The sequence below is a fragment of the Lissotriton vulgaris genome, chromosome 3_1 (genome assembly GCF_964263255.1).
Source record: "Lissotriton vulgaris chromosome 3_1, aLisVul1.2, whole genome shotgun sequence".
Lineage (NCBI taxonomy): Eukaryota > Metazoa > Chordata > Amphibia > Caudata > Salamandridae > Lissotriton > Lissotriton vulgaris.
In genome coordinates, this window is record NC_141689.1 from 689,261,819 (window position 1) to 689,333,907 (window position 72,089).

The following is a 72,089-nucleotide window of genomic DNA, read 5'->3' on the forward strand; positions in this document are numbered from 1 at the left end:
CCCAGAGTCACATGGTGCTGGGCTAATCTGCCGCTGGTGCTGGGGTGCCGAGATAGAACCGTGATTCCCAGATTCCGGAGTCAGTCGCCCTAGCTGCGGTGCCACATCAAATGCACTAGTGTAATATTTCATTCTGTAAAAGTGTTGTCAAGGTTTGATTATCAAGCTCATGCAAAAAACCATTCAATGATTGTTTAATTTAGAAGTTATTCTAGGGATGTCATAACTTCTATAACCATTTCCCTTCATTATTCTCTTATCTTATTTATTTTAATTGCTTGCTTTAGCTTTCTAAATTTTAGTTTAAGTGGAACGTTTGTGTTTCTACTGGGCCTTTCAAAATATTGCTACATTTTTGATTTTTGGAAAATAAATTCAAAAAGTATTCCATAAAGAATGTCTGTTTTTTGCTAATTATGACATCAACAAATGGCTTGCTGTGGTAAAGTCACCATCTTCCCAGCATTTAGAAACATTAAGAGCTGAATAAATAAATCAAATTTTTCACCACAGTTTTGGCATTTTTCACAGAGGTAGCCATATTTCCTATTTTTTGTACTCTCAACCAACTTCAAGTTTGTGGTGGAAACCTGTGTGAAACCCATAGGTGATCCACGAAGGCTATACGTTTCTGAAAAGAAGACAACATTCCAAATCGGCAAGGGGTCATATGTGTAGATCCCTCAGAGGTTTGCAAATAATAAATGCAAACAGGAGGAGCGCTCCTCCTGTTTGCATATATTATTTGACTTATCAGTGGACTTAGGGCGGTGTACCACTAGGAGTGAGCTCTGGAATTTAATAGAATTTGTATATCACTAATCAACAATCAACTTGTGCGCCATGGTGCTATCCCTAACTGCCGAAGCTTTGAATATTGCTTTGCCAAATAAACTAACTGTCAAACGAAAGAAATATTGAAAATGAGTAAAACAAAATGGCAAATTGAGACAATATTTTCACCTGTAATTTTTTGTCGCAATGGCCGTTGTACAAAAGCAATATACTAGACCCTTCTGGTTGTGGGGATATATCAGGTTTGTAGGTTCACCAAAACTCCAAGGTACCCGGAGCCAAAAATTAAGCTGTAACGCACAATAGTTTTAATTATGGGCGGAGCGCACTCAGTTTTACTCTGCAGAATTCTGTGTTAAGTAAAAACTCCACAAAACGTCTGCAGAGTTCCACGAGCAGGCGGAATTTGGCATGTTGCACTGCTTGTGCTGTTTTTTTAGTGCTGGGAGCTTATTCAGCACTGTAAAATCAGGGTGAACAGAAGCACGCAGGGTGCTAGAAGGCACTGCTTCCTTATGTTGCTCGAGTGGATTTTCTACTCGAGCCTCAGATTTTTCCACATGAATGGTCGTGACCAGCCTTGATTGCTAAAGTTGATAAAATCTCGCAGGGGGGTGATCTAGAGCCCAACGATCGCAGTAGGGGACATACATTCCCATTCGCCAACTTAATGAACGAGAAAAACTAGTGAAGTTTGGAGTGGAAAAATCTCAACGAGCTCTGCCGGAGATGCAGAATTTTGCTCCCACTCATGAGTTTATTTGTGTACCGAGTATAGACCAATTCATATAGTGAAATATGAATATTGAATAATGGGTATCAAGGAAACTCATGTATTTCTGAAATGGGCACATGATATGGAGTTTTGGAACAGTGGTTATTTGTACCTCTCTGAATTTATGGGTACCCATACTAGAATATGATTTAGAGGGTGTTTTTCCAAATGTCTTCTTTCTAATCCCATTAATTCCATCTCAGTGGAGCTTAGTTGGCCCTTGGGATCATGTTTGGATGTGTTGAACTTATTGCTGAATGATGTAATTCCTAACTTTTAGGAGGCCAGTAACTGACAATCTCCCAAAGATATTTAAAATCTGCGCCTCAAGCAGTATAATCACCTGTACTTGTGTAACTCAGGAGTAGTACAAGCTCGACCAAGTTTGGGAATGGTGGAGCAAAATCCATGCAAGACAATGGTAGACTCATAGTAGACATAAATGAAGAGGTAATAATGTTGTCTCTAATATGCTTGAAAACACCCAGGACTTTACCCTGTTTAAAGATGGAAATTCTGTTAACAATGGCAGGTGTTAGGGATTTTCATGCATGACATTTTTCTTAAAATGAGTCCTCGCCAAATTGTGAATCAGCTGAATAGTCTCAATGACATAAAAGTGAAAATAATTAGTTAAACTTCGTGGGGAATACTGGCCCTCTCTCTAAAGAACCTTCATCTACTGCTGGAAGTTGCTGTCAGTTGCACTATTCCAGCAGAACCAAGCAGCAAAAAGACTTCGTAGAGCCTGTTTTGGTACTTTAAAGATACCATGTAACAATGTTCTCATCTAATAAATATATACATGCTACATATGCTGATGGCATCTTGGACACTTCCTTTAAAAGTTAAAGTAGCTACCTGGCTGCAAGCTAGGCGCTCTCGGCCGAAGCTCCCTCGGGCTTGAGTCTGGTCTCATCTAGGGGTGGCCTTAGAATGATTGCCTTAGTTTAAAAAAAATCCCTTTTCTGCCCCCACCTTGAAATGTTGTGTGCCTTCCCACGTTCTGTCCGTTTTTTGTTCGTTTCCTCAGTTTTTCTGCTTGGCGTGGTGTATGGCCCTGGAACTCCGTGGTGGTTCACCTGGCGCTCCGAGCCCCGTAGTAGGAGGGCGAGGCTCACGAGTGTCAGCATAGCGGTACTGCCTGCTCCCAGGTCCAGGGCAAGGGAGACAGAGTCAGCACCAGGGACTATGTGAGTGTGAAGATTGGTGGCGGTGGTGAAGGAGAAGGTGCGGCTGAGTCTGTCATCTAGGTAGGGCGCCTGGAGGCCGGTCTAGGCAATAAGGCTGAAGTATATACCCGGAAGGAATGTAAGTATATTACTGGGCTTATGCGGGACTTTCACTCTAGCCGTGTACATCTGTGCCATCAAGAGAAGTCTCTTGAGGTTATCCGGGTGTCTAGCAAGGAAGAGGTGATTCCCTATTGTATGGAGACATGCAAAGTTCTGCAAGTTGGTCTTTCGCCACCTAAAGTCTGCAGATACACTTTGCGCGCTAGGATGGCTCAGTCCTCCTCTAATATTGAAATAGCTCACCTATTTTGCCCCCATCTCCGAAGTCTGAGTATCAGCCAAGCAGATTAAGGCTAAGGGTGTTAATACCGAGTCTGCTGCCGGAGTCAAAGGAAGAGGAAAGTGTAGGGGCAAGATAGCATCGACCTCAAAAGTAAAATTAACCCCCTCTTTAAAATTATTCCATAAGGTCTGGTCTTCATCTACAACCTGGGACCCAAATAAGGAAGGCTCTCTTAGTTCAAGCAGGATGCAATCTGATATATTACTAGACCATCCAACTTAAGTCTCCCAGCATTTCAGTTACCCCGCAAACAAACATGCAGACGCTAGACATCCCTGGTCCCCGGATAAGTTTGGCGGAGGGCTCTGGGAAGTTTTTTTCTACCATTCATCCTGCAGTTAGCATTTCAGATAGGTTTACTGCTTTAGCGGTCCGCGATGTTCAAGATGGTCAACGGGAACTTTTCCCTGAGTCTGTTAACCCAGTGACCTTGTCTGGGTCTTTGGCAGAAATGTTATTGGCTCTTAAGGATGAGATGGGGAACAGGTTCACTGTTTCAGAGACAAACCAGGCAGCGATTCAAGTATCCTGTGTGGTGTAAGCACAGAAGTTTGAGTAGGTTTCATTAAGAATCGACGCATTAGAGCTGGAGATTATGAAAATTAAGGAGGCACTCCATACCTCTACAATGGAAATGGCTAAACTAGCAACCCAGAATTAGGAACTGAAGGAAAACCTTGAGCTTCTGGAGAACCCCACAAGGAAGAACAATTCTAGACTTATTAACATCCCTGAAGCATGAAGTTGCATATATAAAGGGGTTTGTGATATCCATCTAAAAGAAACAGTGTTAAAAAGTACCCCAACATAGATCTTGCCCAGGAAATACAACAGGTACATTGTGGCCTGTTCAAAAGAAATCCAGCAAAACAGAAGCATAGGAAAATTGTTATCAACTTCATAACATACACTGTCAAAGAGCCAATTCTATTCTCTACTTTAAAGGAACTATGACGTCAAAATCTTTCTCTAGTTCTTTTTCATTTTTTATTAGATTTGATGTGTCCCACATTACTGCCACAAAACAGTGGGAGCTGGGCAAAAGAATGCAGGATTTGAATAAGTTTGGGACTAAGGCACAACTGAGGTTTCCTGCATCACTGCGCATCATGTGGAATAACCACATGTATATGTATCGCTGAGTCGAGGAGGTGGATGCTCTAATAGATAAGATAAAGAACGAGGGTGGGGTATAAGAAGTGATATGGTGGAAGTAAGGGGGGCCCCCAGCCAGTGAGACCAGGGATTGAAATGTTAAAGTAAAGTTTTTTTCTTAATGGCCCGAGGAACAGAGGCCGAATAGGCTCCAACCTAATAGAAGGGAGGCTTTCCAGAGGGAGGCATGACGTATGGCCCCGGAACTCCGTGGTGTTTCACCGGCGCTTCGAGCCTCGTAGTGGAAGGGCGCAGCTCGCGAGTGGCAGCCTAGCGGTACTGCCTGCTCCCAGGTCCGAGGCACAGGAGGCAGAGTCAGCACCAGGGACTATGTGAGTGTGAAGATCGGTGGCGGTGGGTGAAGGAAAAGGTGCAGCTGAGCCTGTCGTCTGGGTAGGGCGCCTGGAAGCCGGTCTAGGCAATAAGTCTGATATATATACCCGGAAGGAATGTAAGGGTATTTCTGTGCTTCTGTGGGACTTTCACTCTAGCCGTGTGCATCTGTGCCATCAAGTAAAGTCTCTTGAGGTTACCCAGGCATCTAGCAAGTAAGAGGTGATTCCCTATTGCATGGAGACATGCGAAGCTCAGAAAGTTGGTCTTTCGCCACCTAAAGTCTGCAGATACACTTTGCCCGCTAGCGTGGCTCAGTCCTTCTCTAATATCGAAATAGCTCAGCCTAGTTTGCCTACTCAAGTCTCTCCCCAATCTCCGAAGTCTAAGTATCAGTCAAGTAGATTAAGGCAAAGGGTGCTAATACCGAGTCTGCTGTCGGAGTCAAAGGAAGAGGGAAGGGTAGGGGCAAAAAAGCATCGACCTCAAAAGTAAAAATAACCCCCTCTTTCAAATCATTCTATAAGGTCTTGTCTTCATCTACAACCTGGGGCCCAAATAAGGAAGGCTCTCTTTGTCCAAGCAGGATGCAATCTGATATATTACTAGATTCTGTCCAACTTAAGTCTCCCATCATGTCAGTTACCCCGCAAACCAACAAGCAGTCGCCGGACATCCCTGGTCCCCTTATATGTTTGGCGGAGAGCTCTGGGAACTTTTTCTCAACCATTCATCCTGCAGTTGACATTTCAAATAGGTTTTCTGCTTTAGCGGTCCGCGATGTTCACGATGGTCAACAAGATCTTCCCCATGAGTCTGTTAATCCAGTGACCTTGTCTGGGTCTTTGTCAGAAATTTTATTGGCTCTTAAGAACAAGATGGGGAATAGGTTCACTGTTTCGGAGATAAACCAGGCAGCGATTCAAGTATACTGCATGGTGATAGCACAGAAGTTGAAGTAGGTTTCATTAAGAACCAACGCATTAGAGCTGGAGATTATGAAAATTAAGTAGGCACTCCATACCTCTACAACGGAAATGACTAACCTAGCAACCCAGAATAAGGATCTGAAGGAAGACCTTGAGTGTCTGGAGAACCCCACAAGGAAGAAAAATGTGAGACTTATTAACATTCCTGAAGCACATGAAGGTGCATATATTAAGGGGTTTGTGATATCCTTGCTAAAAGAAACAGTGTTAAAAAACTCCCCCAACATAGATCTTGCCCAGGAAATACAACAGGTACATTGTGACCCATTCAAAAGAAATCCAGCAAAACAAAAGCCTAGGAAAATTGTACTCAACTTCCTAACATACACTGTCAAAGAGGCAATTCTATCCTCTGCTTTAAAGGAACTATTACGTCAAAATATTTCTCTAGTCCTTTTGTTTTTTCTATTAGATTTGATGTGTCCAACATTACTGCCACAAAACAGTGGGAGCTGGGCAAAAGAATGGAGGATTGGAATAAGTTTGGGGTTAAGGCACAACTGAGGTTTCCTGCATCACTGCGCATCCTGTGGAATAACCACATGTATATGTATCACTGAGTCACAGAGGTGGATGCTCTCATAGATAGGATGAAGAACGATGGTGGGGTATAAGAAGTGGGATGGTGGAAGTAAGGGGGTCTCTAGGCCAGTGAGCCCCGGGATTGAAATGTTAAAGTGAAGTTTTTTCTTAATATCCGGAGGGACAGAGGCCGAATAGGCTCCAGCCTAATAGAAGGGAGGATTTCTAGAGGGAGGGGACACAGGGGGTTGAGGGGTGGCGGTGGTGTGATGCAGGGTGTGGGGAGCAGTGGGTAAAATTTAAAAAACATCCTCAGTCTCACATTTATAAGTGTCTGTTTGTTCTGGGTTTTACCCTTTGATGGCAAGATTGTTCCCATTGAGTAGCGAGGTAAAGTTTATCTTGTGGATTGTTAAAAGGTTAAAATGCCCCCGGAGAAAAAGGTTGGTCTTGAAATTCTTGAGCTATCCCCTGCTTAAATTTGCCTTATTCAGGAGACTCATTTAAGTTATGCAGAGTGCTATATTATATTCCCCAAATATCTCTGGTAAAATATTTTGCTCTTCTAAGCAGACAGTTCATAGCACGGAGGTAGCTATACTGATAAAACAGGGGGCAGGATGTTCCATTAAATCCATCCAAACGGACCAAACAGGGAGGTGGATAGTGGCCATTTCGGACTTTGGAGGCTTTGAGTTAGTATGTGCTTCTTTTTATTGCCCTAATATCGATGATCCGACGTATATCTGTAAATTACAATCAAATCTGATCGAAGTAGTCTCGTCTTTAAATATAGGAGGTGACTTTATCGTTCTTCTTGACTCCCTAAAAGACAGATCCAATCAGAGCCATTATGTAGGGGCACCTCGAGTACGTCGAGCCTTGAAAAACATGCTACACGACCTGGAGCTCGTAGACGTCTGGAGGGTAAAGATGGGCGATAAACAGGAGTTTATGTTTTATAGCAAGAAGCATGGCCACTACTCCAGAATTTACTATGTTTTAACTGATAGGTCTAGTGTTGATAATATGACTTGTATAACTGTCTTACCCAGTCACATATTAGACCATGCCCCAGTGTTGTTTTCATTCATGGGTAAGAGGCATAATTTACATCCCAGATGGGCACTTAAAAGGCCTATGCTGTCAGAAGCTGGGATAGCGAGGGCTCTTAAATCCGCTACCCTAGACTACTTTTCTATGAATATCGGTTCGACATCCATGGGCTATGTTTAGGATGCCTTTGAGGCTAACCTAAGGGGCCTGTTACGTACTCTTTTTTGTTCGAAGAATAGGGCAGAGGCTCTGGAGCTACGAACCTTGGAGGGGAAAATTCATCTGTTGGAGGCGGAGAGGATTCCGCTCAATCAAGGGAGCTCTGAAAGGCTGTAGTAAGTTCAGAGGGACTTGAAAGGTGCTCACCAGGATTATAGGGGAAGGTTAGATCAGAAGTGCAAGGCACAATGGCTGACTGAAAATATGCAGAACTTTGAGTATGGAGAGAGGGCAGGTGCCCTCTTGGCATGGAAAGCAAGAGTAGATCGTGCAAAGAGTAACATCAATGGATTAATAATAAATGAAAGTGGGGAGAAGTCAAGTAGACTAGAGGACATGCAAGCCTGCTTTCTCTCCCTATTCTCGCAGCTATATAGGGAGTAGATGGTGTCTAACATCGAAACCCTTCAAACTTGGCTGAGAGAGAAATCACTGCTGACTCTAACAGACGAAAGTCATAAAAGTTTAGACTCTCCAATCACTGAGAATGAAATCAAAGTCCAGATAAGCAAATGTAAGAATAATAAAGCAGTAGGTATGGATGCTCTGCCCAGTGAGGTCTATAAACTCCTCCTAGGCGAATTGGTCCCGATACTGGGTATTCTATTTAATTCAGTGTATAGCACGGAAGGACGGCTCCCAGGTCTTGGAAAGAAGCAACCATCGTACTTATCCTGAAACCTGGGAAGGATCCCCTAAAAGCGAATTCTTACAGATCAATTTTTCCTGCTGAATGCCGATTATAAGATCTTCATGAGTATTCTTACAGGGAGATAGGTTAAGATGGCCCCACAGCTGATAAACGTTGACCAAATAGAGTTCATCCCTGGGAGATATATCCAGGAGCAGACGCACCAACTAATTGGTTACATTAAATTGGCTATGGCACAATCGGATCGCTTGGCCGTAGTGCCAATAGACGCTGTCAAGGCACTTAGTAGAATCTGCTGGATATATCTCTGGGAGGTACTTTGGTCAATGGGCTTTGGGCCTATCTTGGTCCAGACCTTGAAAAATTGCTACCAAGGGGCCTCCGCAAAAATCTTGTTAGGCGGCTTCCAGCTTTAACATCCAAAGAGGCACTTGACAGGGCTGTCCCATCTCTCCCCTGCTGTTGGATATTTATATAGATCCCCTGGCACAAGCAATAAGATCAGATCACCTTATTTCCCCCTTCAAGTCCAAGGAATATTCTAGCAAGTTGGCTCTCTATGCCGACGATCTGTTGCTATATACCAATGATCCAGGGGCGGTCATACCAAGGGTCGAAGCACTGTTAGAATAATTTTTTTCTCTTTCAGGATATCTAGCCACCACCTTTAAAACAGAGATGATGTGTTCGAACATTGACAACTAAGAGGGTAGCACGAGTAATGAGTTCAAATACCTGGGCATTATTATCGTTAAAGACCTAGATAAAATCCCCCATATCAATCTGAATAAGATCATTAAAGAAGTGGACCGCCGATTTGCCAGATGGAAGATTTTCCCCTTAACAATTTTCGGTAGGGTCAACTTGGTAAAAATGGTCATTCTTCCTAAGTTGACATACCTGTTTAATGCGATCCCTCTTGATTTCCCGAGTCAAGATATTTGTAAAATTCAAAGTAGGATCGGAAGTTTCATCTTGGTAAATAAGGGCGCTAGATTGTCGTGGAAAAAGCTGAAATGTAGGCTTATCAAAGGGGGAATTGATCTCCCAGACTTTGGCTGGTACTCTGTTGCTTTCCAATTTAAAAATATCCGGATGTTACTTCTAAAACCAGAAGAGACATCCTGGGGGAGGTTGTTGGGTGAAATGATCAAGGTGGAGGGTGGAGGAGAAGGCTTCCTGTATACATTTGGGGCACCAAGGTTTTTTAAAAAGGTGCATCTGAAAGTTCTTAGGGCAGCTCTTAGCCTATGGAATAAGGTCAGATGTAGATGGGGGATTGGGTACTATCCGGATTTTGCGTCGATTTGGGACTCGCCGAGTACCTCAATATATCTGAAGGATAGCTTTGCGTTCCCAATAAAAAGTGTGGGTATTACTATTTGGTGAGAACTTCTAACGTCAGATGGAATCCACCATTGGAAGTTCTCAAGAGGGAAGGTGGGAAGTAGTCTTTTCAGATTGAAAATACTTGCATCTAACCTCCTGGTTAAACGTGGAAACGGGGGACATACGAGGAGAGTGGGAGACAGAGCAAATCTTGCAAGAAGTACATCTTAAAAGAAAGGAAATTTCTATCTGGTATAAGAAGTTCTTGGAGGCCGAAGATGTGAAACATCCCCTGCAGCATGCAGTCTGGAATCAGTCTCAACTTGATTCCGATATTGAAGATCTATATGAACCCTCTTTGAAAAAAAAACATTTCTTTGTTATCAACAGGCTTTATTCCACACAGGCAAAGATCACTATGTTTGCTCCACTATCCTCCCCTAAATGTCCAAGATGTAATCTTCCTAACGCCACGATATGCATATCTTCTATGAATGCCTGGGACTTAGAGCTTTCTGGAGGGGTGTGGAGGATGTTTTATGTGGCATTTTTAAAGTTAAAATCAAGGTCAATGTCTCCCTAGTATTGTTTGGGGATGACGGCGTGCTTGGAAATAATCTGCAGCAGACACATAGAGGCCTGTTGTTATACCTGGTTTTATTAGCTCAGAGAGAAATCTGTATGAAGTGGAAAGATCTGCGGCCCCCAAAGTGTGAGTACTGGTTAAAAGCTGCGTTTGCTGCTGCCCGTATGGAGCAGGGGGGAGAAAGTGAGAGTTGTGTGAACATCTGGCAGGCCCTACTGTCTTGGGGTAGGGATCTGAGACTGGTATAGTCCCTCTTAGTTCCCCCGTGTCCTATGATTACACCAAGCTTCCAGCAAAGGGCTTGTCTGCATGGCCTAAGTGAATGCAGTAGCTGCAGGGTGCTCAGTTTGGAATGACAGCTTCTTTTTAAGAATTGCAGACGCTTATTCATGAGATGAGGACAAAAAAAAAAGTAGCTACCTTTTCACAAAAGTATCTCAACAGCATGGAATTGTTAGATTCACACATTTTCACATACTTAATAGGAGCAATTCTACATCTAAGCCAGATACACAGTAAAAATAAAGAATAAAATCTGTAATCACCTTACAAAAACATATGATGCGTATTCAAATACAGCTCAGAGCAGTTGTTAGCCAATCTAGATCACACCTTTAAGTAAACTATTCTAATTTTTAAAGACCATAAACCTTTGAGGAAATCTGGAACTTCTGATAAAAAATATTGAGCGGCTTTGATCTCCTAAAATTCCCATGCCAAGAGAGTAACAACTACCCATCATATCAGGCAGTAGAACTTTCTGCCACTATCTGGATATTGTTCCCTCACAAAGGTTAAGAGGATGGTACAAGTGTGGAACCAGATGAAGAAAACATAGAAACAAAGGCAAGTTTGGCCGGTTTAGACTGTGTTAGAGTACCAGGATGTTTCTTCTCTTAAAAAACATGATTAATATCATGGAAATAGTTGCAAATTTGCAAAGTTGATGACCATACCCAACTCCAGTCATAGATGCAAAGGCCTACGGAAATGTTTTTCATATTGAGCTACCGAACAAATGTCAGAGCTGGGCATTCAGTCTGTCCTCAAATGGATAGTCTGAGCAGAGAGTAGAAGAGTTGGCCTACTGACAAGGGCGGTCAACCTCAAATCTGGGGAACCCGGTTCAAAGACGAACAACATCCTGTGATTCTGGGCAAATCACTTAATCTCCCTGTGCCTAACAAAAATCAATGTTTCGAAAGACAGTGGTCCCAAACATTAGCAAAAGATATAGCAGTCAGAAGGAATAAAGACCAAAATTGAAATCTATATTTTTTAACTGTCCAGCCGGACAAGATTTAATAGTATAAATATTTATATGTGACAGGAGAGATGAAAAACAATTGCCAAGCGGGACACGGCCTGTGTCCTACTATCACATAGGACATACATATAAGGCAAACAAAAAAGGGAACAGGGCAGTCTGTGAGTGCTTTAGATTTAAACAGACGATGGTAAAAATACACTTTGCGTGATCTTTTCAATATAGTGTCAGAAATCATCAAGTGTAAAATGTTGACGACGTTTCGATCCCTGTTAGTATGGGATCATCATCAGGACTTGTAATTATATGCCTTAAATAAATATTGAATGCCCAACAATTAAACCAAACAGACAAATACATACACCACATATTTACAATTGAAATGAACATCAATAAGATGAAAAAACGGGGTTGGAAAAAAGAGAAAACAAAATGACATATATTAGACACAATAATTATATCTTAGAAAATGTCTGAATTAACTCTAAAACAGGATTAGAGCATGTTCGAACAACCTAAGTGATTCAGAAGAGTATTCACATCAAAATTATTCATACAGTTCAAGAAAGGGAGACCATTAGAAAATGATTCAACGTGAATAAGAAAGATGAAGAGAAACTGTCACCATCTAACCGATAATTTTGAGAGACAGAACACCCGTGAGGAGAATATTAAGCTTTGTACCCAAAGAAATGTCTGCATACTAATGGATGTTTCTCCCTCCAGGAACAGCTCGTATTGGGGAAAGGAGGTGGGGCTTGAGCAGGGGCCGTGGAGGGGGTGTGGTGGGAGTGACGTGGGATAACAGAAATAAAAAAAATTGCGAAAGAGGTAGGGTGGACGGTTGACAACAAAAATCTAAAAAATAAAATAAGACTTACCTGTTGCCCTCGAGCATCACGTTACGTTCTTACGCTCCTCTCCTGGGCTGCAGGCAGTCATAGGCTCCCAACCTGCCCTACGGTCAATCCTGAAGCTGCTTTTGCATTAGAGCAGCTTCAGGATTGGCCTGAGCATCGATGATGTGCGCTACAGGACAGACTGGACCTCTGTGCCTGCTATCACCAGTCCCAGCAATGCAGCTGGGGTTGGAGAGGACACTGCGCATGTGGTTTTTGGCAGCCTGAGACTGCCGGCCAAAAACCACATGCGCAGTGTAGGTAGAGCCCCCCGCACCCTCTCCAGCCTATCATAACACTGGTCCCAGCCCACGCCCCAGCACAAGCTAAATAAAATTATAATAAAATGGATTTAAACGCATTTAATTTTTAAAGTATTGGAAATGCTGGTGGGGCAGCGATGCTCCTCAGCCATAGTAGAGGAGCCTCCAGTGGTATTATCTAGAATACAGCATATTGAACAGAGTAACTTTTCGAGAAAGTTACATACATCAATTTTTACCTGACGCTGATTGCTAGAAACCAAATTTATAAAAGATGGATTGATACAAATCTCTCTCACTGTATAGATTGGATTGCCCAGGTCTATAAAACATCTAGAATGCTCAAACAAAAGGCAATATGACTTCTGAACCTATAGGTTCGGCTCACATCGGATTCTGACTGTCTATGTGTGCCTCATCATTAGTTTTTATCCCTCAAGAATATGAGTGTGTCCTGCGCCACCGAAGAGCTCCGCAAAGACAGACGCATGATGATTGGCTCATTGCAATATATAAAACAGCCTCTTATGAACACCTTATATGTCAAGTTCAAGACAAAGCTGACACCTTTATATGTATTTGGGAACCCTTTAACAATGACGAGAAGATGCACCCATGACATTCCAATGAATGAAAGTACTGATGCCCGTGGGTCAAGTGGACCAGTGTGTCTTCGAAGGAGGCCTCCTCGATCCTTGCCCCATCACCCTCCCCATGGCCCACTGTTTCCTTGGCTGATTGTATTCCTTTGGTGCCTCACTGTTGACCTTCTATGGCTACATGTTATTGTTATGGTTGATCCAGTTCTTTTTCTCACTATTGATGAGGGTGTCATTGTTGTCAATATTAATCTAATCTATTAAGTAATGTGCCACATAAGTATTTTTAATTGTCCATAGATGAAAACGGCACGTTCCCCCTTATGCTGAATAGGTTGTTTCACGGTTTGTGTTTTAGTTCGGTGTCCCACTAATTATCTTTGAAATAGCATCCAAGATTGGTCTGCAAATGGGTTGGTGACACAATAAAGAATTACCACAAAAAAATGAATATGAGTAAGGCTAATCAAACTCGTATGCATTAACAAAGCGAACATGGGTGATGCCTTCCAATGTTAGGTAAACAAGTAACAAACTTAAGGTGATGAGGACTTACAATTATATAAATTAGAATGCATATTGAAGTAACTACAAGCCCTCATAAAGCCTGACAGGTATATATTTATTTCCCTGTGGGTTGATTCACACATGCAAGAAATCCATACTCTTGCTCTAAAAGGCTTTTTAATATAGTAAAGCCCTGTTTTATTGCAGAATATTTGGAGAAGTGTAATTGCACATATAAACATTATGGTCAGTAAAATAAAGGCAATCCATGTAAAAATGCTAAAAGAAAATGGCAGCATACTTGCATAGTAGATAGCAATGTAATCTTTAAATGAAATACATGATACAATCCTATTAAATTTCTACATTAGCACCAAAATCCTGCCAAAATAGAAGACTCCTAAAAGTTTTATAAGACATATATCTACTTATAATCTTGTCTGCATTCTGCTTCGACACACACGTTTGTATTATTTTGCTGTTCTTCTGAGATGCCATCAAGTACCAGTGTGCCCAGTGTGCGACCTTGGAGCACACTGTTATGGTATAGACACCCCACTTGGAATGCCTGAAGCTACGCTCTCTTTGAGACATTCTTGCTGAGACCTTATTTACAACATCTCTACCTTATGTGAAAAACAAGCCTCAGGATTTGTGAGGAAAAATGTGTGTAGAATCTTATGAATTCACTTTCACATTTCTTAAAGACTACTGTGATGCTCTCTAAATATAATGATTTATGAATTTAGCATGAATTAGTTTAACCTATAAGAAAGCATCATTATAATGTGAATATATGTAAATGAAATGATAACAAAATCAAATACCGTAAAGTATATATAACTGATAATCAGAACACAAATGTATGCTTTGAGGGGCCTCAAATTGCAAAATAAGGCAAGGTACATAACAGTGAAGAGCATGCTCATGAGCATCATTTTGAGAAAGGCAGCCATCTATATGACAAAAACGCAGCTATCAGTGCCTAAAAAACGTTGGAAAGTGTTGTAGACCCACCTCCAACTCCTTGGAAAATTCATTATCAATCTTCTAAATACATTGGGCCACATTTATGAAGGTTTGGTGCCCGGTTGCATTACTTTTATAATGCAGACCAGACACAAAATCCTTTTCAGGATTTGAAAACGATTCCAAATTTGTATTTGCATTGGTTGGTAAGTAGAAGTAACCCAAAATAGTGTGAGGAATTCATTTGCATTACTTTGTGCCAAGGGGTGTTCAGTGGGTGGTACATTGGCATTCCCCTGTGACCACCCATGATTTGTTGACACAAAACCCTATCTACTAACACTAGTAGACAACGTTTAGGGCCAGAAAATAAAACTATTTAAAAGCAAGCGTTAAAAAGTAGAAATGCTTTCATTTCTCCTAACTTGTCCCACTTTGCATGCGTCCTGCACTGTACAGCACACATGCAAAGTGCAAAACGTTTTAAGTTAGTCTAAGCATAGTATTTTGTACTAGAAAGATACACTTCTTAAACAAAACTGATGCCAGGCTCACACAGACATCTTTTCTCTATGGTGTACAGGTGTGCATGTCTCTCGGCTACCTGATTGTGCACTGGCGCTAGGAAGAGAGGAGGAGAGTGTCATATCTATGTTGGTTTCTAGCTTTCTACCTGTCTAGCAACGTTGGATTCATCACTGCGTTTCTGTGACAGTTTTGTAAATCTTGGCCATTGTGTTACTAACAATAGACAAAGTGGCTCCTACCCATCTTCCTGAATGGTAGCAGCAACAAATGAGTTAACATGAAATAGAGACCTGTTTGTATGAACCGGGAAATGACAGGGCCCCTTCTGTTTCTGTAATCCCTGGGTAAATTATTTCTCTTGAACCTTTTCTTCAAGGTTAGTGGTGAAATATGTCTAATGAACCATATTACCTGAAGTAGAATTTTAACGATATATGTTTATTCTTAAAAGTGCAGCAGTTTTCCAACTGAGATGGTTCTACTGGAAAGGATGTACTGCTCAGCTCTCTTGGACAGAAGTTTAAGTCATTCGAAATTATTTAGAATATATATGTAGAAACAAAGCCAACATTCTGCCCAGGGCTACTCAAACGAGGCATTAATGAGTTATGCAGTAATCTCTATATACAATAAATTAAAGGTACTCAACTGTGGTTATTTTAAATAGTTCATTAGTGGATTAATAACCGCATCCCTTCTTACAAATAATTAGCCGAGGAAAGCGCTTGATGATAATATGGTCTGTGACTTCTCTGATATTACCATTTAAGTCATTTCTGTTGCAGATTAGATAGACTTTGACATGGTTTTCATGGAATTTTAAGCAGTGTGGCTTTTATGATTTGCTTTCCTGCCAATGTTATATTTTAATATTTAATACATTAATCCCTCTGTCTTGCTTCTTGCTTTCCTACAGGCCTTGATTTCTTGATTTTTTTTTCTCTCAATTCTATTGCTATGATTTTCTTAATGTAACCACTAATAGAATTCAGCATGTTATGGGGAAGAAGCGCACTACCTGTACGCATAGTCTGCTTGCATTGTGGCACATGGGTTTGTAGAAGGATAACAACCACGAGTTTCATGGTAAGTACTGCATTCTCATACTTTTCGGGAGGTCAACCCTGCTGAAATGACTGTGGGGAAAATGCCTGGTAAATACACATAAAAGGAGATTTTGCACATAACAAAAAAATATCATGGTATGGCACAACTTGTAATATGTGATAATTGTTGCATCTCTAAATTCTAGTAATAGACTTTATTGCACCTCTTAATTCCAATCCACAGGGTACTGGTTTTAAAAGGTGCAATACATTTCACACAGCCAGCCTGGCCACAAACAACTAGGACCATAGTATTGGTTTAGCTATGAAGAGGATGTGAAACACCATTTTCTAGCTGCTTTTGCTTATACAGACATAACTGTGAGCTAAAGAAGCATATAGGGAAAACATATAACTCACACCCTCGCCACCCACTGTTATGACCTCACATATCATCACATTATGACTTCATTGATAACATCACTAATGAGGTGAGATTATATAATTGCTGACAACCCTGTGCATGGCAGGGATGAGAGTTATAGTTTGTTCAATTAGCTTTTACTGAGCTCATTTCCCATCCGCCGTGTAGTTTCGGGATCTGCCAAAATTTTCCTTCCGCAACGGTGGCAGAAGGGAGTCAATAGAGAAAGAAAGCCGTGTAGAATGACACTACGACCACCGGACAAATCACGATACCTCAAACAGCCCATCAGAATGCAGTGGAGTAACCAGCCACTCGGAGACGGCAGAAGCACAACTGCGGAGATAGAAACTCGAATCCAGGGCACCTTCACACGTTCCTGTCCGCCATGGATCCAACTTTACAAACCCTTCAGCTGCTGTACCTGATCCACTACCAGCAGATAAGACGCCGCCCCGGTCAAAACCGCAGGTAAGTAAATAACACATACAACCACAACACACAACTGTTGTGCTGAACTATGTTTCTTGTCCACATCAGACACCCTGGTGGAGAAAGGAACATATCCCGTAGTGTACTTACACATGTCCTGCTTGTTAGAAATTGACACCTCTGCATCAGAGTCACCCATCAACATAGTAATCACTGCAAGGTCCCGGTCAGGTCACCGCACTGGTGAAGCCGCAGGAAAACCTTCCCACGATGTCGTAGGAGTCCAGGCTCGGCTGGCGCTAGTCATGGGCAGTGTGGGCTGCTGCCAAGGGCCTCGCATTCAGCCTATCAGCATGGGGTTCACACTGATCGTGTGTCCTGTCTCTTCCATGCCCACCTAACCACAAGAAGGGTGTCTCCTTGCAATCAGGCTCCAAGAGAGGGGTAGCCTCCCCAGGCCTCCCAGGGATGGAGCCTGGTGGCCTAGGTGAGGGAGACGTTTTCTCCTGTCCCAATTGCAAGGAGACCATTCTGAGAAATTGCAGGAAACGCAGTCTCCAGCATTTTAGCGTCCCCACATTTTTAACTCCTAGCCCACAAGCAATTCTCACACCTTTCCACTGAAGGTGTGGGAATTGCTTGTGGGCTGAAAGTTAAAAATGTGGGTGTGCCAAAATGCTGGACACTGGGCATCCCACAATGTCTCTGAATGGTCTCCCTGCAAGGGGTCAAGTATGTAAATTAGAGGGGCCCGCTCATTCCCTTTAGGACCAGAGCCCATGAAATCCTATAATGGCCCTGAGTCCAGGACATAATCCCACACAAGCAAGACGAACATCACAACATCCACACCACATGTAACATAAAAGAAGCACCACTCAGCACAACATATCTGCAGCAAGAAGTCATGTGCAGATACACTGTCTACAGTGACATCTCCTTAAGATCATCACCAATTGTATAGAAACATGAGTGTGGGGTGAGGCAAGAGTCACTCCAAAATGACTAAAGTCATTGTTGCACACAAATAAGGGTCAGTCCGCATACAATGTGGAACAGAGGAGCGTAGACCAAGTAGTCTGTTTATGTGAACTTCACAGTAGTCCAACAAGGTTTTGGAATGAGTCAGTGAGCCCAGGTAGATGACACAGCATATTACATACCACTGTCACACAAACACACATTACCACAGCCCATAGGCAGGCATTGATAGGCCCATCACATACAATGGAAGACATAACACACAATGACAGCCGTACCATACAACACAGAACAACATTTCTGATTCAAACAGAAAACCCAAAGTAAGCACCACTGTGCATTTCACCTAAAAGGGTACTGCTGAAATAAATGAAACCACTGACTACACTGCCAACTCACAGAACACCCACACACCATCACTCCACCTCAACAAAGGGAGCACCAACTGCTAAGTAGTGAATGAATGCCAAAGTGTCAGGAAGAGTCCATCTGGACAGCAGGAAACTCTGACCTGACACTCAGGACAACCCTCCTCCTCACATCTGCCTTCCACTCATGTGAATCAAAGTGATTAAATTAAGAAATGAAGAATCGCTTTCAGAATAACAACCATGGGACTGTTCATACTGCATGTAAAGTCCCTTAGACAGATCACACACTTAAACTCAGCCACATTCACATACCATACATCATCAGCAATGTATGACAATAATTAGATTAACCTAAAGTGGAGTGCACAGTGCAGGGAAAACATGGCGTAAGCCACATAGCATTTGTATATGACATGCAAAAGGAGGAACATATCACACTACACTTAGGCCATCAAATCAGACATGGGTGGCACAGTGACTGAAATTGAACTAAAACTAAAGCAACATCTGTGCAATTTCTCTGGGATACAGCAATGCAAGCTATGCATTGGTCAAGGAATAATAGGAAGTGTCAGAAGCCATACAGAGACCAGCCCCACACCTGATTCAACTACCTTGACATGTATATGCCACCAGCACAACACACATTGCTCATTGTCACACTCCCTGACTGTCAAAATCAAGTATGACCTTCACACATACTCCTCATCTACCCATCTCACACCTGCACTACTCAACACCTGTGAGAAAGACAGATAAAGGTGCAAATAAAGTTATGTGAGTTTCCTAATATCCAATGACATACCCTGGTGTGTATCTACAAATGTCAGAATCCCACTCAGGGTTGTCTGAGCCAATGCTGATCAAAAACCAATAGCCAAACAAAATTCTCACAAACAACATCCATAGAAGTCTACCATGTTCTGCCATGGGCAAGCAAACAGTAAATAGGCAATGTGACCCTTGACAGCACAGGAATTCACAAAATGTTCACTCTAGCCAAATGCAGATACACCATTCCCCAACCCAATCAAAAATGCATTATCAAATGCCAATCCTGAACACTAACTGTGATCAATAAGACAAATCTGCTAACACAGATATAGACACTACACCAGTTACCAAGTGAGCATGGTGTCAATGTGTAGCACAAGCATGCACATACACACTCTTGACAAATGACAGGTCAAATATAGGGGGACACTCAGAAGAAGCTTATGAACAAGAATCCACATTGCTGCATGTGACATTCACACAGGAAATGCACACTACAAATTCAACACACATCTGAATGTATTACAATGCACAAACTACTCTAGGGCCCTTTCATGGTGCCATGGCTACTGAGTCTGCCCAGGTTCCATTCACTAGAGTAGACAAGAAAGAGGTGCTGGCTGCATTAACCAAGATTGTGCCCGCTAAGGCCCCAGGACAAGATGGTGTACCGGGTGACCTTTTTAAAGCTAACATCGAAGGCTGGGCCTCCTACTTTGAAATTCTTACGAATGCCTTGTTGGAAGGCTCACCGGTCCCGAAATCTTGGAAGGGGGCCGGAATGATCCCTATATACAAGAAGGTCCCAAGAGGGGACCCTGGCAACTATCGCCCAATAAGTCTTATAGATGCTGGGCAGAAACTGGTTGGCAGGGTACTCTTGGAGAGGATTCTCTTGTGGGCGGATGAAAATAGTATTATGTAACCCTTCCAGGTGGGCTTTAGGGCTTGCACAAGCAGGATAGACCAGGCATTTAGGCTAGTTCTCTTACACTGGAAGGTGGTTACCATTGGCAAAGGCGGTCTTTACTTGGCATTTATCGACCTGAAGACCGCCTTTGACCTGGTCCCCCGAGACCGCCTATGGCTGGTCCTGGAAGAGATGGGGATTCCTTCGCCCATTCTGAATCTCTTGGCTCGTATGCATGACGGAAACTATGCCCGTATTAGATGGGGCAATTGCAAAAACAACAAGTGATGGACTGAATGTGGATCAATGTCACACATTCCCCCAGTCAAAAGATCTGGGCTTAAATCCATCGTTTTTTTGCACTACACACCACCCTGGGTTAGACAATGGCGATATGCAAATCAGCTCTGACCCTGTTGCCCCATGGGAACAGTCCAGTCCGAACTACAAAAGCCATGTCCTTCCCAGAACGGAATCAAGCATCCGAGGACCGGACCGGTTTCGAGGTAACACCTCTCATCAGCCCGGCTAGCTTGACTCCAAGTGGTGTGGAGTGCCTGGGACCCACGTCTGGGCATCCCCAGTGCACTTAGGGCGGCAATTGCAAAAACAACAAGTGATGGACTGAATGTGGATCAATGTCACACATTCCCCCAGTCAAAAGATCTGGGCCTAAATCCATCGTTTTTTTGCACTCCACACCACCCTGGGTTAGACAATGGCGATATGCAAATCAGCTCTGACCCTGTTGCCCCATGGGAACAGTCCAGTCCGAACTACAAAAGCCATGTCCTTCCCAGAACGGAATCAAGCATCCGAGGACCGGACCGGTTTCGAGGTAACACCTCTCATCAGCCCGGCTAGCTTGACTCCAAGTGGTGTGGAGTGCCTGGGACCCACGTCTGGGCATCCCCAGCGCACTTAGGGCGGCAATTGCAAAAACAACAAGTGATGGACTGAATGTGGATCAATGTCACACATTCCCCCAGTCAAAAGATCTGGGCCTAAATCCATCGTTTTTTTGCACTCCATACCACCCTGGGTTAGACAATGGCGATATGCAAATCAGCTCTGACCCTGTTGCCCCATGGGAACAGTCCAGTCCGAACTACAAAAGCCATGTCCTTCCCAGAACGGAATCAAGCATCCGAGGACCGGACCGGTTTCGAGGTAACACCTCTCATCAGCCCGGCTAGCTTGACTCCAAGTGGTGTGGAGTGCCTTGGACCCACGTCTGGGCATCCCCAACGCACTTAGGGCGGCAATTGCAAAAACAACAAGTGATGGACTGAATGTGGATCAATGTCACACATTCCCCCAGTCAAAAGATCTGGGCCTAAATCCATCGTTTTTTTGCACTCCACACCACCCTGGGTTAGACAATGGCGATATGCAAATCAGCTCTGACCCTGTTGCCCCATGGGAACAGTCCAGTCCGAACTACAAAAGCCATGTCCTTCCCAGAATGGAATCAAGCATCCGAGGACCGGACCGGTTTCGAGGTAACACCACTCATCAGCCCGGCTAGCTTGACTCCAAGTGGTGTGGAGTGCCTGGGACCCACGTCTGGGCATCCCCAGCGCACTTAGGGCGGCAATTGCAAAAACAACAAGTGATGGACTGAATGTGGATCAATGTCACACATTCCCCCAGTCAAAAGATCTGGGCCTAAATCCATCGTTTTTTTGCACTCCACACCACCCTGGGTTAGACAATGGCGATATGCAAATCAGCTCTGACCCTGTTGCCCCATGGGAACAGTCCAGTCCGAACTACAAAAGCCATGTCCTTTTCAGAACGGAATCAAGCATCCGAGGACCGGACCGGTTTCGAGGTAACACCTCTCATCAGCCCGGCTAGCTTGACTCCAAGTGGTGTGGAGTGCCTGGGACCGACGTCTGGGCATCCCCAGCGCACTTAGGGCGGCAATTTCAAAAACAACAAGTGATGGACTGAATGTGGATCAATGTCACACATTCCCCCAGTCAAAAGATCTGGGCCTAAATCCATCGTTTTTTGCACTCCACACCACCCTGGGCTAAACAATGGCGATATGCAAATCAGCTCTGACCCTGTTGCCCCATGGGAACAGTCCAGTCCGAACTACAAAAGCCATGTCCTTCCCAGAACGGAATCAAGCATCCGAGGACCGGACCGGTTTCGAGGTAACACCTCTCATCAGCCCGGCTAGCTTGACTCCAAGTGGTGTGGAGTGCCTGGGACCCACGTCTGGGCATCCCCACCGCACTTAGGGCGGCAATTGCAAAAACAACAAGTGATGGACTGAATGTGGATCAATGTCACACATTCCCCCAGTCAAAAGATCTGGGCCTAAATCCATCGTTTTTTTGCACTCCACACCACCCTGGGTTAGACAATGGCGATATGCAAATCAGCTCTGACCCTGTTGCCCCATGGGAACAGTCCAGTATGAACTTCAAAAGCCATGTCCTTCCCAGAACGGAATCAAGCATCCGAGGACCGGACCGGTTTCGAGGTAACACCTCTCATGAGCCCGGCTAGCTTGACTCCAAGTGGTGTGGAGTGCCTGGGACCAACGTCTGGGCATCCCCAGCGCACTTAGGGCGGCACTTGCAAAAACAACAAGTGATGGACTGAATGTGGATCAATGTCACACATTCCCCCAGTCAAAAGATCTGGGCCTAAATCCATCGATTTTTTGCACTCCACACCACCCTGGGTTAGACAATGGTGATATGCAAATCAGCTCTGACCCTGTTGCCCCATGGGAACAGTCCAGTCCGAACTACAAAAGCCATGTCCTTCCCAGAACGGAATCAAGCATCCGAGGACCGGACCGGTTTCGAGGTAACACCTCTCATCAGCCCGGCTAGCTTGACTCCAAGTGGTGTGGAGTGCCTGGGACCCACGTCTGGGCATCCCCAGCGCACTTAGGGCGGCAATTGCAAAAACAACAAGTGATGGACTGAATGTGGATCAATGTCACACATTCCCCCAGTCAAAAGATCTGGGCCTAAATCCATTGTTTTTTTGCACTCCACACCACCCTGGGTTAGACAATGGCGATATGCAAATCAGCTCTGACCCTGTTGCCCCATGGGAACAGTCCAGTCTGAACTACAAAAGCCATGTCCTTTTCAGAACGGAATCAAGCATCCGAGGACCGGACCGGTTTCGAGGTAACACCTCTCATCAGCCCGGCTAGCTTGACTCCAAGTGGTGTGGAGTGCCTGGGACCGACGTCTGGGCATCCCCAGCGCACTTAGGGCGGCAATTTCAAAAACAACAAGTGATGGACTGAATGTGGATCAATGTCACACATTCCCCCAGTCAAAAGATCTGGGCCTAAATCCATCGTTTTTTGCACTCCACACCACCCTGGGTTAAACAATGGCGATATGCAAATCAGCTCTGACCCTGTTGCCCCATGGGAACAGGCCAGTCCGAACTACAAAAGCCATGTCCTTCCCAGAACGGAATCAAGCATCCGAGGACCGGACTGGTTTCGAGGTAACACCTCTCATCAGCCCGGCTAGCTTGACTCCAAGTGGTGTGGAGTGCCTGGGACCCACGTATGGGCATCCCCAGCGCACTTAGGGCGGCAATTGCAAAAACAACAAGTGATGGACTGAATGTGGATCAATGTCACACATTCCCCCAGTCAAAAGATCTGGGCCTAAATCCATCGTTTTTTTGCACTCCACACCACCCTGGGTTAGACAATGGCGATATACAAATCAGCTCTGACCCTGTTGCCCCATGGGAACAGTCCAGTCTGAACTACAAAAGCCATGTCCTTCCCAGAACGGAATCAAGCATCCGAGGACCGGACCGGTTTCGAGGTAACACCTCTCATGAGCCCGGCTAGCTTGACTCCAAGTGGTGTGGAGTGCCTGGGACCAACGTCTGGGCATCCCCAGCGCACTTAGGGCGGCACTTGCAAAAACAACAAGTGATGGACTGAATGTGGATCAATGTCACACATTCCCCCAGTCAAAAGATCTGGGCCTAAATCCATCGATTTTTTGCACTCCACACCACCCTGGGTTAGACAATGGTGATATGCAAATCAGCTCTGACCCTGTTGCCCCATGGGAACAGTCCAGTCCGAACTACAAAAGCCATGTCCTTCCCAGAACGGAATCAAGCATCCGAGGACCGGACCGGTTTCGAGGTAACACCTCTCATCAGCCCGGCTAGCTTGACTCCAAGTGGTGTGGAGTGCCTGGGACCCACGTCTGGGCATCCCCAGCGCACTTAGGGCGGCAATTGCAAAAACAACAAGTGATGGACTGAATGTGGATCAATGTCACACATTCCCCCAGTCAAAAGATCTGGGCCTAAATCCATCGTTTTTTTGCACTCCACACCACCCTGGGTTAGACAATGGCGATATGCAAATCAGCTCTGACCCTGTTGCCCCATGGGAACAGTCCAGTCCGAACTACAAAAGCCATGTCCTTTTCAGAACGGAATCAAGCATCCGAGGACCGGACCGGTTTCGAGGTAACACCTCTCATCAGCCCGGCTAGCTTGACTCCAAGTGGTGTGGAGTGCCTGGGACCGACGTCTGGGCATCCCCAGCGCACTTAGGGCGGCAATTTCAAAAACAACAAGTGATGGACTGAATGTGGATCAATGTCACACATTCCCCCAGTCAAAAGATCTGGGCCTAAATCCATTGTTTTTTGCACTCCACACCACCCTGGGTTAAACAATAGCGATATGCAAATCAGCTCTGACCCTGTTGCCCCATGGGAACAGTCCAGTCCGAACTACAAAAGCCATGTCCTTCCCAGAACGGAATCAAGCATCCGAGGACCGGACCGGTTTCGAGGTAACACCTCTCATCAGCCCGGCTAGCTTGACTCCAAGTGGTGTGGAGTGCCTGGGACCCACGTCTGGGCATCCCCAGCGCACTTAGGGCGGCAATTGCAAAAACAACAAGTGATGGACTGAATGTGGATCAATGTCACACATTCCCCCAGTCAAAAGATCTGGGCCTAAATCCATCGTTTTTTTGCACTCCACACCACCCTGGGTTAGACAATGGCGATATGCAAATCAGCTCTGACCCTGTTGCCCCATGGGAACAGTCCAGTCTGAACTACAAAAGCCATGTCCTTCCCAGAACGGAATCAAGCATCCGAGGACCGGACCGGTTTCAAGGTAACACATCTCATGAGCCCGGCTAGCTTGACTCCAAGTGGTGTGGAGTGCCTGGGACCAACGTCTGGGCATCCCCAGCGCTCTTAGGGCGGCAATTGCAAAAACAACAAGTGATGGACTGAATGTGGATCAATGTCACACATTCCCCCAGTCAAAAGATCTGGGCCTAAATCCATCGATTTTTTGCACTCCACACCACCCTGGGTTAGACAATGGCGATATGCAAATCAGCTCTGACCCTGTTGCCCCATGGGAACAGTCCAGTCCGAACTACAAAAGCCATGTCCTTCCCAGAACGGAATCAAGCATCCGAGGACCGGACCGGTTTCGAGGTAACACCTCTCATCAGCCCGGCTAGCTTGACTCCAAGTGGTGTGGAGTGCCTGGGACCGACGTCTGGGCATCCCCAGCGCACTTAGGGCGGCAATTGCAAAAACAACAAGTGATGGACTGAATGTGGATCAATGTCACACATTCCCCCAGTCAAAAGATCTGGGCCTAAATCCATCGTTTTTTTGCACTCCACACCACCCTGGGTTAGACAATGGCGATATGCAAATCAGCTCTGACCCTGTTGCCCCATGGGAACAGTCCAGTCCGAACTACAAAAGCCATGTCCTTCCCAGAACGGAATCAAGCATCCGAGGACCGGACCGGTTTCGAGGTAACACCTCTCATCAGCCCGGCTCCCTCCAAGGGATGGCATTACTTGACCGGCAGGCATCGCCGTGAGGGCAACGGCTCTGTACTTACCCACTTGGTGACCAGCGAGCGCCGTGAGGGAAACGGCCGGTCCACCAGAAGTCCACGCCACCAGCAGACCACATTTCCCAGGTGCCCCAGCGACAGAGGCGCACCCGGGATGTCAGAGGCGGCGCCCGGAGGCGCAAATAAAGACCGGAGCGCCGAGCACTCTGTGGAGGGCATTACTTGACCGGCAGGCATCGCCGTGAGGGCAACGGCTCTGTACTTACCCACTTGGTGACCAGCGAGCGCCGTGAGGGAAACGGCCGGTCCACCAGAAGTCCACGCCACCAGCAGACCACATTTCCCAGGTGCCCCAGCGACAGAGGCGCACCCGGGGCGTCAGAGGCGGCGCCCGGAGGCGCAAATAAAGACCGGAGCGCCGAGCGCTCTGTGGAGGGCATTACTTGACCGGCAGGCATCGCCGTGAGGGCAACGGCTCTGTACTTACCCACTTGGTGACCAGCGAGCGCCGTGAGGGAAACGGCCGGTCCACCAGAAGTCCACGCCACCAGCAGACCACATTTCCCAGGTGCCCCAGTGACAGAGGCGCACCCGGGACGTCAGAGGCGGCGCCCGGAGGCGCAAATAAAGACCGGAGCGCCGAGCGCTCTGTGGAGGGCATTACTTGACCGGCAGGCATCGCCGTGAGGGCAACGGCTCTGTACTTACCCACTTGGTGACCAGCGAGCGCCGTGAGGGAAACGGCCGGTCCACCAGAAGTCCACGCCACCAGCAGACCACATTTCCCAGGTGCCCCAGCGACAGAGGCGCACCCGGGACGTCAGAGGCGGCGCCCGGAGGCGCAAATAAAGACCGGAGCGCCGAGCGCTCTGTGGAGGGCATTACTTGACCGGCAGGCATCGCCGTGAGGGCAACGGCTCTGTACTTACCCACTTGGTGACCAGCGAGCGCCGTGAGGGAAACGGCCGGTCCACCAGAAGTCCACGCCACCAGCAGACCACATTTCCCAGGTGCCCCAGCGACAGAGGCGCACCCGGGACGTCAGAGGCGGCGCCCGGAGGCGCAAATAAAGACCGGAACGCCTCCCATCCCGCGGGACGCGCGCGGGCAGCGCCGGGCTAAGCCCGGGCAAAGGGCGGGCCCTCTGTGGCCCTCCGGGTACCGAGGAGCCGGGCCGGGGCCATACTCTTTTCGCCCTTCAATCCACCATTTGTGCAGTTTCTATTTATGTGAGTGAGAATCATTCATTATTTATATGTTACTTCTCGTTTTAAGCTAGCTTTCTACCTTTAGCCATTATGACTACTAAAGTGGTGACTATGGACAAATTTCTAATTAAGAAGGTAGCGCAAATTAACAGTAATAGGAGGGCTTCATTGGGCCTGGAACATTCACCTGCTATCACTATTGTACCAGAACCACCAGTTATTGTTTCTGACAATTCTGTGGCTAAGGAACACTCGGTCCCTGCAGGCAAAGTAACTATTGTAACAGCTATGGTCCACGCTGGCCAGTATGATGACATCCCTTGCGCTCCATGTCCTACAGTGTTGGCCATTTCATCTACAGGTCTAAATGATCCTGCAAATAAAGAATCCCCTAGAAAATTTAAGAAAGCCCGAGTGAGACGGAGGGGGAAGCAAAGTAAGACAGGTTCTAAAATTACACAAGGGGGGGGGAATGTGCCTGAAACAACACCTTTATTGTATGAGTTGAGATCCTCACATCTGGGAGAAGGGGGGGAGGTTATTTCTCAGTGCCGACCCCTAGATTCTGTGTTGCTTATAGATTTTTCACAATCAGGGGTCGCAGATAATACTGATAATTTTCCCCTTGATCCCACTTCAATGAGTAAGCATCTTCTGTCTAGTACGCCAACTAGTTTATCACTACTAGATTCATCTACAGGGAATGATAACGAAAGGTTATCAGGTTCACCAAAAATGCCCATTGAGGCATCTACCAGGTCTTCTATCTCACCCCCCGCTATTAGAACAAGCAAAAAAAGGGGGGTGAGCCATTGTCTAATCGGCCCCATAAGATAAGGAAAGGGGTGGTTCAGACCCCACAGCCACAAACTGGTCAAATCTTAGTAGGTGAAGAGGCCATGCTGGCTAAAATCCTTGATTTAATCAGGGGGGTGATGCAACCAATCCTAGAAAAGACTGACTTGATATCCACACATTTGGACATCATAGAGAAAAAGGTTGAACAGAACTCCCTCCTTCTACATGACCTAATAAAAGGCCCGGTAAAAGCTAAGGCAAATCCCGTAGTTAAGACTAACCCCCCCATAAAACCTAAAGCTGCAGAGCCCCTTATAACGCCAGCTCCTATAACCCCAGTAATTAAGACATCAGCACCTGTCTTAAAAAAGAAATCAGTGCAAGAAAAGGGAAGAGTGGATAGCCCAATGACTCTGCCATCAACTCCCACACTGCAACCGCCTGCTATCCAGCTGGCGGCCCAATTAACTAAAGAACAAAATCAAAAACCTCGGGGATCTCAGAATCAGGGAGGTAGGAAAGACCCCTTAACAACTAACCCGAGAAATATGAATCCACCAGCTACTCCCGTAGAAAAACCAAGCCACACTATAGACTTACCCCCAGATTCTGCCCCTTTTGTCATCGTAATGGCAGGGGTCCCTGATCTACCTGCAGGCAAATGGGAAGATCATGTTGCCTTACGGAACAAGGTTACATTCTGGCTCCGAGACAACAGACCGCTTCCCGCATCCATCAATGGAGAAATTCTAAGTGTAAGGCGTGCCCACTGGGTGGGAGTTAGACCTAAGGATAGAAGGGGGGATGTAATAGTCATCAATTTCAAGGATTATAGGGCCGTGAGGCACATTGGAGACTGGTGCGATGCTGGTAGCAGCGATGCCATCTCCACACATCTTTTATCCTACTTCTATCCCTACGCTCCATCTAAAGACTATAATAAACAGGGTCGGAACAGGCAGCTATTTAAAAAAACATCATACCGACCGTGGGGTTTTAGAAACATGGGGTCATGGGATATGCCCGGTTTAATGGGGCCACCACCTTCGATGGGTTATCCTACTTATGCAAACGCTCAGGATCCCCATAATCATACACAAAGGGCGGGGGGGCTCTATCCCAGATACCAGGTAACAGATTACCAATACCCCCCTATAAATAGCCAATACCCATCATATCCCGAGCCCAACCATTTGCAAGGGAGACCGTGGATTAACAGAGAGTTCCACCCACCCATGTACAATCTACCTATCCAAAATCGCTTCCAGATTTTTAGTGGTCTGGACGGGGTAGATTGACAACAAGCTCAGACATCTCGAGAAATTCTCGCTGGGATAAAGGTTCTTCCTCCAGTTGATCACTCCTCTATTAAGGAGTTGGTTCCCCCTGAAAGTACTGAGATTTTGTGTGGCCATCCCCAAGATCAGCCAACCTCACAAAAGGCCCCTAGCACTGACAGTTTGTCACCATGTAACAGTAACATCTTGGAACAGATGCAATCCCCCATAGTTGATATTAACAACAGGGGAGGGGAGCAGCTAGGGGAAGGCTTGGTCCAGAAAGATAATGATTCTTGTGCACTGTTGTACTGGAATATAGCAGGGTTTAGGCAAAAAATCACAAATCCAGCATGGGAGTTAGTAATAGACGGTCAGGATATAGTGGCCCTCCAAGAAACTTGGATACAGGAATCAATCCATGTAAATGGCTATAGAACCTTTTTTACTCCAGCAGTTGGAGGTCATTTTGGAAGAGCTAAGGGTGGGTTGACAACGCTTGTTTCTAATCAACTTAAAATTAAACAAGCTCACTGTCATTTAAATTCCTGTTACTTCCAAATCATTACTTTACGGAATTATAAAGGATCTGTGGTATTAATTATTAATTTTTATAATAATGTCCCGAGAGACGATATTCTGATCGTAATGGAGCAGCTTAAAGATGAAATTCAGCTAGAGGTAGATAGAAATGAAAGGGAGTTGATAATTATATGGGGGGGGATTTTAATTGTTCATTATGTACTAAAAGGAATCAGGGCCTATGTGGCCTAGTGACAGAAAGAGACATGCACTTAACACACTTTGAACATACCCTGATGGGGGATTTACTTAATGAATTATTATTCATGTTTGATCTGGGGTTTGCTAATGAATTTGTTCCAGAACCCACACCGTTTGCTCCTACTTTTGTTGGGAGAGGCTCATCGACAACTATTGATTTTATTATTACCTCCAGTAATCTCAATCACAGACTTCTGGGGGTTACGAATATCCAATTACCCATAAGTGACCACCTTCCACAATCTCTTAAGGTAGCATATTTGTTCCCAGACCCATCGACGGCCGCGTCTCGAGTAGAGACAGCGGTTGATGTTGTCCTTGGGAGACAAAATGGGTACACATTAAAATGGAGTAAAGTAATCCCCATAACCTTCTTTGAGAAACTTTGGGAGGCGTGCTCAAATAATTTTAGGATCTGCCTAAGTGACAGCTCCACTAACGATCAAATTATTGAGCACTTTGGAACAATAGCTGCAAACATAAAAAGCAGCCTAAGGGTGGAGGCAAAACGCAGAGCCATGGGGCCCAAAAGCTGGTTTGATACTGCATGTACAAGGGCTTTGAAAAACCTAAAACATGCAGTACACAGATCCCCCAGGGATAAAAATGAAATAAGAGAGTGCAGGAACACATATACTCAGGCCCTGAGAGCAAGGAAAACCGCGCTGAACAAGGATGCATTAGATTCCCTTTGTGAGGCCGCGCAATCTAAAGATTCCGCTGCATTTTGGAAAGCGATAAACACCCCTTTCCCTTATGAAACTCACACGGCGCGAATCGAGATTGCAATAGACGAGGACAAATGGGTAGACCATTTTTCAAACCTTTACAAAGCACAGGAAGACATCCATGGTGGGGGTCTTAACTCTAGCCTGGATGTACAACAGAGTTACAACCTGGTTATAACAATTGATGAAGTGCTTTTAGCCTTGGGATCTACAAAATGCGGTAAGGCTGCCGGACCCGATGGGATTCCGGCAGACCTATTTAAAGCTAATACTGAAATCTGGGGGCCAATGTTAGTACAACTTTTTAATGCAGCTCTCTCACTGGGTCTGAAAGAATCTTGGTTCACCTCAGTCATTGTTCCCATCTACAAGAAGGGGGATAGGAATAGCTGTGCTTGTTACAGACCAATCTCCCTTCTTGATTCTTCAGTAAAAATCTTAGGACGTGTTGTGTTGGCAAGACTCCAAAGCTGGGCAGAGGAAAATGATATTATTAGTGATTTGCAATTTGGTTTTCAAAAAGGGATTGGTACAATTGAGCAAGGGTTAAACCTAATGCTTTTGCAGCATAAATATATAAGGATCAAATCTGAACGCTTGTATTTTACTTTTGTCGACCTTTCTTCAGCGTTCGACTGTGTATCACACTCAAAACTGTGGGACATAATGAAAGGTTTGGGGGTGGACAATAACATCATCTGTTTTTTGAGGGAACTCTACAGTGGAGCCACAGCCTCTGTTCGCTATGGCAGGGGAGGTGAATGCTCCAGACAATTTAGTGTAGGCCGTGGAGTGCGGCAAGGTTGCGTATTGGCACCTTTTCTGTTCCTCTTATATATCAATGGTCTCGAGCGTCATCTGCTGCAGGAGTGTAGGGATATGCCCAGGGTGGGGAGGAGGGAAATCCCTGCGCTCATGTATGCGGATGACGCAGTACTCATGGCACGCACTCCACGTGCCCTGCAGAAACTAGTGGTCAGCTTCGAGAAATTTATGTTGAACCTGGACCTACTAGTAAACTGTAGCAAGACCTTCACAATGAATTGTGGCCTAAAACCAGGTAAATTAATGAAGCGTATCTTCTTAAATAATGTGCCGCTGGATAACACCCCAACCTTCTCTTATTTGGGCATTTTATTCCATGAGTCAGGTTCTTGGACAAGCGCTATTAAGGCTAGAACTCTTTTATTTATGAAAACGATCATGGCTTTACAGAATTTTGTTAGAAAATTGGGCAGGAAACCGATAAAGGAAATGATAACCATTTATAAAGCTACATGCTTGTCCGTGGCTATGTATGGCTCAGGCCTGTGGGGACACGCAAATGTCGACCAAATCCAGCTGGTAGAGAACAAATTTCTGAGGGGAGTTCTAGCAGTTCCTCAGTGTGCTGCCACATTTAATTGTCACGCTGAACTTGGCCAACCCTACATAACGGATATTATCAGAATTCAACCTATCCTACTGTGGCACAGGGTATGGACTACTAACGAATGTGTTATGAATCGGGCCCTGCTACGTGACACCCTCAGTTTGGACCATGCGGACAGAATGGAATGGCTGGGATATGTTAAGCATTTTTTGACCGAGATTGGTTTACATTCATATTTCTCGGATCCATCCACAATGGACAATATTCCCAGGAAGACATTAAAAACCATCTGCCTGAACCACTTGCTGGATAAGAGGAAGAGAGTCGAAATCTTGAAACCCACAGTACACTCTCACCTTTCTACTCTTTGTGAGACTAATACTGTACAGCCATATTTATCCCTGTCCATGACTAATTATGATCGTTTTCTTTTAACTCGTTTTAGATTTTGTATATTTTTTAGATTAGTGTCTTTCCCATCCATAAACTCTTGGAAACACATTTTGCCCGCTTGTTTGTGTGACGGCACGTCACAACAATCTGATATGCATATCCTCTTTTTCTGTAAATTTTATACTGCTATACGTAGGAAAACCATAGTCCCTTTTTTAAAAAACATGAATTTAACCAGATGCCGCCCAGCCTTTTTAGAAGTACAGAAAATGGACACGATTTTAACTGTTACTGTGATTTTAAATTATTTAAAAACTGTTTTTAAATTTAGGAAACAAACTCAAATTGAAACATCCTAGACTCCCTATCGACCTACCTCACTGCACTACTATTTATGAGAAGTAATTATTGTATCTCCTGTAATCATTGTATTTTGTTTATATGTTTGTTACTTTTATGGTTACTCGCTTTTTAACCGAATAAAGTTTATTGAACTGAACTGAACTGACTCCAAGTGGTGTGGAGTGCCTGGGACCCACGTCTGGGCATCCCCAGCGCACTTAGGGCGGCAATTGCAAAAACAACAAGTGATGGACTGAATGTGGATCAATGTCACACATTCCCCCAGTCAAAAGATCTGGGCCTAAATCCATCGTTTTTTTGCACTCCACACCACCCTGGGTTAGACAATGGCGATATGCAAATCAGCTCTGACCCTGTTGCCCCATGGGAACAGTCCAGTCCGAACTACAAAAGCCATGTCCTTCCCAGAACGGAATCAAGCATCCGAGGACCGGACCGGTTTCGAGGTAACACCTCTCATCAGCCCGGCTAGCTTGACTCCAAGTGGTGTGGAGTGCCTGGGACCAACGTCTGGGCATCCCCAGCGCACTTAGGGCGGCAATTGCAAAAACAACAAGTGATGGACTGAATGTGGATCAATGTCACACATTCCCCCAGTCAAAAGATCTGGGCCTAAATCCATCGTTTTTTTGCACTCCACACCACCCTGGGTTAGACAATGGCGATATGCAAATCAGCTCTGACCCTGTTGCCCCATGGGAACAGTCCAGTCCGAACTACAAAAGCCATGTCCTTCCCAGAACGGAATCAAGCATCCGAGGACCAGACCGGTTTCGAGGTAACACCTCTCATCAGCCCGGCTAGCTTGACTCCAAGTGGTGTGGAGTGCCTGGGACCCACGTCTGGGCATCCCCAGCGCACTTAGGGCGGCAATTGCAAAAACAACAAGTAATGGACTGAATGTGGATCAATGTCACACATTCCCCCAGTCAAAAGATCTGGGCCTAAATCCATCATTTTTTTGCACTCCACACCACCCTGGGTTAGACAATGGCGATATGCAAATCAGCTCTGACCCTGTTGCCCCATGGGAACAGTCCAGTCCGAACTACAAAAGCCATGTCCTTCCCAGAACGGAATCAAGCATCCGAGGACCAGACCGGTTTCGAGGTAACACCTCTCATCAGCCCGGCTAGCTTGACTCCAAGTGGTGTGGAGTGCCTGGGACCCACGTCTGGGCATCCCCAGCGCACTTAGGGCGGCAATTGCAAAAACAACAAGTGATGGACTGAATGTGGATCAATGTCACACATTCCCCAGTCAAAAGATCTGGGCCTAAATCCATCGTTTTTTTGCACTCCACACCACCCTGGGTTAGACAATGGCGATATGCAAATCAGCTCTGACCCTGTTGCCCCATGGGAACAGTCCAGTCCGAACTACAAAAGCCATGTCCTTCCCAGAACGGAATCAAGCATCCAAGGACCGGACCGGTTTCGAGGTAACACCTCTCATCAGCCCGGCTAGCTTGACTCCAAGTGGTGTGGAGTGCCTGGGACCCACGTCTGGGCATCCCCAGCGCACTTAGGGCGGCAATTGCAAAAACAACAAGTGATGGACTGAATGTGGATCAATGTCACACATTCCCCCAGTCAAAAGATCTGGGCCTAAATCCATCGTTTTTTTACACTCCACACCACCCTGGGTTAGACAATGACGATATGCAAATCAGCTCTGACCCTGTTGCCCCATGGGAACAGTCCAGTCCGAACTACAAAAGCCATGTCCTTCCCAGAACGGAATCAAGCATCCGAGGACCGGACCGGTTTCGAGGTAACACCTCTCATCAGCCCGGCTAGCTTGACTCCAAGTGGTGTGGAGTGCCTGGGACCCACGTCTGGGCATCCCCAGCGCACTTAGGGCGGCAATTGCAAAAACAACATGTGATGGACTGAATGTGGATCAATGTCACACATTCCCCCAGTCAAAAGATCTGGGCCTAAATCCATCGTTTTTTTGCACTCCACACCACCCTGGGTTAGACAATGGCGATATGCAAATCAGCTCTGACCCTGTTGCCCCATGGGAACAGTCCAGTCCGATCTACAAAAGCCATGTCCTTCCCAGAACGGAATCAAGCAACCGAGGACCGGACCGGTTTCGAGGTAACACCTCTCATCAGCCCGGCTAGCTTGACTCCAAGTGGTGTGGAGTGCCTGGGACCCACGTCTGGGCATCCCCAGCGCACTTAGGGCGGCAATTGCAAAAACAACATGTGATGGACTGAATGTGGATCAATGTCACACATTCCCCCAGTCAAAAGATCTGGGCCTAAATCCATTGTTTTTTTGCACTCCACACCACCCTGGGTTAGACAATGGCGATATGCAAATCAGCTCTGACCCTGTTGCCCCATGGGAACAGTCCAGTCCGATCTACAAAAGCCATGTCCTTCCCAGACCGGAATCAAGCAACCGAGGACCGGACCGGTTTCGAGGTAACACCTCTCATCAGCCCGGCTAGCTTGACTCCAAGTGGTGTGGAGTGCCTGGGACCCACGTCTGGGCATCCCCAGCGCACTTAGGGCGGCAATTGCAAAAACAACAAGTGATGGACTGAATGTGGATCAATGTCACACATTCCCCCAGTCAAAAGATCTGGGCCTAAATCCATCGTTTTTTTGCACTCCACACCACCCTGGGTTAGACAATGACGATATGCAAATCAGCTCTGACCCTGTTGCCCCATGGGAACAGTCCAGTCCGAACTACAAAAGCCATGTCCTTCCCAGAACGGAATCAAGCATCCGAGGACCGGACCGGTTTCGAGGTAACACCTCTCATCAGCCCGGCTAGCTTGACTCCAAGTGGTGTGGAGTGCCTGGGACCCACGTCTGGGCATCCACAGCGCACTTAGGGCGGCATTTGCAAAAACAACATGTGATGGACTGAATGTGGATCAATGTCACACATTCCCCCAGTCAAAAGATCTGGGCCTAAATCCATCGTTTTTTTGCACTCCACACCACCCTGGGTTAGACAATGGCGATATGCAAATCAGCTCTGACCCTGTTGCCCCATGGGAACAGTCCAGTCCGATCTACAAAAGCCATGTCCTTCCCAGAACGGAATCAAGCAACCGAGGACCGGTCCGGTTTCGAGGTAACACCTCTCATCAGCCCGGCTAGCTTGACTCCAAGTGGTGTGGAGTGCCTGGGACCCACGTCTGGGCATCCCCAGCGCACTTAGGGCGGCAATTGCAAAAACAACAAGTGATGGACTGAATATGGATCAATGTCACACATTCCCCCAGTCAAAAGATCTGGGCCTAAATCCATCGTTTTTTTGCACTCCACACCACCCTGGGTTAGACAATGGTGATATGCAAATCAGCTCTGACCCTGTTGCCCCATGGGAACAGTCCAGTCCGAACTACAAAAGCAATGTCCTTCCCAGAACGGAATCAAGCATCCGAGGACCGGACCGGTTTCGAGGTAACACCTCTCATCAGCCCGGCTAGCTTGACTCCAAGTGGTGTGGAGTGCCTGGGACCAACGTCTGGGCATCCCCAGCGCACTTAGGGCGGCAATTGCAAAAACAACAAGTGATGGACTGAATGTGGATCAATGTCACACATTCCCCCAGTCAAAAGATATGGGCCTAAATCCATTGTTTTTTGCACTCCACACCACCCTGGGTTAGACAATGACGATATGCAAATCAGCTCTGACCCTGTTGCCCCATGGGAACAGTCCAGTCCGAACTACAAAAGCCATGTCACCATTGTCTAACCCAGGGTGGTGTGGAGTGCAAAAAAACGATGGATTTGGGCCCAGATCTTTGGACTGGTGGTGTGCGTCGGTTGAGTGCTGAAGCTGTCGTGTATGTCCGCGATCTTGTTGTGGAAGTAGGAAGCGAGCGAGTTGCAGAGGTCTTTCACGATGTTGAAGAGTTCCTTGCAGTTGTGTGCGTTGTTGTCCAGTCGGTTTGCGTATTAGATGGGGAGCACAGGAGCAAAAAACTGATAAAATCCCTGTGAATAGAGGGGTATGCCAGGGTTGTGTACTGGCTCCTACACTCTTCACGCTATTTGTGAATGGCGTAGTCTCCTTTCTGCTCGAAATCAATGCTGACGCCCCGGTCCTTGCGGGTGATATAGTCCCCGCATTACTCTTTGCGGATGATACGCTGCTAGTATCAAAAACTCCCGAAGCTGTTAGACTGCTTCTGTTTGTTTTGTAAGTTGAGGGGCCTTGCCATAAATACTTCCAAAACTAAGCTTCTTTACTTTAACCTGAGTAGATCGTCCAGATCTACCTTGTCTCTTGACGGGGTGTTTCTGGAACGTTTAAAAGAGTTTGACTACCTGGGGATTCAAATTTCCAATAAATTTAAATGACAGCCACAGATTGATAAAATGGCGCTGAACCATAAGAGGGTAGTTGGAGTAGTGGGGAGGGAACATCGTGCCTCCACCTCTAAGGCCGTTGCTCCTGCCCTGGACATCTATGTAGCTAAAGCTGTAGGCTGCACCCTATATGGTGTGGAGCTTTGGGGCTAATAATGTGTGGATGCCCTAGTTATCGCAGAGAACAAGTTCTTTAGGGAGCTTGTTTCGCTCCTAAGGGGTACCCCAACTAAGCCACTTTTGAGTGATCTGGGTCGTCGTTCCATCAAGGACCTAGCTACTCTGCGCCCTCTCTTATACTGTAGATAACAAAAGAAAATTGCCAGTACTGATAACAGGAAAGTCATATACATAATTTTAAATACAGTACTTGAAACAACATTCAAGACCAAGAGCTAGTTAATAGCTTTTATTATTCTTTATGATTTTGTCAACAAGAAGATCATATTTTTTAACAGATGCATATTCCAAAGACAGACATAAAAAACATGTTCGGCAGGAAGTCAACTTTGGGAATCATTCAACATATCAGACATATCACAAACATACGAGATGCAACCATTCATGAGGGGGAGGGGGTGCAATAGCTGAAAGCATTACAAAATTTACAAAAAATTACAATATTTACAATGTAATACCGGACAAAAAATAAGAAGAAAAGCCAAAGTCTGCGGGGCACTTAACAGTATTATCACTTAATAATTAGTCCAACACAAAGTACATTCCTATATCAAATTCAAATGTCATTAGAGAAAGGTAATGTACACAAACTAGGGATAAGCAACAAAAAGTCTTGACATTAGAGCTTGTCACTCTTGCAGACAACGATATGGCTAGGGCCTACGCGTTTCGAATCCCGTTGACTTGTGGGGATTCTCTTCAGGGCCTTTGGTTTTCTCACAAAGCAGGGATGTAAGGGGCATGGAGGCCTCAACTTCCTAACGCGTTGGAATATGGCAGAATCTTCTCTATTGGAAAAGGATTTTCTCAGAGGAGGGACCAGGTACCAGAAGTTAGTGGTAGTGACCCTAATAGAATTCCTACGAAAGATGCAAGGTGTGCCTTCGCCGGGAGAAAAAACTCACAAGGTACGTTGAGCTTTCAATAAATCGGATGTTGGAAAGATCTATTTGCGATGAATCCAGGGGCGCCTTATTAATGTAGAACGGTTTGCGTGGTAACAATCGCGGTGGCAGACAACAAGCATGAATCCGCACCGGGTGGGTCGCGAGAGTGTTTCACTTCAGGACGCCGGCATATCTACAAGACACGGCCAGCAAGAAATAATTTTAAATGGTTGAAATTGAATCGTCGATCTGAACCTAAAACTCGGCGGCGTCTTAGTCAGACTCAACCTGGGAGGGAGAGAACTGTTTGTGGTAGATGGGGCTGTGGGAGCCTGAGGGCTGCTTGTACCAGGTGGAGTGGTGGTACTGGGAGTTGGAGACATGCTTTGTGGGGGCACAGTGGCTGAGGGCGAATGTTGAGGGCTAGGTCCCAAATGTTTGGGGATCCGATTTTCCACAAGTGTCTTGGCCGGGGTGAGAAGTGAGGTGGGCCCAACAGCCTCAATCTTCCCCAATGGTGTAGCAGGAGCAGGTGGCTCTCTCCGTGTGGATTTGCTGGACCTGGTGGTACGCTGGTGGTGGCCTTGCTTCTTCCCCTGCATCCCCTGTTGTTGAGGTAAATCCCCCACCTTGCTCTCTTGACCCTGTTTCACAGGTGTCTGGGTTGGAGTTGATGTTTTGGGTGAATCTGACTTCGGAATGTGTTTGGGCTTAGTTGTGGCAGGCACCAGGTACACAGCACACAGGGTAAGTGTTTCTGGGTCTTTGGAATCAGGTGTGGGAATGGGAGTGCCTTTGGGTGGTATTGACTTGGATGATTGTGAAGTTGTGGCCTGCTTTTTTCCCTGATGCTCCAGAGTGTCATGTGATGGGGTTTTTGTTTCACACTCCTGTGTGCCTCTTTGTGTTGTGGTGATCGTGGATCACTGAAATATTATCGAGAGACAAAATATCGACCATCAAGAATATCGTTGACAAAATATCGACTGACAAAATATCGAGTTTCCATCTACAAACAGGTAAGTAGAAAAATATTGTTTACAAAAATATAGTTTTAAAAAATATCGACTTTACTAAAAACAATGTTAAATTAAATTAATATTAAAAATTAATTACTAAAATATACTTAAAAATACTTAAATTAACTTATAATAATTAAATAATTAATGACAGTTAAAAAAAATTAGTATTCATATTTCTTAAAACATATATATATAGTAACAAAATATAAATAAATAATAGCCAATATTATTAACGTACAATAACAAAAGTGTAAAAATTACTATTCCCACTCCAAAGAGTGCAATCATAGGGTAAGCGTTGGATAGCGTAGGGGTTAAAATTATTATTCCCACTCCAGTGGGTGCAATAGTAGGGAAAGCGTTGGATAGCGTAGGGGTTAAAATTACTATTCCCACTCCAGTGGGTGCAACAGTAGGGAAAGCGTTGGATAGCGTAGGGGTAAAAATTACTATTCCCACTCCAAAGAGTGCAACAGTAGGGAAAGCGTTGGATAGCGTAGGGGTTAAAATTACTATTCCCACTCCAGTGGGTGCAACAGTAGGGAAAGTGTTGGATAGCGTAGGGGTTAAAATTACTATTCCCACTCCAAAGAGTGCAACAGTAGTGAAAGCGTTGGATAGCGTAAGGGTTAAAATTACTATTCCCACTCCAGTGAGTGCAACAGTAGGGAAAGGGTTGGATAGCGTAGGGGTTTAAATTACTATTCCCACTCCAGTGGGTGCAACAATAGGGAAAACGTTGAATAGCGTTGAGGTAAAAATTACTATTCCCACTCCAAAGAGTGCAACAGTAGAGAAAGCATTGGATAGCGTAGGGGTAAAAATTACTATTCCCACTCCAGTGGGTGCAACAGTAGAGAAAGCGTTGGATAGCGTAGGGGTTAAAATTACTATTCCCACTCCAAAGAGTGCAACAGTAGGGAAAGTGTTGGATAGCGTAGGGGTTAAAATTACTATTCCCACTCCAAAGAGTGCAACAGTAGGGAAAGTGTTGGATAGCGTAGGGGTTAAAATTACTATTCCCACTCCAATGGGTGCAACAGTAGGGAAAGCGTTGGATAGCGTAGGGGTTAAAACTACTATTCCCACTCCAAAGAGTGCAACAGTAGGGAAAGCGTTGGATAGCGTAGGGGTTAAAATTACTATTCCCACTCCAAAGAGTGCAACAGTAGGGAAAGCGTTGGATAGCGTAGGGGTTAAAATTACTATTCCCACTCCAGTGGGTGCAACAGTAGGGAACGTGTTGGATAGCGTAGGGGTTAAAATTACTATTCAAACTCCAAAGAGTGCAACAGTAGGGAAAGCGTTGGATAGCGTAGGTGTAAAAAGAACTATTCCCACTCCAGAGAATACAACATTAGGGAAAGTAAATATTTCATATATTAATCAAAAATCTAAAAATTAATATCTATTAATAATTATTTAAAAATAAATAAAAATGTTATCTAATATAATAATTAATATTTAAAAATTACTAATTAACAATAATTTTTTTCAAATAATCCCCTATTAATACATATTAATTACACAATAACAATTAATTATTTAATAATTATAAAATATTTTAAAATTATTTCCAAATAAATAAATTTTAATTAATTATATTATTTAATTAATTATTAATAAATTACTTCCCACCCTATGCCCCTATAAACCCACAACCCGCTACAGAAATTAAATTAGTAAAATTTACATAATTACCAATAATCAATTAATAATAATTATTTTCCAATTACAATTAAATTAATTAACACATATAAATTAATTAACAATTAATTACAAATTACTATCGAAAAATAAATGTACATATTTAATTAATTATAATTAAATTACTACCCACCCTATTCCCCTAAAAACCCACAACCCGCTACAGAATTAAATTACGCAATAATTATTAAAAAAATCATTAAATAAAATTATTTATAACATAAATACACACTTTTCACACATATTATAACATAAAAATACACTATAAAAAATTATATATTATTAAAAAATCGATATTTTTAACTATCTATATTATATACTTTGATATTTTAACGATCTATATTTTTAACAGTCGATATTACTTCACTTATCTTAAAAACAATATTTTTGTTGTCTATATTCTGTCCTGTCGATATTTTGTCCAGTCTACATTAAAAACTAGATATTATGTCCAAACGATATTTTGGACTCGATATTATGTCTGTGCACCGGTGATCGTGTCTTTGGTCTGGTGTGCTTTGAGTGCTGCTGTCGTGTGTTGCGTGTGGATGACTTGGTGCCTGAGGGCTCTGGCATATGTGTACTCTCATCAGGTGGTGACACTGGCAGGGTGGTTGCTGAAGGGATAGGAAATGGACTAGGATATTCGGACTGCTGAATGGCTACCGACACTGTGGAGTACAAAGACTGGACAGTTTGGTGTAGGTCACCCACGTCAGAATGAATGCCCTACATGAACGCAACAACCTGTGCCAACTTGTTGCCATGATCCTGGAGGTCATTGTAGAGAGCAGCCTGACCCACACACAGCTAGCATAAAATGTCTACTGCCTCCACAATGAGGGCAGCAGAGGAGACAGGGGCAGAGGCAGTGGTGCCTGGAGGAAAGGAGACTCTACCCTTCCTAGGGCTGCGTGTATGGGTAGCACTTGTAGAAGCATCCGGGAGGGTGGGCATTGGATGTGGTGTGGCAGAAAAAGATGCAGATCTTGAACTTTCTGCGCCCGCCAACACCGAGGACTCACCACAGGTATTTGAAGATGTGGAAGTTGGTGTTTCCAGGCGGGAATCATCCAGGGCACTCCTGTCCTCCTCTGAGGCGCTGGTCCCCTAATGTTTCACTGAACTCCTGTGTAGCAGTCATGCCAGTAGCTTCCCCAACGGTGTTGGGATCCCATCCTTCCCTGCTCTCAGCAGATGCTGCAAGATACAGAGACATAGGGTCAGTATAGTGCCATACTCACAATCATCATATACAAGCAAAACACCAAACTTTAAAATGAGACTCCCATGTTGAACTACTCCATGTACTTTCAGCATATGCTACATTTATGCAATCATCAGACGATGCATGGAAACATGCATGGTTGATAGTAATGTTCCATGTTGCATTGACGCAGACAAATAGCTGGGTCTGTGCTTCCCTGTATAACCACACATACAACTGCCTGAATGCATACCTGTATGCATGTAGGTAAGATAGATATACATCAACACATGTTGTCTCAGTCACACATGGAGTCTATATAATAGAACAGCTCAGATACAACGTTAAATATGTCCTTTTGCAAGGGCTACCAGCTCCATGTTGGGCTTTGAAGCACCACTGAAGTTGTCCATTGGTGTCAGCTGTGTAGATGTTTTAATTTATCTGTTATGCACAGCACATATCTATGAACGCAGATGATGTCTATGATACTCACACTGCAGCATATGTCACAAGGCCACATCTTATCTGTCAATGAAGTGCCAATGAGCACTATTGAACAATGTAGTCACACACACAAAGCACTATAGCATGAGAATGGAAAGTTAGTACAAGGCCTTCATAGGTTGTGACATGTCACATACCAACATGTCCACAAGACCCTGTAATCCCTCATTGATTCAAGGAAGTAATTGTGTTTGCTGTTGATGATAAAGTTGTTGGACTCCACAAGGACAGCTAATGTGTGACAATACCTAGGGTCTGCCATACAACATCCCTATGTTGTGCTGACTGATGACATTGAGGAAACATCAATGTGCCAATAAGTCACACACTGATGAAAAGCATTAGCCACAACTTTACCATGCACTGATGCACAAGGACACCCCTCCACAATGCACACATACTGAGGACTGACACTCCATAGTGCCAAATCAGTTTTGTAATAGCCAGGTTCTGTTATATTGCATTTACATCACAGAGTCTAACCATCCCAGTCATGTTGCCATGTGCAAAAATGGCAAAGGTAAATTAGGCGATGCATCACTACATTCATCACTATCTACCCTTTTAGCACCTATGTGTACTTGCTGTCACTTTGGCAGGTAATTCCATCATGTCATGCCATGCAGCTGATAAGGGGTTAATACTGTTAAATGGTGATGTCCTCTCAATCATTGTGGAAAAATGGACCCACGGGACAGGTTTGACCCTTACCAACCCACTGCTCCCTGACTCCACATCTGTGCATGTCTGTAGCCACTAAAAGATCATGGCATGAGCACACTATTGAGCTAAAGACACAGCGCACCCAAGCACGACAAGTGTCTTGGGCTACCCACTTCAAACAATTACTTATCCTGTCCAGGGGGTTCTCAGTTCAGTCAACATTAATACAATATACGTTTTAAAATGTCAAGATGGTTAAATGTGACAAGTTTCATGGGTTGTTGACACATGAGAAGGAAAATGTCGTACAAATACAGAACAGCTGCACTCAACACAGAGGCCACTTAGAAGCCATTGCATCACACTAGAGACCTCACAGAGCTCCGCACTGGCTCAGGGTTGGGATTCATGCAGTCACTCACACGCAAAGTCTCGCTTTGCACAATACTTACCCCCAACTTGCTGCTGATGGGCCCTCAAGTGTCCATCCAACTCTGGCTGTGTCACTGCCAAGATGCGGGCCATTAGTGGTGTCATGCTCCAGCGAGCCAACCTGCCACTTTGAAGGCCCACCCCCAGCATCATCTCTGCCACGTTTTTGCTCAGCCAGCAGATGTCATCTAATCTCTTGTGGCAGTGTGTTTGCCATCGGTTGGAAACACCCAGAGACCACACCTTGTATGTACCACTGTGTGTCAGTATAGGAGCATGAAAATACATACCACACTAATACATCAATGGAGAGCAGAGTCCAAACAGTATGGCACTTAGTACACTTGGATCAAATAATATCATAGCAATGTTAACATTTATGATGATGGACACACTACATGGCCATCTCATACACATGCCGAGTGCCAGCACAAAAACCTATGTAAAATTGCCCCTCATCTGTGATTCACTATGTGAGTGAGCATGACATAAAATACACTGGAAATGATGTGTAGTGGCAGACTCACTGTGTCCTACACTATACATCAGTCAATGTCCTTGACCATTGCATATCAACATCTGTCATGGTGGTCACAATTAGGGCCATTATCCTACAGTCTAACACTCTTGTCACAAGGTGGAGTCCTGTCTTGTGCAATCCTCAGGCCTAAGATAGCTCATTGACAAATAGGGTGGTTGTCAACACATATGTTTCACTCAGTCCTTTTAGTGATGGGTCCTTATAACATTGGGCAGTTTCTGTGCAGGCCAGAGGGCCTCATCCTGAGGTTAAATGTGGGCCATCACAGATATCACATGCATGTACAATATGAATGGAGAAACAGTGCATACACGTGCGAGACTCAACACATCATGGTATCAATAGAAGGATGACATGTCCACCTCACATTCATCTGATGTGTCATAGGTGAATTACCACCAAGAGTGTTAAACTCAGGCATTGTACTCTTGTGTATAATGGACACATCTCTATAGGGTCAATTTAAAAACTGTACATACATTATTCAGTACCCTCTGGCCAAAATACATTTGTAATGTCACAATGAGCATACTTGACCTGTGCAAAGAGATTTCCCTGCTCCTGGACGATGATGAGCAGCAGATGCCCCAGCTGCAAATCCACACATGCCCAGTGATGATGATGGTGGAGAAGAGGGAGGTGTTGACCTGCGTCAACAGCTCATCAACAACTACTTCCCATGAGTGTAAGTGACGTTGTACAACAGTGACATTGTATGTTGGCTTTGATAGTAGTGGCAAGGCATAGATGAGCATTTTTGGCTTCTTGCTGTTGTTGGCTAACTGCTAATGGCTGATGTGTGTGGCACAGTGTATTGTTTTCCACGTAGCTCATGTCTATGTCGATGTGTCGGTCATTGTTATGTGTGATGGGTAATGTACGTTGTTGATTAGTGGTGTATTTTGCTGTAATGGCATCACCTGACAAGTACATGTCATTCTAGGTTCTTTCACCCTATCAATGGCTCGTCACAATCAGACCTTTTAGTACATAGGAATCTGAGTTGACAATTTACATACTATGATAAACATGGAACTGACACAAAGACACAGGTGTGTAAAGAATGTTTATTTTCAATAGGTTTTTGTGAAAGAGAAGTTATTGTTTGTGAAATTGTGCAAAGTGAGTTTATGAGTTGTCAGTGATGGTAAATGAGGCAAATAGAGTAGTCACCACATTGATGTAATCACACAGTCCAACAACCTCCTGCCATCCACATGGCAATGTGGGTTAGGATAATTAACAAGTCAATGTCCAGGGCAACACAAGTGCCATCATGGCTGGCTCAGCAACTTGGATTTGGTTGGTGCTTTGCCATGTGATCCTCCTGTGGTGTTTCTCGGATGTCCCCTCCTGCGTTTGGCAGAGGGGACCTCTGCTGCAGGCTCAGCGGTGTCTGAGGAGTCATTGCCTTGCAGCTCACCCCTCTCTGTGGCCACAGCTGAGGTGGCAGGGGTATTAGCAGGCCTTGCCTCTGGAGGGGTGTTGAGCCATCATTTGAGCTGCATTTCGGTCCCTCAGAACACCCACATGCTGGCCCATGAGATATTTGTGTCCATGGACCTCAGCAGCAGGCGGAGCTCATGCACTTCTTCGACAACCTGGCCCATCTGTCCCTGGCTCTGTTTATATGCACCAAGGGTGACTGGTGAGAGTTGTAGTGCTGGCTTCCCACCCACATACCCACATCCCTGTTAAGATGGCTCCCTACCTGTACGTTTGAGGAGAGCAATGAAATGGCTGCCACATGGTTGTGGGTGTGGGGAGTGCTCCATCTTGCTCAACTGTGGGACAACGGGGCTGGTGGGAGTCGTAGTGCTAGCTGCCTGTAAACATGCCCCTATGGAAATATTGCTAGCTAACTTTGGGGTGATTCAAAGAAAGGGAATGTTAGATCTGTGAAACATGTTTTGGGAAGAGTGTGTTGTACGTAAGTTAATTTAGGTCTAGGAAGTGTAGCTTTCTGGCTGTGTAAGACAGTACATAGCAGTGTAATAGGAGACATGTGTTGGTACTTACCAGCCTCCACTCCCGGGGTATTCCTGTGAGACTTGCTGGATGCAGTATGGCAAGCACCTTCTCCTCCCATTCAGTGAATGTTAGTGGTGAAATCGGAGGGCCACCGCCAGTCCTCTGAGCCAGCTCATTGTTCTTGTTGCCACGCTCTTTCACCCTGCTCTTGAGGTCATGCCACCTTCTCTTGATGTCAAGCAGGGTGCGCAGGGTGGTCCCTGCTCCATTGACTTTGTTGACTATCCTTTCCTACATTTGAGTTTTTCCTACTACTGATGTCTGTTGGACCATGCTTCCAAACTAATGTGGTTCTACTCTAATTATCTCATCTACCATGACTGACAACTCATTGTCTGTAAATTTTGCCATTTTGTTCTGTGCCATGGTGTGTGATGTGCAAATGGAAAGGTGGTGGTGGAGCTGTGTGAGGTGTGTGATGGTGAGGGTGTTTGTGATGGTGTGCTGTGTGATGACTAGCCTCTCCTTTGTGCTGAGGTGTTTGACCCTTCACTTCTAGAGTAGTGCAAAGAAAACTGGTCAGGGAAGGGGTTTCTGTTATACTCAGCTATGTGGGTGTGTCCAAATGGGGTATTCATGTCAGGTGTGTTCTCAGAGTTCACCTGGGATTTGTATTTTATTTTGGCCATGGGGATGTGTTATTGGGGTGTGTGTAATGTTTTTTGAGCCAGCACAAAACAATCAGCCACACTTGGTGGCTTTGTTGTGTGTTTGCTTTTGACAGCCATTCCTTTTTCTGTGTGACTGCAGCGGTATGAATGCAATGATCCTGCTGCCAACTCTGCCATTCATCTTTTCGTGTGACTGTGGCTGTCGCAAACACCTGATTGCTCCTCTGGCTCAGCCATCTTATCCTAATTTTACTTGCTCTTATTCCATTGGTGGATCTGCCTTTTTGGTTCATTCCTCAGCATTACCGTCGGATAGGGTCGGATTTACAGATTTTCCGGACGTGACCGGCGGAGATTTCTGGGATCTGACAGCCGCGGTCTAATTTTTCGAGCAGTGCATCCTAACTTGAATGCCACTTTTTACGCGGTACAACCAGATTTTTTTTTTCGCTTCCACTGTGGTTGGAGTGCTTTTCCGGCTGCCATCGGAATTGACCCCTTTGTTTTGTTTCTGTGTCATTCAAAGTTTTTTTTAATGTAATGCAAGTTATATGTACATATGTATGTGTGTGTATGTGTGTGATCAAGGTGTGTTCTATGTCGAAAAACGTTCTGTTAATTTGTTAAATATGGCTATAAACCTCACAAATTGAAATTTGGCTGATTTCTTTCTTTGAGATGAGTGCTCATTACTAAACATGTCCAGCATTTGGCAGTGGATTAAGTCTGTTCAGGGCTCCTCATACCCTGACTTGCACCTGTGCCGCTCCTGGGTCCTGGCTTTACTGAGGATTTGTAGCATATATATTTGGCGTGAGGCTTGCTGGAGGAAATAAAGCACCTTGATTAAGCACTAAAAAACGGGTCTGCTCTTTCGCCATTTGAGATTGGGCTGGGGCGGCTGCCTCAAGTCGTTTGACGAATTTACCTGCATATATATATATATATATTTTTTTTTTTTTTGACGAAGCCTCCGGGCGAAACGCGTCTGTTGTGGGGATAGGGGCCTTAATTTAATAAAACTCTTGTGAAGCCGAAGGTATGGTGTGCTGGTCTTTTGTCTAGCCGTATTTGGAGTGGACTGTTCGAGAATATATATATATATATATATATACATATATATATATATATATATATATATATATATATATATATATATATATATATATATATATATATATATATATATATATATATATATATATGTATATATATTATCTACTGGTGGTCGTAGGTAGTTACAGTTAGGAATATTTTCAATACAAAATCTCAACATTCTATTGTGAATAACTTTGGCGCCGGTTGAGGAATCTGCCTGAAAATTTCCTCAAATTTGCCTTGCGGCGCCCCGGTCCTTCCCTGGAAGTTTGGGGGGATTTGTCAAGCGGGGCCGAGATAAAAGGGGGGTCCCAAAATGTGTTTTCCCCATGTTAATTTCCATTAGGGCGGTCGACCTCACTTTTAGCCCGAACGGCTGAATGGATTTCCACCAAACTTGGCAAAATTGTAGGGACTGGTAGCCCGATGTGCCTTTGCTATGTCTCAAGATATGTGCTCCAGTGGATTTTGGGTAATTTAGGTTAAAAAATATACATATACATCTATAAGCGCTCCCCGGTACGCGCACCGGGGCGCTAACCAGCACGCTACGTGACTTCGCGCGCGGAAAGCTGATTGGCTCTCGGGTGTCTGTCAACATTCCAAACAGTCCAGAGCGGCCGCCATCTTGTGTCTCGGTAGGATCGAGACACAAGAGGTGGCAAAATCAAAGGGGGAAATGACCGTAAGGGGGCAGAGTAGACCCCGCCTGACCCCCTAGGTTTGATGTGGGGGCTATAAAAGGGCCCCGCGGGGCAAAAAAAAATTATTTTTTGGGGGATTTGCGCGGGGGAGTGCCCGGTACGCGCACCGCGGAGCGTACCGGGGAGCGTTCCATGGGGAAAAAAGAATGATAGAGTTTTTAAAAAATGTAGCCTTTTTTATAATTTGGAGGTAGTTCTAAAAATAACTGTTTTTTTCTTCTTTTTGTTGTTTTATATTTTTTTAATGTTTTTTGAACATGTTGTACTTTTTTTGGCTTTTATGAACTATTTTATATTTTTTTGTTATTTTTATGGGGAGAAACAAAAAACAGGGAATTGAAAATGGCTCAACTGGAGCAAAAAAAAATCAAGAAACAATTTGGGTTTTTTGGGGCAATTGTGGTTGTCACCAGCAAGGAGGATGAGCTTTATGCTCTGCTCACCATAGGAGATGGTCTTACCACAAAAAATACATGTGATCCTGAATTCACCAAACCGTGGTTGTATGCAAGGGATCGTCTCCCTTGTCTCTGGTCCCGATGGAGTGGGTTGCTTTCTTTTGGAGGTGCTGGGTGAAGATTGGGGAGGGTTACTGGCCAGTTCTCTCACCTCTGCGGCAGCATAGTTGTTGGGATGCTTGCGCTGCATGTGCCTAATCATGGTGTTATTACCAAATTAATATTTTTGCTAGGGTTCCCCCTTGAAAGTTCAATGCCACAGATTTGGCAAGTCACCTTTGGCGCATTGACTTTCTTCTTTCCCTCTGGGATCGAAAAAAACTCCTATACAATGTGCTGCCTTGGCCTGTATGGGGTTTTGTATTCTGGCAGCCACCTCCTCCCCTCCTCCTCCTCCTCCTCCTCCTTCTCTTCTTCTTGACCACCAATGTGATGTTGTGGTGGTCATCTTGGTGATGGTGGTGGTGGTGGTGCAGATGCTCCAGCTGCTGCTGCTACTGTAGCCATTTTAAAGTACAAAATATTTCTCTTAGATCTCCAAAGGTGGGGGATTTCATCATTTGGAAAAAAAAAACTGTCCTGAACCAATGAAAAGTGTTATTTTCAGGTCGCATGACCCGGGCTCTCATCATTTGGAAACCAAAACTGTTCTGCACCAATAAAAAGTGTTATTTTCAGGTCACATGACCCGACGCGCTCACGCGACGTGCCCCCGGGCGCGTCATGGGGCGCGTCGCGTAAGCGCTTCAGATGCTTACGTTGCGCGATCGTATTCGCTCGAGTACTTCCGGGTACGCTTACGCCGTGCGTATCACGCGGACGCGGCTACGCGATACGTCACGATGTTTTCGTTCGCGGCAGTAGCGCTAACGAGACGCTCACCGGTGCGCGACCCGGGGCGCTCCGGAAATCTGCGCCTTCCAGTGCGCACACCGGGGAGCGCACCTGGAGCGCACCAGGGCAAAAAAAAAACCAGTATTATATAAATATACAATATAGGTTCCATTAAAAAAAATATTACATTTCATAGGTTTGAGGCCTTATATATAGTTAGCATTTAAAAAACCTATGAAATTCACTGAAAACACCATAGGTTTCACACCAGTTATAGTTAGGAATTAGCATTTAAAAAACCTATTAAATTCACAGAAAAAACCATAGGTTTCACACCAGTTATAGTTACCTGGAAATTTTACTGACATAAAACCATAGAAATTCCAACGTTATAGTTAGTTGGACTCACTATAACAAGTGCGCCTGCAATGCACTGCTGATGACGTCCCATATTACATCACTCATGACATGGTCAGTGACATCACTCATGACATCACTGATGACACCAGCCAGTGAATGTGTGTCTTTCTTTAAAATTAATATGTTTAATATTTATATTTGTAAAGGTTGATGGAAGAATAAATGGATGTTTTAAAAAAAAATGATTGGTTATTTCAGTGTGGTGTGAAACCTATGGTTTTTTCAGTGAATATATATATATATATATATATATATATATATATTCACTGAAAAAACCATAGGTTTCAGGCCTTATATAGTTAGGAATTAGCATATAAAAAAACATTGAAATTGCTCCTATATAGTTAGTTCTACTAACTGTATTTCGCGCACCCGCAATCCACTGCTGATGATGTCACATATTACATCATTCATGACATGGTCTGTGACATCACTGATGACATCTCAAATGACATCACTGATGACATCATCCAGTGACTGTGAGTTTCTGTAAAGTTTAAATATGTTTTACATATTGAAGAATGAGTGGATGTATAAGTGTCTGGCTGAAGGATTTAGTAGGTGCGTGACTGACTGTATGAGTGAGTGATTAAATGTCTCTAACTGAATGCATGGGTTAGTGACTGAATGTGTGCATCAGTATGTCTGTTGTTGTGTAAGCTGCTGCATGTGTTGATCAGTAGCTGTGAGCTGTGAGAGCTGTGTGAGCTGTGAGAGCTGTGTGAGCTGTGAGAGCTGTGTGGGCTGTGTGAGCTGTGAGAGCTGTGTGGGCTGTGAGAGCTGTGTGGGCTGTGAGGGCTGTGTGGACTGTGAGGGCTGTGAGAGCTGTGTGGGCTGTGAGAGCTGTGTGGGCTGTGATAGCTGTGTGGACTGTGAGAGCTGTGTGGGCTGTGAGAGCAGTGTGGGCTGTGAGCTCTGCTTCTTTTGTGTCTTGGTCTACCTAGCACAAGATGAATGCCAACACTTCCTGGTTAGAAGTGTTGACAGCCAACGAGCATGCTTTCCTGTGAAAGGCATGATGATTGGCTGCCACTGTCTGTCAACACTCCAAACCAGAAAGTGTTGGCAGCCATCTTGTGCCTTGGTACAAGAAAGCAGTGAAACAAAGGTGCAAAACATGCAAAGGGGGCAGGGTAGAAGCACCCTGACCCCCTAGGCCTGCTCAGAGCGTCCCACAAGGCCCCAAATTTTTTTGGAAAATCGCAGGGGTACGCGCACCATACACACACCGTACGCGGACGGTACGCATACGGTGCGCGAACCCCCGTGATTTTTCAAAAATAAATAAATAAATTGGGGGCCTAGGGGGGCCTTGTGGGACCCCCTGAGCAGGCCTAAGGGGCCAGGTGTTTATACCCTGCCTCCTTTTTGAGTTCTACACGTTTGTTTTTCTGCTTTCCTGTGCCTGAGTCTACCGAGGCACAAGATGGCTGCCAACAATTTCTGTTTTGGAATGTTCACAGACAGTTGCAGCCAATCAGCATGCAGCTCGTACTCAGGAAGGTGCAGAGTACAGTAAGCTTACGTGCACTCATGGTGTCCCACCCATTGATATATAATTGGGGAAATTGAATTTTCACAACAACTACTGCAGGGATTTTCACCAAATATACAAAAGGCACTTCTGCATACCAGGCTCTACCATTTTGCCAAGTTTGGTATAATTCCATTCAGCCGTTCGGGCTGTAGCCGTGTCTAAAGGTCCTATGGGAAATTGCATTGGACTCAATTTCACATTCAATTTTCTCAAAAACGACTGGAGGGATTACACCAAACATACAAAAGGCACCGCTGCATACCAGTCCCAACCATTTTGCCAAATCTGGTGTAATTCCGTTCAGCCGTTCGAGCTGTGGCCTTGTCAGAATGTCCCTATGGAAATTAACATGGGAAAACACGTTTTGGGACCCCCCTTTTTTCTCGGCCCCCGCTTGACTAATCCCCCCGAAATTTTCAGGGAAGTAGCGCAGCGCAGCGAGGCAAATTTAAGGAAAATACAGGGAAATAACCATAAGGGGGCAGAGTAGACCCCCCTGACCCCCTAGGTTTGATGTGGGGGCTATAAAAGGGCTCTGCAGGAGAATTTTTTTTAAAAAAAATCTGATTTTCATGGGGGGAGCGCCCGGTACGCGCACCGGGGAGCGGACCGGGGAGCGTAGCATGGGGAAAACCCAGTTTATTCACTGCGTCACCTCTACGACCCTTTCTTGCGTCAATACGCCCCTTTTGCATACATTACACCTGACGTAGGTATAATGTGGCGCAGGGGTTTACAAAGTGACACATCTACCTAGATGCGTCACTTTGTAAATATAACTCAATAAGGTGCATGTTTAACGCTGCTGATGCGTCACAAAAAGTGACCTACCAGTGGCGTAAAAGTACAAAGTGACGCATCTACCTTGATGCGTCACTTTGTAAACATGACTCAATAAGGTGCATTTTTAACAGCACTGGTGCGTCACAAAAAGTGACGTACCGGTGGCGTAAAAGTGACGCATGGCCTTATTAGAATTAGAATTAGAATTAGAAATAAATTTATTGAGCGCGGTTGCTGCCCAAGGGCGTCCAAGCGCTGAAGTAAGAATTGGAGAGACATGCTGAGTGACAGATTAGAGCTCGGAGGCTTTGGCGAATAATAAAGTTTTCAACTTTTTACGGAATGCGAGCAGGTCCGGGTTGGAACGGAGTGTAAGGGGGAGGGTGTTCCAAAGTTTAGCTGCGTTCAGTGAGAACAACCTGCCCCCGGATCTAGCTCTCTTCACTCTAGGAACCACTGCCAAGAAAGCCTCGGTGGAGCGGAGGTTCCTATTTGGGTGATAGGGGATGACAAGGTTGCTGTTAATTGCGGGTCCTGTTTTCCAAAAGGCCCGGTGCGCAATACACAGTGCCTTGAATGTCACCCTGTGCGTGACTGGTAGCCAGTGAAGACTTTTTAGTGCAGGTCTGGCTGACTGGGCTCATGGAATCTGTAGCAGGGTGCGTGCTGCGCAGTTTTGCACCACTTGGAGTTGCCGGAGGGTCATCTCGGGAGCCCCTACATATAGGGCATTATTTGAGTCCAGGCGGGACTGAATGAGGCCTTGTACTGCCACTTTCTTGGCTTCTAGAGGTAGAAGTGGAAGGACTTTCCTTAGAGTTTTAAGGATGCCAAAGCAGGTGGCGGACAGCTTAGTAGCCTGGGTGGCAAAGGAAAGTTTCCTGTCCAACCACACTCCTAGGCTCTTGACGCTTTCCTTGGGGGTGGGGGGAGTGCCCAGAGCTTGGGGCTACAAGGAAGTAAAAGGTATTGGCGAGGCTGGGCCTAGAAGCAAGAGCTCTGTTTTGTCTCCATTTAGTTTGAGGGAGGAGCTGGTCATCCATTCCTTGACATCTTCTAGGCAGCTCAGCAGGCCTCCATGGAGTTGACTGATGTTATCTTGAGCCAATGATACCACTAACTGAGTGTCGTCAGCGTACGACACAATTTTGATGCCGTACGGTTCGACGATCCCAGCCAGTGGTCTCATGTAGACATTGAATAGCACAGGGCTCAAAGAGGAGCCCTGTGGTACTCCGCAACTGAGAGGCTTGCTGGTTGATGTTATGTCACCATCGAAGATCTGAAAGGATCTATCAGACAGGAAGGAGTCGAACCACCTTAGAGCGTCGCCTGAGACTCCGATGTCCCGGAGATGGTTCAGCAGGGTGGCATAGCTGACCGTATCGAAGGCGGCGCTTAGATCAAGGAGGATCACTGCCACTGATCCTCCCCGATCCAGGACCCTTCAGGATTCCTCGGCGACCGCTAGTAAGGCAGTTTCGGTGCCATGTTTCGGCCTGAAACCTGTCTGGGATACCTCCAGTAGGGAGTGATTTTCGATGAACTGGACCAGCTGGGCATTTATATATTTTTCCAACACCTTGCCAGCCCAAGGGAGGAGTGAAATGGGACGATAGTTGGAGTGATCATCGGGATCCAGGGTAGGCTTTTTCAGCAACGCCCGTACCATGGCTTGTTTCCATGCTGTAGGAACAGCGCATGAGGCTATAGATGTATTTAGAAGTTCCAAGATAACAGGCAGGGTGGCTTTGTGTGCTTGTATCAGAACTTCTGGTGGGGCTGGGTCCCGAGGGGAGCCCGATTTAACTTGGCGTGCCATTTTGCCAAGGGTGTCGAGGTCTAGGGGAGGGAAGTGATCGAGGGTTGACTGTTCTGGGGGAGGGAGAATTTTGGGAGAGGGTAGGTCAGCTGTCTCCGGAGCTGTGGCTCCCGTTTGGAAGGTGGAATTTATTTTCAGGACTTTGTTGTGGAAAAAGTCTGCAAGCTTGTTGCATTGGTCTTGAGTTTTGCTCGGAGGGGGGGCGGTGGTGACACTTGAGCAGTGTTTTATTATCTGAAAAATTTCCCTGGGCTTAGATTTAGCCTCTAGGATTTTATCAGAGTAGAAGGTTGCTTTCGCCGTCCTAATCCCGTCTCTATCAGCTTTTATCGCCTCTTTGTAGGCTACCTTTTTTTCCGGGAGAAAGTCTAAGCGCCAGGCTCTCTCTCGTTGCCTGCAGCAGCGTTTTAGTTCTCTTAAGGAGTCGGAGAACCAAGGCGCGGATTTATACATTCTCTTAGATGAGGATCTCCGGAGGGGAAGGATCGTGTCTAATGAGTTGGTGATCCAGCTGACATAATTTTCGTTTGCTACACTGGGGTTTGAGCAGGGAGGCGGGCGGGTAGAGTCCAGACTGTGCATCCAGGAATCCAGCTGGAGTTTTGACCAGTTCCTCCTGATTGTTGTCCTGGGGGGTAACTGGGGGACCTTGTGGATGGCCCAAGGAAACGGAATCAAAAAATGGTCTGACCATGGGAGGGGGACAGGGGAGTCAACATTCAGGTTGCTGCAGCTGCTGAAAATTGGATCGAGCAGATTGCCCTTCTCATGGGTTGGAGCTGTGACCAGCTGGAACAACTGAAGAGCTCCAAGGTCGTCTATTATCTCCTTGGCAATATTATCGGCGGGGGAGTTAAAGTGAAGATTCAGGTCTCCTAGGACCGTGTAATTAGCCGCGGATAAAGTTCTTTTCGCTATGATCTCCGGGAGTGCCCTATGGAACAGTTTTGTTCGATCAGGGGGACGGTAGATCAACGTGCCCGAGAAGGAGGTGTTGGCGTTGAACTCTATGCAGAATTCCATGCTTTCGCACTCGGGAATACTTTCTGCTGTGATGTGACAACGGTACTGGTTTTTGTAGATAATAGCCAGACCGCCGCCTCTTCCTACTGGTCTGTCCGATCTAACGATGTGGTATCCACTGGGTAGAGCTGCGACTATGTCTGGGTCAGAATGAGTGGAGAGCCAGGTCTCTGTTAAAAAGGTAACATCTGGCTTGCGGTCCTCTAGCAGCATGGACATTTGGATGCTATGCTTTGGCAGTGATCGACAATTTAATGCCAACATGCAGTATTTCTGTACCAAAGGGGCTGCCAGGGTATTTCGGAAGGAGTGTTTGCATTCGGAGCAACGAGGAGGGAGAGATGTGGCTGCAAAAGTGCAGGTACATAAGGCAGTGGCTCTGCTTCCTATGAGGCGTAGAGCAGCGGAGCTGTAAGTCCTGGCCAGAGGAATGGGAAAGGCAGGGGGAAAGGAGGCCCCTGATCCCGTCGGGGCGCTGACGGGCGCAGACGGGCTTGCCTTAGGCGCGCCTTCAGCGCGCAAACGGCGCTCCCGCTGCGCTCGTCCGCTGCGCTCGTCCGCTGCGCTTGCGTGGGATGCACATTATATGGCGGGAGGGAGGTGGGCGTGGCCTAGCAAGTGGGCGTGGCCTCGCGTTACCGGCGATGGCGTCCGGTGTTTGCCCTTTCTGACAGCGCTAAAATCCGCTGTTTTGTGGGTGCCTGCTGGCGGGAAAAGTCTCAGCTAGACTCAGGTAAGTGCAGTAATTTTAAAAGCAGTTTATCACAATTCAAACAAATTTTAAAAAAACACGAGTGAGTTGCACCTCCGGCTTCCGCCTCAGAGGTCTGTCTCTACCAGTGTGTCGCGCCTTCCAATCGGCGCTTACATAGGGCGGGAGGGGGCGTGGCCTAGCAAGTGGGCGTGGCCTCGCGTTACCGGCGATGGCGTCCGGTGTTTGCCCTTTCTGACAGCGCTAAAATCCGCTGTTTTGTGGGTGCCTGCTGGCGGGAAAAGTCTCAGCTAGACTCAGGTAAGTGCAGTAATTTTAAAAGCAGTTTATCACAATTCAAACAAATTTTAAAAAAACACGTGTGAGTTGCACCTCCGGCTTCCGCCTCAGAGGTCTGTCTCTACCAGTGTGTCGCGCCTTCCAATCGGCGCTTACATTGGGCGGGCGTGGCCTAGCAAGTGGGCGTGGTTATTAATGAGGCCTTCAGTCTTCTACTCATGCGTCATATTAAATATAATATATGACGTATTATGTCGCAAGTACTTACAGATACGTCAGATGTCATGAGTGATGTAACTGACCATGTCATGAGTGTTGTAATATGTGACGTCATCAGCAGTGCCTTGCAGGCGCGCAAGTTATAGTGAGTCCAACTAACTATAACGTGGAATTTCAATGGTTTTATGGCAGTAAAACTTCCAGCTAACTATAAATGGTGTGAAACCTAGGGGCGCGTCGCATAAGCGTGTCGGACGCCTACGTTGCACGATTGTATTCGCTCGAGTGCTTCCGGCTGCGCTTACGCCGTACGTATCACGCGGACGTGGCTACGCGATACGTCACGATCATGTTTTCGTTCGCGATATTGGCACTTACGGGACGCTCCCCGGTGCGCGCCTCGGGGCGCTTCATAAAAATACGCTTTCCGGGGCGCTCCCCGGGGCGCGCACCGGGAGCGCTCCAAGGCAAAACATTTTTAAAAAAAAAAACAATATTAAAAAAAAAATTGGCAAAATTGTAGGGACTGGTAGCCCGATGTGCCTTTGCTATGTCTCAAGATATATGCTCAAGTGGTTTTTACGAACATTAACTTTGAAAAAATATATATTGGGCTATATATATGTTAGAGCTCAAATGTAGCCCAAATGTAGCCCAATGTAGCCCAATGTAGCCCAATGTAGCCCAAAGATGGCCACTAGAGACAAAAAAAAAACAAATGTAGCCCAAATGTAGCCCAAATATCAGCCAGATGTAGCCCAACTATAGCCCAAAGACAGAATGAACCAGAGTGTTCTAAAGAACAACTAGAGCGCTAACAGTCTTACTTATAAAGGGAGACCTATAGTTAGGAATTAGCATTTAAAAAACCTTTGAAATTCACTGAAAAAACTATAGGTTTCACACCAGTTATAGTTAGGAATTAGCATTTAAAAAACCTAAGAAGTTCACTGAAAAAACCATAGGTTTCACACCAGTTATAGTTAGGAATTAGCATTTAAAAACCTAGTAAATTCACTGAAAAAACCATAGGTTTCACACCAGTTATAGTTAGCTGGAAATTTTACTGACATAAAACCAATGCAATTCCACGTTATAGTTAGTTGGACTCACTATAACTTGCGCGCCTGCAATGCACTGCTGATGACGTCACATATTACATCACTCATGACATGGTCAGTGACATCACTCATGACATCACTCATGACACCATCCTTGTGACAGAATGACAGACCTCCGTTTAATGTAATGTAACCCTTAAAAACACATATTCAAAAATAGAAACTAACATTTTCAAAAAAGTGGATATACCCATACCAGTTACAACAACCAATTCAGTAATTCCACCATCTATATACACATTCATTCATTCACCAACAGTTCTATATAGTCACTCATACATATACTCACTCATCATATGTAGTGATACACCTATACATCCTGTTACACACCAACAGTCATCAAAAAGTTACTCACACCATTACTCACACATGCAAATAAACTAATAAACATTCATGTATTTACATATACATATATACACACACTACCACCTTACTTCTAAGGAAACTTACACATACTTACTCTCTTAAACAATCACTTATAGAAACACATACTTATTTAAATAGCGACTCTTTCAATCTCTCACTCTCACATATACTCACTTATATACATCAATACTCACATATACTAGATTAAAACATATATAGTTACTCATAAAAACACTAGTGAGACAGTCATTCACTCACTAACACACACATATACACACTCATCCACCCATACAGTCCTGCACATATGCTGTCTTAAAAACACATACAAACAGTGAGTCAGTCCTTGATGTATGTATGTGCTAAGAAACACCCACACCAAACCATACAGACACTCATACTGATACTAAAAAAAAATCTAATAACCCATATACACACACATGTAGCTACTCACCAACCCATGCAGCCACTTATACACAAAGTGAAACACTGATACAAGCATTTAAATATTTAAACAATACTCGCTAATATATGTATTCACTAAGATACACTTAATATGCCAGTTAACCAATCAGTTTTTATTTTAAAAAAACATCCATTAAGACACTTATTTAAACATTTATTCTTCCATCGACCTTTACATATACATATATAAAACATATTTATTTTTCAGAAAGACACACATTCACTGGATGGTGTCATCAGTGATGCCATGAGTGATGTCACTGACCATGTCATGAGTGATGTAATATGTGACGTCATCAGCAGTGCATTGCAGGCGCGCAAGTTATAGTGAGTCCAACTAACTGTAACGTGGAATTTCATTGGTTTTATGTCAGTAAAATTTCCAGCTAACTATAACTGGTGTGAAACCTATGGTTTTTTCAGTGAATATATATATATATATATATATATATATATATATATATATATATATATATATATATATATATATATATATATATATATACATAATCATTTGAATTTTTTTTATCCAAACATCAGCTTGCCGTTTTCTGAAAATGGCCTGTTTTTCTATGAAATACATACTTTTCATTTTGACTTCATCTTGAACGCAACCTTTGTTCCATCAAACAAAAGTTTATCATTTTTATTTTTTAAAAAGTTAATGCTGAAATACCACTTCTTCATTTTTTTGGTAAATGCATGCTCAATGCAGAAATCATTCAATCAAGTATTCACACGTACTACTGCCACACATGGATAAACTGTTTTATGTGACCATGAATCACCATCTTATGCCGTGAATGCCCCCAATATGCCAATATTTATTGATATTACTTCAGGACCAGCAGAATATCAATCATTCCATGAATTGTCTAAATTTGTCAAGAAACCTCAGAAACCTAGAATTTATCACCAATATTTCAGGGCCAGGATTTTGCGCAAAGTGTGTACCATTCTGCTATGGGTGACCCCAAATGGAAATATTTACCATGACTTGCTATGTGTGGCCCCAAAATGCTAACAATCTACACCAACATGCCAGGGCAACTGTTTAACCGAGAATGGGCACCATTTTGCCATAAATGGCCGAAATTACCACCATCATACTCATAAGAATTACCACCAAAATAGCAGGGTTCTGCTTACCAGGGGCGTGCATCTTCCAAACATCCCCCCCAAATATGCCATGGAAATAGAAACATAGAACTGCACACACACTCACACGTTTGATTACACACATAGCTTTTAGGAGTTTTCTTTTTACTGTTTACTTTCTGAGAAGGTCCCATATTAGCTCCTCCTCAGCCACAAAGAGTCCATGTACCCTCCTGGCAACCATCGCCATTCTGGTCAAATTAAATGCACTTGTGAGGCTTGGGGTCACATTTAGAGTGCAATTAGGAGCAGCAGGCCTGATTGGGTTCCATCCATCCACTGTAAGTGTGATCCTAATTAACGGCATTCATAAGAAATCTGACAGGGTGTCCTACATTAGAAAGGGTGTTGAGATAGAATATCGTGGTAAAGCATATCGAATTTAAGTTAAGAAATAAAGGGTGGGAAGTAATTTATGTTTAAATAATAAAAAAATTAGTTGATCATTAATATTAATTAACAATTGTATATTTAATGAGGGTATTTGTTTATTTTTTTGTGTGTGGGTTTTTTCATTATAGGGATAAATTAATTTTACTTAATTAATAATTAGTTGTTAAATACTATTAGTTTTTAATTGAAAATACATTTTAATTGTGTAATTATTTTTTTTACAGTTTAGTTTTAGCTGTGGGTTGTGGGGATTATTGGGGTAAAGAGTGGGGAGTTAAATAATTTGTATGAGTTTTAATTAGTTTTTTAAATAATAATATTTATTTAATTAGTAAATAATTAGGTTAATTAAGGAAGCTAAAAAAAGTAGATGCAGATTATGAATTGTGTGGTGTTATACAGTATGAAATTAAAAAAAAAGTACATTTATGTAATCATGAATGTTTTTGGTTCTAAATAATTTCTAATTAAAAATATTTATTTATTTGGGAATTATTTGTTATTTTATTGAATATAATACATTGTGAGTATTTGTCATGTGTATTTAACATTATAATATGTTTTTACATTAGTTTTTAATATTAAAAATGTATTTTTTTACATATATATGTATTTTTTAATTTATTTTGTTTTTCCAACACTTTTCCTACTGTTGCACTCACTGGAGTGGGAATAGTAATTTGTATCCATCCTCTATCCAACACTTTCTCTACTGTTGCACTTACTGGAGTGGGAATATTAATTTTTACCCTTCCGCTATCCAACACTTTCCCTACTATTGCACTCACTTGAGTAGGAATAGTAATTTCTCCCCCTCCGCTATCCAACACTTTCCGTAGTGTTGCACTGACTGCAGTGGGAATAGTAATTCTTACCCTCTGCTATTTAATAATTTCCCTACTGTTGCACTGACTGGTGTGCAGTTTTCCCTCCTCCGCTATCCAACACTATCCCTACTGTTGCACTCACCGGGATGGGAATAGTAATCCTCCCTACAATGCAAACACCCTTGCACCATGATACAAGATTGCCTGCATTGGGGTCAGGCAGCCAAAGTGTGCCATTGCTGGGAAAGGACAAGAATCTGCTGTAATATGGTGAATCCAGCACATGCCTGCCCTTTCCCTTTCATGCAGAGCAGCGCAGCAAAGAAATAATGAATCAGCCCTCAAGTATTTTTTACCAATCACATCTCACCAGGAAATATCTGGTGAAATAGGAAAAGTATTCAAAATGAGACAAAATATGTAGAAATCAGGGAAACATCCCAGTGGGGGTAATTATGATGGCGGGCGGATCGCTACCGCCCGACCGCTGTAACTCCCCGCCGGACCACCATTTACCCCCGCCATATTACTATGACAGAGGGTACCACGGCAGACGGAAAGTCCGTCTGCCGCATTTCCGCCGGCTGGCAATCGTCACGATTGCCAGCCAAGCAGAACTCGGGCATTATATGGTGGCAGTGTCTGGAAGACACAGCCATCAATATTAAGATGCCTGGCGGTGAAGGCCTTTCCAAAGGCATGTGGGAATTGCTTTGGGGGCCCCTTGCGGGCCCCTTGAGGGGTGGGTGGCTGCACTAGGGGGGTACCTAAGGAACCATCCCTCATTGCCATGCACAACCTGGCAGGCAAAGCGCAGTACCTGCCACATTGTGCATGGCAATACACAACCTGTATGTCTGGCATTGCGGCGGGTGCTGCTCACAGCTGCACCCGCCTCAATGTTGACAATATGGGATGCGACCGCCAGTGTGGCAGCCACCTCCTAATTGGTGGTGCAGGACCACCGCACCGCTGGCGGCCAGTCCCTACACCTCTAGGGGGGGCAGGAGGACTGAAGTCTGCATGCCATCCTAACAGGACCCTAAGTCTCATTCCGAGCTAGTAAATACATAATGATGCGGTAACGCTACACCCAGTAATTACTGTGGTGAGTGGTATGTTAATACAAGGTGAGTTATTCCTGCATCATTTTACGAGGACACTCATGAGGCCCAAAGAGTGCCCAACTCATTTTCTACTACAGGTTACTCCACAATACTGCACACTCCCTCCTTTTATAAAAAAGAGTGTTTGTTCCATTTGCAAAGGACATTAGCAGTAGATCTGAACTTATAAAATGTTCTGCCAGCGTCTGCAAAGCATATTTAAATTGTAGCAGACTATCGGGCAAATAGTCACAAAGAACTAATTGTTTATGTATTCTGGAAGACTTGGATCACTGCAAGTTTCCCATGACCAACAGTGTAACCTTAGGATATGTGTGACAACTTCTGAAAGAGCTACATTGTAAACAAATTAAATAAGATTATGGTTCAGGTTAAGTTTAATTCTGCTCACCAAACATAAGGACCTAGGGAATTATTGATGAAGTAAGGAATTCTGAATCATCTTATATACATTGGCAAACTGATAGTTTTGATTCAAATAAATGACAGCTTTGTAGGATTTTAGATTTTGCTTCTGCAGTTTTCTTATTTTTTTTTCTTTCAAATTTCAAATCTTTATTTCGATCGAGTGATCATAAAAGATATACAATAAACACATCATTTAAAATTCCAGAACGTCAATATTTCATTTGTGTTAAATACATAAGTTTAAAAAAAAAGAATGTTAAAACAAGGGTGACAGTGTAACAAGGGAATGGGATTTTCAAGAATCTCCTGCCATCTTTATGTAACGGGTTTGGGCATGCCACATTGCTGTTAAAAATTTGGCTAGGCCGAACACAGTTGGCGGAGATAAGTCTGTCTTTAGAACTCTGAATGCAGGGAGGAATGTTCTAAATCCCAGGTTTTTAGGCAGAGGGACGAGCCAAAATTGCCTGCTTTTTTGGTAAGCTCGACAGAAAAAGATAACATGTACTTCGTTCTCCTTAGTATGGGCACAAGCAGGGCACATCTCTGTGGGAGACCGACCAGACCATGCTTTGGTGAAAAACATTAGAGGAAGGGTCCCATACCTCCATTGCAGGAATAGTTTTCTTGTTAAAATAGGAGTCATTCCATCCAAAACACTTTCAAGGTTGTATGAGTCTTTAGTTATAATAAAACGATGTGTCAGAGATCCCTCTCGTGCCCTGTCCAGGACTCGGAAAAGCATTTTATCATAGTATGCTCTAGAGAGCGCTTTCCTTGGGATCCTGGTGCTTGTGCTTTCTGGATGTGACCACAGTTCTGGTATTCCGAGGGTCTCACATGTTCTCTTGATGTAATTTACCCAGGGGGTCTTGGTGGCATTAGGTAGGGATAAAAATTCCTGAAGCTCAGATCTGTAGGAGGTGAGGTCTTGGCTACTCCAGATGCGACACCAGAATGTTAAGGGTTTGAGCCCTAGTTCCTCCGCGATGGGCCTCAAACCCAGATCCAATCTCAGGGGCAGGAGTGGGGTACTTGGGGGGAGAGCGGTCAGCTGCCTTAAAAATGTATTTTCCGTGGTCAGCAAGTTAGAGGATGAGGTGTAGCCCCACATCTCTCCCCCGTAGGTTACCCCCCCCGCGCCTGGGCTTTATATATTTGGATAGCGGGGGTCAGAGGGCGGTAAGTTGACTTAGTCGCGATTCTCATGATACCACCCACCTTCTGGGCCAACTTCATGTATGCTTTAATCTGGTGAGCCCCCCACGTAAGGTTTTGGTTTAGAGTTATCCCCAAATACTCTATTGTAAGAACCCTTTCCAAACGTACTGTGCCAAGCAAAGGATTTGGGCGCTTTGGGGACTTGGGATTTAAGATCATGAATTTAGTTTTTTGCGGGTTAATTTCAAGACCCATTTCTGTGTAGAAATCCAGGAAGCCATCAAGCACCCTCTGTATGCCCATCGGGGTTTTAGACAGCAGCAGGGTGTCGTCCGCAAACATAATTGCGGGCACCCTGCTGCCAGTCAGTTTTGGGGCATCAGTGTTGGCAATCTCGGTCAGGTGTGCGATTACCCCGTTCACGAAGAGGCAGAACAAGGTTGGTGCAAGCACACAACCCTGCCTCACCCCTCTGCGGACGGGGAATCTTTCAGTTAGTTTGCCACTTCTCCCGCACCTGACCCTTGCGAAGTTGTTATGGTGTAGTTTTATCAAGATTGCAAGGATGTCTTTCGGGACGCCTAGTTCTGCCATTACCTCCCACAGTTTTGATCTTGGCACTAAATCGAAGGCAGCACGTAGGTCCACGAAAACCGTGTACAAGGTGCCGCCCTCGATAAGTGCAGTCCTCCAGTATATGAGGTTTAATCTGAATATTTGGTCGATTGTAGAGACCCCCCTCCTAAATCCTGCCTGATACGGACTAAGAGTGTCCGTTTCCTCCAACCAGTTCTGCAACCGATCCAATATTAGCCTACCGAAGAGCTTCTGTGAAACATTGATAAGGCTTATTGGACGGTAGTTGGCTGGGAGCAGAGGGGATCCCTTTTTAGGGCTCGGCCTACGTCACCACTTCGTCAGAAGTGGGGCGGAGTTCCGATCCCTAATGTAAGGGCTTTCAGCGAAGCGTCCTGAAAAATGCCATAATTGAAGGCAGATGGTGCTGGGAGCGTGTGCACTGCTATGTTTTTTTCCCTTCAGCTCTGTGTGCGCGCATGAACAGCCGCCCGAGCAGGAGCCCTTAGACTTGTTGCCTCGTGCTTTAAGGGGCGTATGCTTCTTCAAAGCAGTCATTATGGTGGCTCTGTCTGCAACAGATAAGAAATCAACAGTTAAAACAAAATTCTTATATAGATGTTCTAGAATGAGAGCAGTGCTTTGAAAAGGAGCTTACGTTGCGGTGATCTAAGATAGGCTTTAAATATTTGCCTGGTCTCGGAAATATTTTATTAAATTATGTATGACTTTAGTAAAAGCAAAGTTTAGTCTTTAATTTCACTAATTAAAATACTTAAAGGGCGTTCCTGTCATTATGACTTATGGGTTGGAGGTAAGGTACCGTGTGATTTGAATTACAACGCTAGATTCTGTTAATGCAGCAACACTAGGAGAAGAGCAGAGCTACCAACGAAAAGGCCGGCCAAAGGGGTGAGGACACTAGCTGGTCTGTACATCAGAAGCACCGTTTACTACCTGATTTAGTAACAGCCAATAGGAAGGAGGGTGGGATGTAGGGCGGTACAAGTCGTACTTGCGATAAGGCTTATTGGACGGTAGTTGGCTGGGAGCAGAGGGGATCCCTTTTTAGGGCTCGGCCTACGTCACCACTTCGTCAGAAGTGGGGCGGAGTTCCGATCCCTAATGTAAGGGCTTTCAGCGAAGCGTCCTGAAAAATGCCATAGATGCCATTGTGCGCGATCGTTTTCCTGGTGGGTATGTGGCATATGCTATGTAATTGGTACTGGCAAGGCTGTGTGTAAGTAAGGCAGCACGCCATAGGCCTTAGGAATTTCTCAATGTCCACTTCCTGCATATTGTGTTCGGACACGCGCAAAAGAATACATAAATCCTCAATTACCAGCTGTCCGGGGTGCCGGTAATTGAAGGCAGATGGTGCTGGGAGCGTGTGCACTGCTGTGTTTTTTTCCCTTCAGCTCTGTGTGCGCGCATGAACAGCCGCCCGAGCAGGAGCCCTTAGACTTGTTGCCTCGTGCTTTAAGGGGCGTATGCTTCTTCAAAGCAGTCATTATGGTGGCTCTGTCTGCAACAGATAAGAAATCAACAGTTAAAACAAAATTCTTATATAGATGTTCTAGAATGAGAGCAGTGCTTTGAAAAGGAGCTTACGTTGCGGTGATCTAAGATAGGCTTTAAATATTTGCCTGGTCTCGGAAATATTTTATTAAATGATGTATGACTTTAGTAAAAGCAAAGTTTAGTCTTTAATTTCACTAATTAAAATACTTAAAGGGCGTTCCTGTCATTATGACTTATGGGTTGGAGGTAAGGTACCGTGTGATTTGAATTACAACGCTAGATTCTGTTAATGCAGCAACACTAGGAGAAGAGCAGAGCTACCAACGAAAAGGCCGGCCAAAGGGGTGAGGACACTAGCTGGTCTGTACATCAGAAGCACCGTTTACTACCTGATTTAGTAACAGCCAATAGGAAGGAGGGTGGGATGTAGGGCGGTACAAGTCGTACTTGCGATAAGGCTTATTGGACGGTAGTTGGCTGGGAGCAGAGGGGATCCCTTTTTAGGGCTCGGCCTACGTCACCACTTCGTCAGAAGTGGGGCGGAGTTCCGATCCCTAATGTAAGGGCTTTCAGCGAAGCGTCCTGAAAAATGCCATAGATGCCATTGTGCGCGATCGTTTTCCTGGTGGGTATGTGGCATATGCTATGTAATTGGTACTGGCAAGGCTGTGTTTAAGTAAGGCAGCACGCCATAGGCCTTAGGAATTTCTCAATGTCCACTTCCTGCATATTGTGTTCGGACACGCGCAAAAGAATACATAAATCCTCAATTACCAGCTGTCCGAGGTGCCGGTAATTGAAGGCAGATGGTGCTGGGAGCGTGTGCACTGCTATGTTTTTTTCCCTTCAGCTCTGTGTGCGCGCATGAACAGCCGCCCGAGCAGGAGCCCTTAGACTTGTTGCCTCGTGCTTTAAGGGGCGTATGCTTCTTCAAAGCAGTCATTATGGTGGCTCTGTCTGCAACAGATAAGAAATCAACAGTTAAAACAAAATTCTTATATAGATGTTCTAGAATGAGAGCAGTGCTTTGAAAAGGAGCTTACGTTGCGGTGATCTAAGATAGGCTTTAAATATTTGCCTGGTCTCGGAAATATTTTATTAAATTATGTATGACTTTAGTAAAAGCAAAGTTTAGTCTTTAATTTCACTAATTAAAATACTTAAAGGGCGTTCCTGTCATTATGACTTATGGTTTGGAGGTAAGGTACCGTGTGATTTGAATTACAACGCTAGATTCTGTTAATGCAGCAACACTAGGAGAAGAGCAGAGCTACCAACGAAAAGGCCGGCCAAAGGGGTGAGGACACTAGCTGGTCTGTACATCAGAAGCACCGTTTACTACCTGATTTAGTAACAGCCAATAGGAAGGAGGGTGGGATGTAGGGCGGTACAAGTCGTACTTGCGATAAGGCTTATTGGACGGTAGTTGGCTGGGAGCAGAGGGGATCCCTTTTTAGGGCTCGGCCTACGTCACCACTTCGTCAGAAGTGGGGCGGAGTTCCGATCCCTAATGTAAGGGCTTTCAGCGAAGCGTCCTGAAAAATGCCATAGATGCCATTGTGCGCGATCGTTTTCCTGGTGGGTATGTGGCATATGCTATGTAATTGGTACTGGCAAGGCTGTGTTTAAGTAAGGCAGCACGCCATAGGCCTTAGGAATTTCTCAATGTCCACTTCCTGCATATTGTGTTCGGACACGCGCAAAAGAATACATAAATCCTCAATTACCAGCTGTCCGAGGTGCCGGTAATTGAAGGCAGATGGTGCTGGGAGCGTGTGCACTGCTGTGTTTTTTCCCTTCAGCTCTGTGTGCGCGCATGAACAGCCGCCCGAGCAGGAGCCCTTAGACTTGTTGCCTCGTGCTTTAAGGGGCGTATGCTTCTTCAAAGCAGTCATTATGGTGGCTCTGTCTGCAACAGATAAGAAATCAACAGTTAAAACAAAATTCTTATATAGATGTTCTAGAATGAGAGCAGTGCTTTGAAAAGGAGCTTACGTTGCGGTGATCTAAGATAGGCTTTAAATATTTGCCTGGTCTCGGAAATATTTTATTAAATTATGTATGACTTTAGTAAAAGCAAAGTTTAGTCTTTAATTTCACTAATTAAAATACTTAAAGGGCGTTCCTGTCATTATGACTTATGGGTTGGAGGTAAGGTACCGTGTGATTTGAATTACAACGCTAGATTCTGTTAATGCAGCAACACTAGGAGAAGAGCAGAGCTACCAACGAAAAGGCCGGCCAAAGGGGTGAGGACACTAGCTGGTCTGTACATCAGAAGCACCGTTTACTACCTGATTTAGTAACAGCCAATAGGAAGGAGGGTGGGATGTAGGGCGGTACAAGTCGTACTTGCGACCAAGCTAACTCTAGTTGGAATGAAGCTGTAATAGCCAATAGGATGGAGGGGCTAGCTCTGGGGGCGGGGTTGATGACTGCCAGGGTAGGCTGCGTTACACTCACGCAGGCTTCTGGGTCTGTTCCTGTCCTGTGCAGGCTCTGACAGCTGGAGGGGCCTCAGCACTGCCAGGTGCGGGTTAGACGGTAAGGAACGCGTGGGGAACAGACACCTCGGGCTATGGACATTTGGAACCCTGTAACCCGGAGTGTGAGCCAAATACGCACAAGAATAAGGTGTTCCTTGGCCGAAACTCAGAAGAGCCTCACATAGTTAATGTAACCCCTTTGCCTTCACTCTTCATTTAAAGCAATCCTCTTGAAAAGCCCTCTGTTATCATTGGGAACTTCCGTTCACTCACCTATAGTGAGAAGCTCTTGCTACTTGTCCCTTACTAAAGAACACGTGACCCCCTATTAGCATGAAGAAGACCCTGATCATACACAGTACTGTACAACGTGCCCGTTACTTACACCCACAAAATTAAGAGCTTCTATTTGGCAACACACAGACCACACAATTAATATTCCCCATGCACAAAGTACCTCACTCTGATGCTCGCCGATGAGCGAGCATGAGTACTTTGTTCAATTGTTCATTTTTTACCAGGCAACACTAAAAGTGTAATTTGTAATACCAATTGTAAAATTGTTGTTTAATTTTTCTGCTAGACTGTTTTTTATGCTTTAACGTGTATATACCAATTGTAAAATTGTTGTTTAATTTTTCGGCTAGACTGTTTTTTATGCTTTAACGTGTATCTGCATTTTTGCATTTCCCCGCATTTACCGTAGCACGTAAAGAACCATTGCATACATTTCCAAGAGCCCCACTGGTTACTTAACTGCACATTACACTTAAATCGTAGTAAAGACTTAGGGTATTTATTAAAGCAACATATTTCTTATCATTTGAACTGGTTTCGGGATTGACGTGCAAATTATTTTAAACGAAAGGACACATCACAATGGTATTTCTTGATACCCATTAACACATGCACAAAAAAGCCCTGATTTCTTAGGTGTAGCCTCGAAATATTAGTTTAGATTCATTCTTTACAGTTGATGTTTGTTAGACCTGGCCCTTTTTGCAGGGTCATCTGGAACATTTTGCCTTCTTCCTGTATTTTTAGGGCTCGGCGACGTCACCAGTGCAGACACAGTGAGTGCAGAGTGACAGTGAGTGCAGACTGAGTGCAGAGTGACAGTGAGTGCAGAGTGAGTGCAGAGACAGTGAGTGCAGAGTGAGTAGAGTGACAGTGAGTGCAGAATGACAGTGAGTGCAGAGTGAGTGCAGAGACAGTGAGTGCAGAGTGAGTGCAGAGTGAGTGCAGAGACAGTGAGAGCAGAGTGACAGTGAGTGCAGAGTGACAGTGAGTGCAGAGTGACAGTGAGTGCAGAGTGAGTGCAGAGACAGTGAGTGCAGAGTGAGTGCATAGACAGTGAGTGCAGAATAAGTGCAGAGTGACAGTGAGTGCAGAGTGACAGTGTGTGCAGAGTGTGTGCAGAGTGACAGTGAGTGCAGAGTGTGTGCAGAGTGACAGTGAGTGCAGAGTGAGTGCAGAGTGAGTGCAGAGACAGTGAGTGCAGAGTGACATTGAGTGCAGAGTGAGTGCAGAGTGAAAGTGACTGCGAGAGTGACAGTGAGTGCAGAGTGAGTGCAGAGACAGTGAGTGCAGAGTGAGTGCAGAGTGACAGTGAGTGCAGAGTGAGTGCAGAGTGACAGTGAGTGCAGAGTGAGTGCAGAGACAGTGAGTGCAGAGTGAGTGCATAGACAGTGAGTGCAGAGTGACAGTGAGTGCAGAGTGAGTGCAGAGTGACAGTGACTGCGAGAGTGATAGTGAGTGCAGAGTGAGTGCAGAGACAGTGTGTGCAGAGTGACAGTGAGTGCAGAGTGAGTGCAGAGTGAGAGTGACTGCGAGAGTGACAGTGAGTGCAGAGTGAGTGCAGAGACAGTGAGTGCAGAGTGAGTGCAGAGTGACAGTGAGTGCAGAGTGAGTGCAGAGTGACAGTGAGTGCAGAGTGAGTGCAGAGACAGTGAGTGCAGAGTGAGTGCATAAAGAGTGAGTGCAGAATAAGTGCAGAGTGACAGTGAGTGCAGAGTGACAGTGTGTGCAGAGTGTGTGCAGAGTGACAGTGAGTGCAGAGTGTGTGCAGAGTGACAGTGAGTGCAGAGTGAGTGCAGAGTGAGTGCAGACACAGTGAGTGCAGAGTGACAGTAAGTGCAGACTGAGTGCAGAGTGACAGTGAGTGCAGAGTGAGTGCAGAGACAGTGAGTGCAGAGTGAGTAGAGTGACAGTGAGTGCAGAGTGACAGTGAGTGCAGAGTGAGTGCAGAGACAGTGAGTGCAGAGACAGTGAGTGCAGAGTGACAGTGAGTGCAGAGTGACAGTGAGTGCAGAGTGAGTGCAGAGACAGTGAGTGCAGAGTGAGTGCATAGACAGTGAGTGCAGAATAAGTGCAGAGTGACAGTGAGTGCAGAGTGACAGTGTGTGCAGAGTGTGTGCAGAGTGTCAGTGTGTGCAGAGTGTGTGCAGAGTGACAGTGAGTGCAGAATGTGTGCAGAGTGACAGTGAGTGCAGAGTGAGTGCAGAGTGAGTGCAGAGTGAGTGCAGAGACAGTGAGTGCAGAGTGACAGTGAGTGCAGAGTGAGTGCAGAGTGACAGTGAGTGCAGAGTGAGTGCAGAGACAGTGAGTGCAGAGTGAGTGCATAGACAGTGAGTGCAGAGTGACAGTGAGTGCAGAGTGAGTGCAGAGTGACAGTGACTGCGAGAGTGACAGTGAGTGCAGAGTGAGTGCAGAGACAGTGATTGCAGAGTGACAGTGAGTGCAGAGTGAGTGCAGAGTGACAGTGACTGCGAGAGTGACAGTGAGTGCAGAGTGAGTGCAGAGACAGTGAGTGCAGAGTGAGTGCAGAGTGACAGTGAGTGCAGAGTGAGTGCAGAGTGATAGTGAGTGCAGAGTGAATGCAGAGACAGTGAGCGCAGAGTGAGTGCATAGACAGTGAGTGCAGAATAAGTGCAGAGTGACAGTGAGTGCAGAGTGACAGTGTGTGCAGAGTGTGTGCAGAGTGACAGTGAGTGCAGAGTGTGTGCAGAGTGACAGTGAGTGCAGAGTGAGTGCATAGTGAGTGAAGACACAGTGAGTGCAGAGTGACAGTGAGTGCAGACTGAGTGCAGAGTGACAGTGAGTGCAGAGTGAGTGCAGAGACAGTGAGTGCAGAGTGAGTAGAGTGACAGTGAGTGCAGAGTGACAGTGAGTGCAGAGACAGTGAGTGCAGAGTGACAGTGAGTGCAGAGTGACAGTGAGTGCAGAGTGAGTGCAGAGACAGTGAGTGCAGAGTGAGTGCATAGACAGTGAGTGCAGAATAAGTGCAGAGTGACAGTGAGTGCAGAGTGAGAGTGTGTGCAGAGTGACAGTGTGTGCAGAGTGACAGTGAGTGCAGAGTGACAGTGTGTGCAGAGTGTGTGCAGAGTGACAGTGAGTGCAGAGTGTGTGCAGAGTGACAGTGAGTGCAGAGTGAGTGCAGAGTGAGTGCAGAGTGAGTGCAGACACAGTGAGTCCAGAGTGACAGTGAGTGCAGACTGAGTGCAGAGTGACGGTGAGTGCAGAGTGAGTGCAGATTGACAGTGAGTGCAGAGTGAGTGCATTGTGACAGTGAGTGCAGAGTGACAGTGAGTGCAGAGTGAGTGCAGAGTGAGTGCAAAGAGAGTGCAGAGACAGTGAGTGCAGAGTGAGTAGAGTGACAGTGAGTGCAGAGTGAGTGCAGAGTGACAGTGAGTGCAGAGACAGTGAGTGCAGAGTGAGTG